Source organism: Helianthus annuus, chromosome 3 (assembly GCF_002127325.2).
Source record: "Helianthus annuus cultivar XRQ/B chromosome 3, HanXRQr2.0-SUNRISE, whole genome shotgun sequence".
NCBI lineage: Eukaryota > Viridiplantae > Streptophyta > Magnoliopsida > Asterales > Asteraceae > Helianthus > Helianthus annuus.
In genome coordinates, this window is record NC_035435.2 from 121,056,461 (window position 1) to 121,125,993 (window position 69,533).

At 37.2% G+C, this 69,533-nt stretch overlaps 3 protein-coding genes across 4 annotated transcripts; 2 read left to right on the top strand and 1 right to left on the bottom strand.

Moving 5' to 3' along the window:
* Positions 1–26,100: 26,100 nt before the first annotated feature.
* LOC110929590 (vacuolar protein-sorting-associated protein 11 homolog) lies at positions 26,101–35,895 on the bottom strand. 2 transcript variants are annotated; one of them, XM_022172746.2, is made up of 6 exons: positions 35,737–35,895; positions 33,607–33,895; positions 30,275–30,448; positions 29,877–30,200; positions 27,383–29,095; positions 26,101–26,693 (listed from the first exon to the last, which is right to left on the bottom strand). In XM_022172746.2, exons 2-6 carry the CDS (start codon positions 33,826–33,828, stop codon positions 26,316–26,318), a joined length of 2,811 nt encoding a protein of 936 aa, XP_022028438.1. In that variant the 5' UTR covers positions 33,829–33,895; positions 35,737–35,895; the 3' UTR covers positions 26,101–26,315. The 2 variants fall into 2 exon arrangements, with proteins under 2 accessions (XP_022028438.1, XP_022028439.1); XM_022172747.2 differs by lacking the exon at positions 35,737–35,895 and adding an exon at positions 33,990–34,122.
* Positions 35,896–44,027: 8,132 nt separating this feature from the next.
* Positions 44,028–52,589, top strand: LOC110929589 (nuclear pore complex protein NUP133). The gene is made up of 8 exons (XM_022172745.2): positions 44,028–44,346; positions 45,721–45,845; positions 45,927–47,669; positions 48,716–49,404; positions 49,924–50,076; positions 50,146–50,479; positions 50,555–50,622; positions 51,790–52,589. The coding sequence occupies exons 1-8, from the start codon at positions 44,156–44,158 to the stop codon at positions 52,315–52,317; spliced, it is 3,831 nt and encodes a 1,276-aa protein (XP_022028437.1). The 5' UTR covers positions 44,028–44,155; the 3' UTR covers positions 52,318–52,589.
* A 626-nt stretch (positions 52,590–53,215) lies between these two features.
* Positions 53,216–55,511, top strand: LOC110929588 (chlorophyll a-b binding protein 36, chloroplastic). Its single transcript, XM_022172744.2, has 2 exons — positions 53,216–53,489; positions 54,654–55,511. The coding sequence occupies exons 1-2, from the start codon at positions 53,344–53,346 to the stop codon at positions 55,303–55,305; spliced, it is 798 nt and encodes a 265-aa protein (XP_022028436.1). The 5' UTR covers positions 53,216–53,343; the 3' UTR covers positions 55,306–55,511.
* The last annotated feature ends 14,022 nt before the right edge of the window (positions 55,512–69,533 follow it).

A 69,533-nucleotide genomic window follows, 5' to 3' on the forward strand; every position in this document is an offset into this window, starting at 1 on the left:
GAACGGGCGATGCTCCCCATGTGTTTTTATTAATCACTTGATTTCAATCAAGAAGTGAATGTGTACTAAATATATAATATATGACCATGCTAGTAAAGGATGATGTTATGAATTACGTTAGGTTGTCTAACTGAACAATGTGGTTGACAATTTATGTTGTATGCGTGTTAGTGAAAGTCAATGTAGATAAGAGCTGGAAAATGTGTATTAATATGAATAAGCATGAGTACTAACATTATTATGGCATGACGACATGAAAGGATAGGAACCACACTAGCATGGACCAAGCATGAAAGGCTAACGGGTCGAAATGAGGCAAGGAAGCGGTTACGAACATGGATGCACGAGGTAAGTGATTTCCGTAATCACTTCGCAGTACAAGTAAGTAATAAAGTGTTGTAATGAATTAAATATGATGTTTGAGGTCAAATATGTGTTAAAGTCTTTCGTCGTAAATGATGGGTTTAAGGTTGACCAAAATGCCCATGATGGGTATTTTGGGGTAAACGAACTTAAAAGTGGTTTAGAAGCAAGTTATTCGATTAGAGTAATGTTTAGGACAAGTATGGAAGTGGGGATGATGGTTTGGTCAGTCATAGACCAATTAATGCGCGAATACCCTTAACGGGTCAAATAGTTAGAAAATAGTTAAGTCGAATGTATGTAAGTTAAGGATTTCCGTAATCCGGAAGTAAGATTTTAAGTTCATATGATAGAATGTGAATTTACAAGCATGTAGGAAGAAACGGGAGGTTAAACGGGTAAACGGTTTAAAAGTTACGTGCGTTTTAGTGCGTACGGACGACGAAACGAACCTGCAGAAAACTGCAAAAACTAGAGGGCGTCGCCGACGGGTAGGGGGCCCAAAGGTGGGATCCTAAAGAATATGTAGTAATATGGTACCCAAGGGTGGGATCCTAAAGAATATGTAGTAATTTGGTACCCAAAGGTGGGATCCTAAAGAATATGTAGTAATATGGTACCCAAAGGTGGGATCCTAAAGAATATGTAGTAATATGGTACCCAAGGGTGGGATCCTAAAGAATATGTAGTAATTTGGTACCCAAAGGTGGGATCCTAAAGAATATGTAGTAATATGGTACCCAAGGGTGGGATCCTAAAGAATATGTAGTAATATGGTACCCAAAGGTGGGATCCTAAAGAATATGTAGTAATATGGTACCCAAAGGTGGGATCCTAAAGAATATGTAGTAATATGGTACCCAAAGGTGGGATCCTAAAGAATATGTAGTAATATGGTACCCAAAGGTGGGATCCTAAAGAATATGTAGTAATATGGTACCCAAAGGTGGGATCCTATAGAATATGTAGTAATATGGTACCCAAAGGTGGGATCCTAAAGAATATGTAGTAATATGGTACCCAAAGGTGGGATCCTAAAGAATATGTAGTAATATGGTACCTAAATGTGGGATTCTAAGTTAAGAATTTCCTTAAGTAGATACGTATGAAGGTATGTATGTATGTATGTGTGAATATAAGTGGTATGTATGAATGAATGTATGTATGTATGTAGGTGTGTATGTAGGTAGTATGTGTATGTGTATATATATATCCAAGTGAGTATGTACGAAAGTGTGTGCACGTATGTAGGGTTGTGAGAAGGCATGTAATAGGTATGTATGTAGACATGTATGCATGTATGTATGTAGGTATGCACGTATGTAGGAACGTACGTATGAATGTAGGTACGTAGGTTTGTAAGTAGTTATGTGTGAACGGATGCACATATGTAAGTATGTATGAAAGTATATACGCATGTATTCAATGAAATTGAGTATTGACGATAATAATAGTGTGCCTTGTGAACGAAGTGTAACGCAGGTACAATGAGAAAGTCTCACCACGGAATGTACGATCAGATGGAAAGCTGGGATGTAAAGAATTAACGGAACAAAAAGTAAACGTGAATAAATCTTGTATGTTTATAATGCGTACTAATGTTATGAATTTAATGTGGTGAGCGCAGGTAGTACGAGTCATGAGGATCATCAAGGAACAGAGATCGAGGATCGAGTCACTAGTGAGATTGTACGGGAACGTTGATGTATATAATGTAGTAAACATAAGCTATGTTTCTACTTAGTAAATAAGTCGATTGATGGATTTATGTGAAAGAGTTATGTTAAAGTTAATTTTAAAATAAGTTAAGGTGTTTATAATGAAAGAAAGTTTATGGCTTGAACTTCCGCTACTACTTTTGGTCAAATACGTATTAGGGTCTTACACTTCCTCCCTGCATAGGAACCCTGACTTTGGCTACCCCCTTGGCCTTGATTGACAGAAGACGACTGGCTGGTGCCGCGATTGCTATAGTTGTATGGCCTTTTCTGAGTCTGACCCGCACCAGATGCTTTGTCGTAATCGTTCCACTTCCGCTTGTTATCATTAGCGGACGCAGTGGCAGTGGGTGCAGCAGTAGTAGTGGTTGAAACACGCGGTGGTAACGAGTTACTCTCTACTTCTTGATCCACAATCTTGTGGGTCAAACGGACAATCTGTGTCAAATCATTGAGATGTGCTGCAGTAACCAGACTTTTCACACGCGGAGGCAGCCCCTTGATAAACAACTCAATCCTCCGAGACATGGGCCGTGACAAGTTCGGACACATGTCAGCCAATTCATACGATCGCTTCACATATGCCTCGACTTCAGATCCTACCATCTTCAAGTCATAATGCTCGTTTTCCAACTTCTGGACCTCGTCCCGAGGGCAATACTCCTCCCTGATCAGTTCCTTAATGTGACAACCCGAACTTTCAAGATTTACATTACTTGACTTTTGATCACTAGCTCGTATAATTACGTCTCATGTCTCGTTACATGTTATAACTAAAAGCATGTTATGCTAATCATGGATTAATAATATAAGCTTTTATGTATTTGTGTAACGTAAGTAAGTTATGATGAGTCGTGTCGCGCACCTCATCGGGTCGCACATCATTTAAGGGACCGCACACCCTTCCCTTTCTAGTTGGGTGGCTTTCGACCCAGTTCTCTTGAGCCCGAAAGGAAGCCCAAACAGGCCCGGCTTACACCATGTAAACATAAAACACGTACATCTAGTGGGGGGAACGATTTTTATTATTCCAAGGCATGTTATGGCAAAACCCTAGCCCTCATACAACCGACACCAGTTCCTCTTCTTCATCACCTCGGTTCATCGTCCAGGCAGCCTCCCTCTCCTTCGAAGTATTCGCTGGATCGGCGCAGCCCTCTCTTGTTACAGTCACTTTGCACCCTTGTCCCTATTAGGTCAGTCACTATTCTCATAATCTAGATCCCCCGTTGTGTTGTGTTTATCACGTTATTACTCGTACGAATGATATCCGCTGACTAGTGATTAGATGTTAAGTCATTGGCACGAACTCGAAACCATGCATGATCTTATACCGATACATTAGGGGTTGAAGGATGTGATGTTTTGATTGTTCGTACAGATTTATGTTCTTGATCTAATCGGGATTATTATATGACATGTTGTGGCTGTATGAAAGATAGAGACCCATAAATAGTCTGATGTGTCGTGGGATTATGTTGTTAGAAAGATTGTTATACATGTGTTGGTAGGGTATGGGAATTGAATAGTATGATCGGATAATGATACTGTGTATAATGAATTGGCATATGAAAATTGTTATAAGAAAGATGATATACATGATGATCAGTGATGCATAAACCTGATGACTAAATATTATGCAGCGATGGAATTGGTTTGAATGTTGATAGCCATGATGAGTGTTATTTTTATATGATTGAATTCTTTATATGACCGATTTCGTTTGTGAAAAGTATGATTTAACTTGGTTGATCTACAGGGACCGATATATAATTCTAAAATTGGTCTGAATATAAAGTAATAAATATATGTATCGCACATGTGAATGAATGATGAAATCCACACTGTTTTCAGATCTTGTAAATCAAATGGATATATTATGTTGTTATAGTGGCTGCACATGTATAAGGGTCTCAATATAATTGGCAGTTGCATGTCAGAACCTATTTAATGCATTGGACTCAGCACATGTGTTCGAAATATCTGTACATGTATTCTAAGCACATGTTTCGAAGATGTATGTGATGTTTTAAATAAATATGTTGGCATATAAGACAAGTCTACACATTTCTTTTTAATTGGCTGTACAAATTTGATCTTCAAAGTTGGGAGTTAAATGGTATTTGAAATGGGGGCAGCATAAGTACTCTGTATTTAACTAGTTGCATGATTACAAGATGGGCCGATAAGATATGAATGGGAATAATGTAGTTGGCTCACACATATCACACTTGCCCGCACATGTGCCTAAATCAGGTTGCCCACTTAGATTTAATATATGGTATACATTAATAAGGGGAATCTAGATAATTATTCAAACTAACCGAATATGCATAGAATAATCATATGGAGGTTTGTTTTATCCAAAGATATTTGAGATGTAAATGTCAGAACTTATTTTAGTGATCTAACATTGTTAAATGATGGGTAAATGGGCCGATTTACTTGATTAATAAAAAGTATCAACTTCATCATTTATAAGCGTGTGTAGATTAGTGGGCCGAAGATTTTAGACATGTGGGCCAATACATACTAACAAATGGATGAATTTTAGTCTTGGATGCATGGTATTTGGAATAGACAATATACAGTATTTATATTATAATCATATTTCGATTATTATTTTTATTATGTGCATTGGGTGCCCAAATGTATGACATGATTTCCACATCTACTTATAAATTCTATATCTGACTTAAGGAATCACATGAGTTAAAACTGCATGACATCAAAATCCACTGTTGCTTAAGTTAAACTTGATAGCATGATTACAAAAGTACTGGTTGTTTGGACATTAGCGTATTGCATGACCCATCATACGTATACTTATATCTATTGTACCATAGGTCGCGTGTAACGGACCTAGCAGTTAACGAACACTAGAAGTATACTATCAAACCGAGCAAACTAAGGTGAGTTCACTACATTCGAGCATGCGTCCCAGTGGTTGGGGACAGTCAGTGGGTATCCCATGGGGGGAATGAGTCTTTGGGTAAAAACGAGTATATTGGTTAATATTCTCACCTATCATCTTTTGTAAGTCCCTCATCGGGTATTAGTTAGTAGCGCTACTTAGGTTTGGCACCCTCACCCCGTGCCTGTAGAGGACGGAGGTGAACTAATGACCCAGTCTGGCCCAGTACTAGATAGGAGTACGTGGGAAGGGCAGTCGTGTATTTCAGGAGCCGTCATTGTTCGGAATTGAGATATTAACAATATTACTTGCATTGATTATTGAACTGTTTTACATACAACCGATAACAAACGTTTTCTAAAACTGTGAACTCGCCAGCTTTGTCTGATACACTTGTTACATGCTCGCAGGTCGTTAGGTATCTTGGACTAGGGGAACTTGCTGTCTGGAGTAGCTGGAGTGGTCATGGGTCGACTGGAAGGATTATGTGATTGATTTCATGAGACCATACTTTGGTTATGAAACAATTTAACTTGGTTTACTATTTGCTTCCGCTGAACTTATTGATTTTCATTTTAACTTGTTGAGTATATTTTATTTAATAAAGGGGATTTTATTTATAACTTGTATGGGTTCAATGTAATTGGTGGCTCGTTATTGGTACGTCACACGCCTATCAGGGACACTCCCTAGGTGGTATTTTGAGGGTGTGACAGTTTGGTATCAGAGCCATTGGTTATAGTGAACTTGGTTTTAAAAACGTTTTTATAAAACCATACTATAACCGAACAAGTTCTTAATACGACCATGACACTCAGCTCCAGACTACAAGGTTCGCCTCTCGTATACTCATTGTACTGCATAACTAGTGAACACTTACATATGATATTGAATGAGATTGCACGTTTAGCACAACAGTATGAATACATGTATTACTTGCCTGTGTTATGTGACTGATAGGGTGGTATTTCCCTAAACATTGATGACTCACGTTTCGTGATGCTCTTTGTTCACTACTCGAGTTGGAGGAACCATATGACATTAGTTAAGAGGAACTGAGATGAGCATGCAAATCACAATATTATTGTGGGTGCACACATAATAATAATGTGGGGTGCATGCGAGTCCCAGTGAGGCTTAACAAGTGAAAAAGGGGTTCCGCTCTGTTATTTGATCAATGTGAAACACAACAGCCTACAAGAGTCATAGAAGTGATTGTCTCTTACTTGAACGTGATCTTTTCACTCCACTCTGAACCCTTGCGAATCTCGATGCTATCGAGTGTAACCTGAACACCCATCTGAACGCCTTGCGAACTGTGTAAAATGTTAGGTGCTTGTACGAACATCCCTGAGTTGGATGTTGCAGCGTTGAATGATGGGTCGATACCTTTTCACTCCTTTTCACTGGTTGGAACTCTGTGTATTGACGCCTTATATTCCGCAAGTGCAATCATTTCTGCAACACCCTAGCAACGTACTGTGTATTACTCGACCGACTTGCAAGACCGAGGGGCAAGAGGATGATCGTAGTATCTCATCGACTTCAGCATTAGAACGGCCTTGGTTTCTAGCAGCGAACACCAGCCAATTGGCTTCAATCAAATCCTTAACTCTTGTAAGCGACTTATGGGAGTCAACACTTACGAACCAATTGGGACGTAATCGATGACAATTGACCATAGGGTGGAATGTGTAACTGCTCGCACCATGAGTATTGCCTTAGGACATGACACGAAATGTGAAAGGATGGACCCTAACGGCGAAAGGCCGCAGGACTCCGTTTCGAGCAACGACATTAGAAGCAATAGTCGCGATGACATCAAGGTACTCGTAAATCATGACTTTCGGTATGGAAATGATGATGGCTTCAACAAGGATTGGCCAATGTTAAGTCAGGACGCCAACAACCCATGGAACAATGGCAGTTTTGGGAATTCTAGTAGCAGTAGCAACAACACTGGAAGTGATACTCGTGGAAGGGCATTTAAGGCTGACTTAGGCGGCGCTAGGCATAATAGCAACATGGAAGCTTGTATGAGTAGCTAATCGCTTCGCCCTTGTCCCGCTTATCCCGGATGCTTCTTGGAACCGAATCGGTTGTGGAATTGGCTGATGGCAAGTCAATTGAAACGTCATATGTTCGTTGGGATGCAAACTCGACCTTGTGGGACAAGTGTTCGGCATCGACCTTCTTTCTACTGCCCTTGTTAGCTTTTGATGCAGTAGTCAGTATGGATTGCTTATCCATATATCGCGCAATTATACCCTGTGAGAAGAAAGTTGTCGTCTGTCATAAAGTATCGGAGTGGTGCAGAGGTTAGCATCAATTCAGCAATAAAGGCCTGAAGTGTCCACAGAAGAATTACTCTGCTATGCTAGCAATCGTTACTAGTGTTGGGCTGAGGAAAGAGGATCGAGGATCCACCAATTGTTCATGGTATTTGAGGAACTTTCAGGATTACCTCCACGACTATAAGTAAGAATCTCAGTTTGATCTCACGCCAGGGGCAGTTCTAGCCACTCGTACCCCTTACCGTCTTGCACCAGGAGGGTTGCAAGAGCTGTTTAATCAACTACAAGAACTGTCGGACAGGAATTTTGCTCTCGCTTTAAGGAGTCCCAGTTATACCCATGAAGAGAAGCCTTTTCGTATGTGTACTGATTATCGGGAACTTAGCAAGGTAACAGCTAAGAACCGTTTGCCTCGACCTTGTATTGACAAACTGTTAACCAGTTGTGAGGGTCAAGCTCTCATTCGAGGATTGGCTAACGAACGAACTATTACCAGATGGAAGTCCATGGGGGAAAGTTCTTAAAACGGAAAAATCGAACACTGTGCGGCCATTACAACTTTGTATCCCCTGACCTTTGGATTGATCGACACACCAGCAGCTTCCTGGGGATCACATGAATCGACCGTGTTTATGGATGATGTTTGGAAATCGTTTCCAGAAGAAAGGAACAACCTGGGCGGCATATGTATCTTGTTTTAGAGCTCTCGAGAGAGGAGCCACTCTGCGCGACGTCTTGTCAAAGGTAACTTCTTGATTCGAAAGGTACATTTTTGGTCATATGAACAACGAAGTGGGAATACACGTGGATCTCGCTTGGATCCATTTTTTTCAGAAATTGATCGACACTAAAGATCCCTTCGAAGATACAATAATTTCTTAGTCTCACTAGACACTATCACAGATTCGTCACAGGATTTTCCAAGATCGCGCATCCTAAATCTCATTAGCACAGTAGGGTGCTGTGTTCGTGGAAGGCAAAACAGGAGAACGTCTTTTCAGCTTTCGAATCCCAACTCTGCAACACGCTACGCATCGTCTTTACCTAAGGGTACGGGTGATCTACAAGAAGAATTGCACGAGTCGCAACTGGCGGTGGAAGCCATAGTCTTTGGATTTAAATTAGAGGCATTACTTGGACGATACCAAATGCACTACTTAGATCGATCACAAGGGCCTCCCGTGTACCTTTGTTTTGAAAGAGCTAAACATGTAAGGGCATAGCTAGATGGAACTTCTGAATGAACTCGACTGTGAAACCTGAACGTGTTTGAGCTTGCAGCTTACCATCGACTCTAGCCTACCCGATCAAATTCGCCCTGAACAAACTGAAGCATTGAAGGAAGAGAATTTTCAAGTTGGGTCCATGCAGAGCATGGAGGAGCAACTTTTGGCAAGTTGGACAATATTCGCTACCTCATGGAGCGAATGTGGGTCTCATTGTACGGTAATTATAGGGAACCGTGATGAACAAAGCACACCAGCCTCGATATTCTAGTCGTCTGGGTTTTGATGAGAGATATTAGGGTCTATAAATCTTACACTAGTGACCGGGCATGAAGGCTTACCCAATTATGTAGGTGAAGGGTGTTGACGTATGGAATTGAGAACAGACTGCCATGGATTTTGTCACTAGTCTACTTACAACTCGAAACGGAAATAATAGCACCTGGGTGGTCGTTGATTGTCTCACGTTACCAGCACACTTTCTTGCAAACAAGGACACTGGCGAGTCTTCACAGCTGTGAATGTTCCTCTGAGAGAGGCGGCCTTTATGCATGAGGTGCCAACTCCTGTTACCTCTGATCTTGATCTATTCTTGATTTATGACAGGCAACACACAACACCCTTGGCTCATGTCTCGACATGAGCATTGGACAAGGTAAATGAACTATCCTGACACTCAAAGGCATGCTGTGAGCATGTGTGTGATTGGCTTTAGCGAGAATTGGGAGGACACCTATCCTTGGTTGAGTTATACTGTAACAGTTACCATCCTAGCATTTAGACAGCTCCGTTTGAGTCATTGCTTGGGCGACAATGCCGATTCCCTTGTTGGACTAAGGTGGGTGACAACCCAATCACATGTCCAGGACTTGTACTCGGAACTTGTATTGCGGTAGTGCTTGACTGTTAGAAAAAAAAATCGTTAAATGTAGGAAACCCTTAGAATTCGCTGTAGGCGATCGATTTGTGTTGGAAGTCTCACCCTAGGAGGGTGTGGTACGCCTTGAGTGCTCCATTCAAAACTTGGCAGGTAAGGTGGCCTACAAACTTGACTGACCTAACGAGTTGAGTAACGTCATGATGTTATTTATGTCACAAGTCTACAGAGGCATTTGTTCGATGAAACACTTGTGATATCTATTGAAAACATAGACCAGGAAGTCATGGTTCGTAAGCATAGTCGAATTCCAACTGTGAGAGTTCTTTAGAACGCAAGACATGGACCGGAGTTCACGTGGGAACGCGAGGATCGGATGAAGCTCAAGTACCCACACTTATTTCCTGTCGATTAATATAAATCTGATGCAAACGGTGAATTTCGGGACGAAATTTCCCTTCAAGTTGGGGATGATGTGGTACCTGAGGAAATCCACCGTCATTTTGAATTATCGTATCACTCTATCCTGTCGCTCCTCCGAGACCGCTTAGCAAATTTCGGGACGAAATTTCTTTCAAGATGGGGATGATGTGACAACCCGAACTTTCAAGATTTACATTACTTGACTTTTGATCACTAGCTCGTATAATTACGTCTCATGTCTCGTTACATGTTATAACTAAAAGCATGTTATGCTAATCATGGATTAATAATATAAGCTTTTATGTATTTGTGTAACGTAAGTAAGTTATGATGAGTCGTGTCGCGCACCTCATCGGGTCGCACATCATTTAAGGGACCGCACACCCTTCCCTTTCTAGTTGGGTGGCTTTCGACCCAGTTCTCTTGAGCCCGAAAGGAAGCCCAAACAGGCCCGGCTTACACCATGTAAACATAAAACACGTACATCTAGTGGGGGGAACGATTTTTATTATTCCAAGGCATGTTATGGCAAAACCCTAGCCCTCATACAACCGACACCAGTTCCTCTTCTTCATCACCTCGGTTCATCGTCCAGGCAGCCTCCCTCTCCTTCGAAGTATTCGCTGGATCGGCGCAGCCCTCTCTTGTTACAGTCACTTTGCACCCTTGTCCCTATTAGGTCAGTCACTATTCTCATAATCTAGATCCCCCGTTGTGTTGTGTTTATCACGTTATTACTCGTACAAATGATATCCGCTGACTAGTGATTAGATGTTAAGTCATTGGCACGAACTCGAAACCATGCATGATCTTATACCGATACATTAGGGGTTGAAGGATGTGATGTTTTGATTGTTCGTACAGATTTATGTTCTTGATCTAATCGGGATTATTATATGACATGTTGTGGCTGTATGAAAGATAGAGACCCATAAATAGTCTGATGTGTCGTGGGATTATGTTGTTAGAAAGATTGTTATACATGTGTTGGTAGGGTATGGGAATTGAATAGTATGATCGGATAATGATACTGTGTATAATGAATTGGCATATGAAAATTGTTATAAGAAAGATGATATACATGATGATCAGTGATGCATAAACCTGATGACTAAATATTATGCAGCGATGGAATTGGTTTGAATGTTGATAGCCATGATGAGTGTTATTTTTATATGATTGAATTCTTTATATGACCGATTTCGTTTGTGAAAAGTATGATTTAACTTGGTTGATCTACAGGGACCGATATATAATTCTAAAATTGGTCTGAATATAAAGTAATAAATATATGTATCGCACATGTGAATGAATGATGAAATCCACACTGTTTTCAGATCTTGTAAATCAAATGGATATATTATGTTGTTATAGTGGCTGCACATGTATAAGGGTCTCAATATAATTGGCAGTTGCATGTCAGAACCTATTTAATGCATTGGACTCAGCACATGTGTTCGAAATATCTGTACATGTATTCTAAGCACATGTTTCGAAGATGTATGTGATGTTTTAAATAAATATGTTGGCATATAAGACAAGTCTGCACATTTCTTTTTAATTGGCTGTACAAATTTGATCTTCAAAGTTGGGAGTTAAATGGTATTTGAAATGGGGGCAGCATAAGTACTCTGTATTTAACTGGTTGCATGATTACAAGATGGGCCGATAAGATATGAATGGGAATAATGTAGTTGGCTCACACATATCACACTTGCCCGCACATGTGCCTAAATCAGGTTGCCCACTTAGATTTAATATATGGTGTACATTAATAAGGGGAATCTAGATAATTATTCAAACTAACCGAATATGCATAGAATAATCATATGGAGGTTTGTTTTATCCAAAGATATTTGAGATGTAAATGTCAGAACTTATTTTAGTGATCTAACATTGTTAAATGATGGGTAAATGGGCCGATTTACTTGATTAATAAAAAGTATCAACTTCATCATTTATAAGCGTGTGTAGATTAGTGGGCCGAAGATTTTAGACATGTGGGCCAATACATACTAACAAATGGAATCTGAATTTTAGTCTTGGATGCATGGTATTTGGAATAGACAATATACAGTATTTATATTATAATCATATTTCGATTATTATTTTTATTATGTGCATTGGGTGCCCAAATGTATGACATGATTTCCACATCTACTTATAAATTCTATATCTGACTTAAGGAATCACATGAGTTAAAACTGCATGACATCAAAATCCACTGTTGCTTAAGTTAAACTTGATAGCATGATTACAAAAGTACTGGTTGTTTGGACATTAGCGTATTGCATGACCCATCATACGTATACTTATATCTATTGTACCATAGGTCGCGTGTAACAGACCTAGCAGTTAACGAACACTAGAAGTATACTATCAAACCGAGCAAACTAAGGTGAGTTCACTACATTCGAGCATGCGTCCCAGTGGTTGGGGACAGTCAGTGGGTATCCCATGGGGGGAATGAGTCTTTGGGTAAAAACGAGTATATTGGTTAATATTCTCACCTATCATCTTTTGTAAGTCCCTCATCGGGTATTAGTTAGTAGCGCTACTTAGGTTTGGCACCCTCACCCCGTGCCTGTAGAGGACGGAGGTGAACTAATGACCCAGTCTGGCCCAGTACTAGATAGGAGTACGTGGGAAGGGCAGTCGTGTATTTCAGGAGCCGTCATTGTTCGGAATTGAGATATTAACAATATTACTTGCATTGATTATTGAACTGTTTTACATACAACCGATAACAAACGTTTTCTAAAACTGTGAACTCGCCAGCTTTGTCTGATACACTTGTTACATGCTCGCAGGTCGTTAGGTATCTTGGACTAGGGGAACTTGCTGTCTGGAGTAGCTGGAGTGGTCATGGGTCGACTGGAAGGATTATGTGATTGATTTCATGAGACCATACTTTGGTTATGAAACAATTTAACTTGGTTTACTATTTGCTTCCGCTGAACTTATTGATTTTCATTTTAACTTGTTGAGTATATTTTATTTAATAAAGGGGATTTTATTTATAACTTGTATGGGTTCAATGTAATTGGTGGCTCGTTATTGGTACGTCACACGCCTATCAGGGACACTCCCTAGGTGGTATTTTGAGGGTGTGACACTTAAAGTCATCCCAAGTTGTAGCGTTCGCTGCCTCGATGCCCAACAGTTGAACTTGGGCATTCCACCACGTTAGGGCACCATCCGCCAAGGTACCCGCAGCATATTTCACCCTGTCCCCAGCGGGACAGTTACAAATAGCGAACACGGACTCTGCTTTCTCAAACCATCTCAGAAGTCCCACAGCCCCTTCAGTCCCGGTGAAGGTCTGTGGTTTACAATCCATAAACATTTTGAAGGTACACGCAGGCTGGTTAGGTTGAGGTTGCACTTGCTGACCTAAATGACGAAAGGAAACACATTATAGGGGGGAAAAGACGTGTACGCGGTATAAGAGGAAAAGTACTTGGTACATTCCGTACCAGCTTGATAGGCTGCTAAAGCCTCAGCCACACGGGTGTTGATTAGGTCAGTCAACTCAGCCTGAGTCATGTTGATGTTGCCACGTCCGTGTCCTCGTCCACTCATGATTCTAAAGTTGGAAATGAACCGATTCAGGAAATCGAAACGAGATGGAAATCATGTATCACGTTGAGATCTACATACTACCAAGTTCACACACAATAAGGCAGAACCCTTCTCACGCTCGATAAGCCTCACTGGGACTTGCATGCACCCCACGTTATTATTAAGTGTGCACCCATAATAATAAGGCAATTTGCATGCTTATCTCAGTTCCTCTTAGCTTGCGCTCGAAGTTTCCCCCGTACAAACAACACCACGGATGGTTTCACAGTCTATGATTCACATGAGTCGAAGAGTATTGTCATACTATCAAGTCACTATGGTGTTTAATGTTTCATTTCGTATATGTTGTGAGTATGTGACTGCTAAGCAAGTAATGTATAAGGTGAGAGAGACGAACCTTGCAATCTGGAGCTGAGTGTCATGATCGATTTTTGAAGGTGTTCGGTTATAGTCTGGTTTTACAAAACGTTTTAAAACCTAGTTCACTATAACCAGTGGCTCTGATACCAAACTGTAACACCCCCAAAATTCCACCTGCGGAAACCCCGCGAGGCGTGTTACGCATCAGAGTTCGAGCCACCAATCACATTGAACCAATGGTAAATACTTAAATAAAACATACCCTTTATTACCAATAGAAAATATCAAACATGATATCAATTCTCAAAATGTTGTATAGCGGAAGCATGTAATAAATCGTTTATCAACTGTTTCATAATAATACTTAAAACCAATGTATCAAATGTAAGTTAATCCAAAAGCCTCGATCCATGACCACTCCAGCACTCCCAGATAGCAAGTCCATGTTCCAAATGTTAACGACCTACAAGCATGCAGACAAGTGTGTCAGACGACGCTGGTGAGTCCAAAGTTTTGTTAACGTGTTTTGTTACCATATGTATGTTAATGCGATTCAACGTTGCGATACGATGTTGCTCATGCTAGATACCCTAGGGAGTGTGCCCATATGTATCCGGGGAGTGTTCCCCTTAACAACCCCAATGCTCCTAACCGAGCATTGGTAATGATCGATCCCATGTACAATAACCAAGACCCAATTTAATTGTTTACCCAAAATTTCCCTTCCAAATGTTTACTAGTTGTCCCAAACCACCGGGACGCATGCTAGAAAAATGCAATGAACTCACCTTGGTTTGCTCGGCAGATTATACCAAAGTTACTTGAATTAAGAGTGGTCAATCACGTCCTAACAGGGTTACCATACAAGTCAGGTTTTGACTTCAAGTAATGCACGTTGGTTTCACATAAATTAACACAATATAAACATGTGAAGATCATGGTAAACACGTATTGCACATAAACAGTCAAAAGCATATAACATTTATACTTGTGCAATTTAGATTCAACCCAATAGTAATTAGCCCAACATGTTGTGCGATCCACAACATGTTGTGCGATCCACAACATGTTGTGCGATCCACATAAATCCCGGCCCAGATAGTATAAGTGATCCAATAACATATGCGGCCCAAATATATAACACATAAGCGAACTTGTGCGGTCTGGTTAGCTGTGCGATTGATAGGCTTTGTGCGAGTGACTTGGGCTTGCTCGGCCCAATAACAAAACGATAATCATCCAACATCACTACGGCCCAACTAAATCTCAATTACGGGGCTTGTGCGATCCGTTACGGGTTGTGCGATTGGTCTTTGGGCTTTGAGGCCCAAATAACAAATAACAGCCAGCTTGTGCGATTGAGGCCCCTTGTACGATCAGATCAGATCAGATCGTGTAGGATCTGATCTTGTGCGATCCTGAGCCTTGTGCGACTGGTTAATTATTTCCGGATTTCATGTCATTCGGTTACAATCAATTTAATCCGTTTCAAGGTTTCCATGATTACCTCAATCAGTTAACAACTTCTATTCTAACCATCAATGATCAAAACGGTTTTTATTTCAACTTTCGCATGAACCCTAATCCGATTCACATTCAACAAGAACATTATCATAACACTCAAAACATATAGCATGCATCATGAATCATTAGCATCCATCCGATTAACACTTATGCTAGACCGATTAGATTCATTCAACCTTATTCATCACAGCAATCACTTCGAAAACAAAGCATGGCAACATAGTAATATCACATCGGTACTAACTTATTAACATGCAATTCTAATCGGTTTAGCTTAGGCATGAATTCATAATCATCATTTAGTCGAGTAAGCATAAACAAAACACTAACCGGTTAGAATCAAACAAGGAGAGAGAGAGTGATCCGAATGATGAACAAGATCTTCGATTGTCAAGAGTTGTTGCCGCCGGGTTGGGAAGGAGAGAGGAGAGCACTAGGGTTTGTGAACTTGTGTGTTATGATTTGCAACAAGTGAGAAAACAACCCCCAAAGGTGGTTGTTTGTTTGCGTAGAAGAGAAGTGGGCCGGCCCATCACGGCTGCCCCCTTCTGGTCCGATTTCATAAGGCACGGCCCCAAGTAGGTGGGCTTGTGCGAGTGGGAGTGTTGTGCGTTTGGGCTCAAGTAGCATAATCACACAAAATCACATAATCCTAACGTATTACACATAACACATGCAACATAACATTCAATAATTATAATAGTTCACATAAGCATGTATCGTTACACAAAATAGGTTCGAATTGCGTGTTGTCACAGCACGAGATCGTCAAAAGAGTTATGCTGATAACAGGCGAAAACCGTTGGAATTTCAAGTAGGAGATAAGGTGTTATTAAAAGTTTCTCCATGGAAAGGAGTAGCCAGATTCATCAAGAGGGGAAAGCTAAGCCCCAGGTATGTTGGACCTTTTGAAAATATTAGAAGAATAGGACCAGTAGCTTACCAGCTACAACTGCCAGAGGAAATGGCAGGGATACATGATGTATTTCATGTATGTAATCTCAAGAAATGCTTAGCAAATGAATCATTATTGGTACCTTTTAAGGACATAGAGGTAAATGAGAAACTTAAGTTTGTAGAGAAACCCCTACAGATTGAAGACAGAAAGATCAAGAATCTCAAACACAAGAGACTAGTTCTAGTCAAAGTAAAATGGGATTCCAAGAGAGGACCAGAATACACTTGGGAGCTCGAATCAGAGATGCAAAGGAAATATCCACACCTGTTCCAGTAGACCTCGAGGACGAGTTCTAAAACAAGGTGGGGAGGATATAACAACCCTGTTTCCAGCCTATAATTTGGACGATCGAGCTTCAGTTTCAAATCGTTCACAATCAAACTTTCTCTCTCAATTTCTGAACTAATAAAAATTCTGCTCAAGTATAATACCCACTAAAAAGCAAAGCTCTGCCTCGTTGTAAGTATTATAACCCCCGGTTACGTATTAGTTACTCTGCCCGATTGATCTAGAGCTCCGTAACGCATGTCTAGGCTCTGCCCGACTCAGTCGTTGGAGTTCTGTCTCGGGGGAGGGTATAGCTAATGTAAATTGGGTTATTATACTAACACGTGTGCATTGTTTATTTTAAATAGATTATAACCAGTAAGTCACCAGGAATTATCTAAAATAGCAATGTGAGTAATTCCTCTTTTTGTAGACTATTTTTACAAAACCTCAAATTGTTTTTAACAGTGATTGAGTATTTGTGATTCTACAATTACTGTTGGTATGTTGGGGTTTTGTATACATAACTTGTTACTACACTGTGAGTAGTAACATTACCACAAGTCAGGATTGACAGTACCGTGGGTGGTAATTAAAGTAGATGTAAACAAATGTAATGGCGGATGCCCTCAATGCTGTAAAATGATAAAACTTGTTTTGATTAAATGGGGATTCACTAGCCAGTATTTCTTGCTTATAAAACTTTTTAAAAAGCGTTTCAGGTAACAAAATGTGAAAGCCAAATAGAAGCCAGCTGGAGAGCACTGAAGGCTTGGAAAAGTGGCTATAAAAGTTACCTAAATAAAGAAGAAGTTTTATTTCAATAATTTAGGGTTTATCCCTATAAACAGATTGTAATGGAAACTTGGGTTTTTCCCATGTATTTATTATTATAAAAATGTGGTGTTTTACTCTGATAAACTATTTCCTAACTACGGTCCTGATGTAATTTCCGCTGCCAAATTAACAAAACATCGATACCACCGAATCTGCGTGTCGCGGCCGCCTGCCTCCCAGGGCAGGGGTCGGGGGTTACGACAATAGAACAGCTTCACCGGCTATTGCGAACAAAACAACTTAATTCAAAATCTGAGAATTTTGTAAATCAAAATCCCATAACATATTATGTAGGGATTATATATCTAATTTTCCTTTGTAACTCTAAATGCTTAATTCCTTGTTAAAAACATAAAACAAAACTGTAATTCCTTGTAAAAAACTTAAAACAATATTCCAAAAGACTATTTAATTACTAATTGTAAAATATCATAAATCCGTTAACCCAAAATTCTTTAAATTACAATATGACTTACGTTTAAGAGAATAAATAACAACGATAAATTAATTAGGTAGTACCGGTATATATTGAAATTGATCCACCACTACGGACAAAGATGAGACCTTAAAAGGTGGTTGGGAATATATGATAACGAATAGAGCCTTTCACGAGATTTTTATTTATGGCTCAATTAATTGATATCCATCTCAATGGATTAACGTTCCCAACATCAGGGGGAGATAAAAAGCAGTTGGAAAACAATTGAGTTGGTATGAATTATCATTGATCCTCAAAACTAAAAGTATGAACCAGAAGTTCCAAGAATAACTCATTTACAAAGATTAGCGAATCTATTACCAGACGTATTCACTGACCTTCAAAAGGTGACTATGTCACATATACCAACTGTTAATGCTCCAATTCAGATGGGTGTCCCAAAAGGACAATCGCATGTTTGTAATTGCACGCCTAAAGCGTGGTAGACTAGTTGATTACAATGATAAAATTTCTCGAAAATTGGAGCAAGTAATTAAGATGGTCAAGTCGAGGTTATAGTAATAAGATCTCCTGAAGAGACAGTAGACATGATGGTTCAAGAAGAAACTCAGGTACTTGAAAATAAAGAGATCTCGATAAGTTGTATCATGTCTAAGATATGTATGGAATCGAAATAAAAATCGACGTCGTTATACTTTTGCATATAATGCAAGGCTTGTAATGATTAAATGATGAGGATCAAGATTTGAGATCTGCCTATGAACGTAAACATAGAAATGATTGGCCAAAATGGAAAGACGCAAAATATGGCAGATTTGAATTCTCTAATGGAATTGAAAGTTTTCGGACTAACAATCTATGCAACTGAAGTTGTAAAATATATTGGATACATACAGGTCTTTTATGCGAATTATGAATTAAGAATCAAATTAAGTGATATCAGACAAAATTGGTGGCATAAGAATTTCGCAAAGACCTATTATTGATGATTAGGAGACGTATCCTCTAATGGTGGATGTATTAACTTTCCAATATTTTATTCGTCTGGTAATATAAAGAGAGAATTGACATGCGTCTTATAAATGTTATGCGTCTTATAAATGTTATGTATCATGTTGATACTAAAGTTTACATGAAAGTTCTTGAAGGATTTAAATTGTCAAATTCATGTAAAGTAAGTTCTCGAGAACAATGTGATCGTTTATACATATTCGGAATTGAATAGGTTATAATTATTTTACATGTTGGATATAATTGGAACTCCTGATGAGTTTCTAAAACAATTAAGTGCTTAAAAGGTTAACTGAAATATCTTAACGACGTAATACTTGTGCACCAAGAAACATATATAGAAAACTTGTACCCGGTGATTGTGATATCTCAATGAATAGTGTACATGCATGGTACAATATGGATTTTGGAGATAAAAGCAAGTGTTCATGACAATTTTGCATATGATATCGATATCTATGTGTTAAATGGGCAAATTTATGTAGCAAAACTTCTAAAGAGTGAAAGCACATGCATATTTGGATAAGATGGAAAGAATTCCTTCATGGATTGATAATGCTAGAAGCATTAATGATGTCAAAAACCACAAGAACGTATTATATGAAGTTGACAAAATACGTATGGACTCAATAGTCGAGACGAGTGTTACAACTCGAGATATTCGGATAAAGAGGGATATAAGTTTGATTAAATTAGCCATGTTCTATCAACATTCTACTTTTAAAAGTTCACTATAATCACCATTTACAGTAATGATGTCTAGGCATCATCGAGAGAGATTGTCGAGCTTTTAGATGGAGAATTTTTGAATGACCTTGGCATACTCTAATTATTACTCGAACTGCAGTTCGAGTATATATGTAATTATATTTTACCAATCCCTCAAGTACATCTAGAAGATGATGTTTGGATATTTTAGTATGGACATAGTTGAACCTTAAAGTATGTTAAAGGTTGTTAAGTCATTTGTTATAATAAATGCCTATTATCATCTCCTACCAAAGTAGAGATTCTCATTCTAGAAGTATCATCATTAAATGCATAAGTGTATTAATATGTTTTCTAGCAACGTATGGTTATAATATCTTTCACTTGAGCTTATTGTCATGATATAACCTTTGTCAAGCGAAGAGACATTGGAATGAGTTCAAAGAAATATTTCAGGTATAAACGATATTTGATTATATTTTACTAACACATTAAAACAAGTTTGGTTAGTCTTGTAGATGCAGGAATGTAACAAAACACAGTCACGGACATATGATATTTTTTGGAAGGAGACACATAAAGTCTCGTTAGAATATTATATAATATTGCTCAACATAAAGGATTGCACATTAAGGGATCAAGCGACACATCATTGGCTACAAAAGCTTTATTCGACTTTCAAGGAAGATGGACACACGTCACTTAAAGGATACATGTTAAAATGAAGGGAAGACTTATTCAAGTTGCACTTTTTTTTCCCTTGACTAAGTTTTGTCCCATTCGTTTTTTTTAGTATGGTTTTTAATGAGGCAGCATCTCAAAGCGTATTAAGTTGATAACCAAGGGGGAGTTTTATGAATATATTTAATATTTATGTGGTTATCAACACCTAAAATAGATTGGTCTTGTTCCACAAGTTTTCCTCTATTATATATAGTCTTTTGTACCTCTTGTAATATACACCTCAATCAATGAAATATTAGATCTATTCTCCCTATTTATTTTCTTCTTCTTTGCTATTAGGTTAGTTTCACAACACAATCAAATTTAAATATGTACCTTTATTTTTGTGTCAAAATAAATATATTGTTTCCTCAAGTATGATTATATTGAAAGACTTTCATTTATCAGATGCAACATATAACTTAACATTAATTTAGATGCAACGTATAACTTAAGTTTGTGTCAACAACTTAAAGATACGTTAAGATTGAGATTTTATCTATAACAAATAAGACAGTAGAATTAATAATTAATAAACTTTAGTACGTAAAAGAGTGAATATCTGCAAGAATCTTTATCATCAGATTTAATAATATATATTATGGTTATTTTAAATTTTAAAATTAATTTATTTGAAAGAATTTGCCACATGAAAACATGGCCAACCACTACAAGATGTCTGAAATTGGTACAAGTGTAGGTACCTTTCGGGCCTACACCTATTATTAGTGTTTTCTTTTTCTTATTACAACATCTCAAATGGGAAGATGACAACAGATTGATATAGATACGTTTTATGGTTGGTTTGGTTTGTTATGGTATCGATACTTTATTGGTACTCAGTATATTTTATGATATAAAAAAACATTATTATGAATACAACTCTATTTTCAATAACAAATCTATTATAATTGAACAAAAAGAAAACTTATTCGGTGCTTGTACCGAAAATACTAAAACCGAACATCATACCGATTATGGTGATATAGTACTAGTTTGGTAGTTCAATCGGTATTAGTTCAGTTAGGTTAGGTTTACTTCAGTATAACATTGGTACTCGGTATACCTTACGATACCAAAAAAAATATTTTATTTTGAATACAATTACGTTTTTAATGATATTTATATCAGAACGTTGTAAAAACTAAATATAATTGCATATTTAGATTTTTTTTAAGTTAACGAACGCAAATTAATACCAAAAAACATTTTATTTTCAATACAATTTGTTTGCAATAAAATTTATATCGGGATGATAAAAAAATAAACATAATTACATATTTTTTTAAGTTAACAAACGCAAATTAGTAGAGAAAAATTAAATTAAAAATTAATTGAAATCTATCTACTATAATAAAAGAAACCAACTTTCAGACACGTGCCATTCATTAAAGGTATACTCAAATTTATACTTATCTTATATTAACTTAATAAATAATAAATTAATATTAAATCTTATCATACTTTAATAAAATATTATCCTCAAATCTAAATTGTTAATTTAATATATTTTTAAAATAAATACCTCTTTTTCCTACTTATATTAAATATATAATAAATAGAGTAAATTACGTTTTTGGCCCCTATGGTTATATCACTTTTACTATATTAACCCAAAATAAGAATTTTTAACATATTTGCCCCTATGGTCTCTATAACTAAGCATTTTGGCCCCCATGATCTCTAGACTTAGGGGCCAAAATGGTTAGTTATAGAGACCATGGGGGCGGATATGTTAAAAATTCTTATTTTGGGCTAATATAGTAAAAGTGATATAACCACAGGGGCCAAAAACGTAATTTACTCTAATAAATAAATTAATATTAAATGTTATCCGAATTTATTAAAAAATAACTTTTTTTATTATTTGGTATACAAAATTATATTTATTCAACTCGTGTAAAACGTGGGGTGTTTAAAAATATAAATTTTTTTATTATTTACTATACAAAGTTACATTTATATAACCCGTGTAATACACGAAGTTTTTAAAGATATAACTTCTTTATCATTTGCTATGTAAAATTAGATTTATTCAACACGTGTAATACACGGGGTTTTTTAAGGATATAATTTTTTTTTATTATTTGGTAGATTTTTCAACCCGACTATGCACAGGTTTTTTAAAGATACGACGTTTTTAGTATTTAATATACAAAATTACATTTATTTAATCTATGTAATATACATGGTTTTTAAAGAAATAACTCTTTTTTAGATCTATTCAACATGTGTAATATACGAGGTTTTTAAGGATGTAATTTTTTATTATTTGGTAGATTTATTCAACCCGATTATACACGGATTTTTTAAAGATACAACGTTTTTAGTATTTAGTATACAAAATTACATTTATATAATCTGTGTAATACACATGATTTTTAAAGATATAACTTTTTTATTATTTGATATATAAAATTACATTTATTTAACTCGTACAATATACGGGATTCATAAAGATCTAACTTTTTATTGTTTAATATATAAAATTATATTTATTCAACCCTCGTAATACACGGGGTTCTAACCTAGTTTTATAATAAAAATAACCTAGTTTTATAATAAAAAAATCTTCACCGTGCTTTTCATAAAATAAATGAAATATTATAATAAAAAAATCTACACCTTACTTTTCATCTAAGTTGAACTTTTTAAAGTCCTATAATTTACTAATCTTTTAATAAACCTATTTTACATATGCATATATTCCGAAAAAAAAAACCTTCAAACTTATTAAATTAGGTTTGAACGACTATCAAAATATCAGTTCATACGAAAAGTGATATTGCAGAATTGTCATGGTTCATCTTTAGAGAATTCATTGGACATTGCCATGTCTGTCAACAAGTATGAGATAGTAGCTTCCCCTGGCATTATTCAACCATTGCCAATTCTTACTTGTGACATTTTAACTTCTTTATATAAAAACTGTTATGTCAAATATGATAACAAAGGTTATACGTTATTTCAACACCAACAACCAGAGCTAGACCATTAATGTAGGGATATCCTAAAAAAATTATCATGCAATCATACAATAATAAAAAACGATAATAAATAAAGTAAAACAAATACCTAATAGATTTGTCCTAATTCTTTTTTCATAGCTTTAAATCATTTCATCAATTTCCTCAAATTTCCTTACGAATGAGAGATCAGTTTTTAGATTGTGGTTTCATCTTCATTTTAAAGAATCAACCTTCAACTTCAATAAATTCAAGTACCGAATTTAACAAAAAAACTAGAAAGTTATAACTTTTTGTAAAATTTAACTTATCTAAACACTAAACCCTAACAAGTCTACAAATAACAATACTACATAAACAATAACAACAAACAAATAATCAAAGGACAAGAAACACTCACCAAACACGCAGGTCAACGGAGCAGCAGCAAGGATGAGCTCATGAGCAGCAGCAGCAAGGGCGCTGGGAGTCTGGGACGATCACAATTGTGTGACGTTCTTCTTACGTTGCTGCCCATACATAAAACAAAAGGATAATTTATTGTTTTGAGGCTTAGGCTATGTTTGTCAATTGAGCCTCTTTCAATTATATTATACTTAATTTGGGTTAACTCTATCATTTGGGCTTAATGAATATACAAGTTTGGTGTTGTAAAAGGTTTGGGCTTATAAAAATTTAGAATTCAAGTGAATTAAAGTATCCTATTTTTAGGGATATCTTTTATATTAAAACCGAAAAAAAACCTTACACTGCAAAGACGGAGTTGAGCCGTAGCCCGTAATACCCCTCCTTATACTATACCTCCACCACTAACAGCAGCAACAACAACAATAATAACAATAATAATGTAAGTTCTGAAAAAATAATTTAGGAGGTTTTATTCTTTGAAATACACTGTGTGCAATGTTGAAACTGTTACCTTTTAAGCAACTTTTAAATTACTAGTACCCATTAAAAAACTAAATCAACCAATTCTTCAAAAGTAAAGAGGGTCAAGTATGATGATACTTTCTAAAATATAACAGAAGAGTGTAGTTGTGCTTTGGGTTAGGGGTTGGGGCAAGGAATAAGGCATAGGAAAAAGGGTATAAATAATTCTCAAGTGTTGTAACCACATACACTAGGATGAGCTAAGTAAATCAACTCATCTCCGCAACCATAGTAGCCCAAGCTTTCATATACAATGTTTATAAGCTACATGGATGGCCAATCACTATTGGTTCTGATAGGGATTATACATTTCTGAGTACATTTTAGCATGAATTTACCACATAGATTGCAGGGCATTTCATTAGTTATGTCTGTCACACCCGCTCGTAGGCGGAAGTACGAGGTATGATCTTGTTGAATAATCATTGCATACAATGAAGTAAACATGCTATATGCATAAAATAAGTACGATGTCCATCCATACGATTAATTTAAATAAAGATACAAGTCATAAGTTTTGTACACGAAACACAATTCCCAAAAGTTATGTGTTTAACGAAAGACTTGTTCACAAAATATAGTTTTACAAATCAAGGCTTTGTATAACTAAGGTTGTTAACATATGTGTGGAAACAAACTTGAGGTGCGTGGTTATCTCTTGTTGAATGATATAACTATCAAGTCCACTCCTTTTCAAGCTCTCTATGGTTACCCACCCCATATCCATGTTCCTTATGTTCATAGGGACACTACAATTGCAACCTTAGATGAAATTGTGTTGTAAGGACGAGGCTATAGCTATTTTAAGGAACACCTTGAATTTGGTTTAAAAAAAAAAACAGATTGAAGCAGTTGGCCAACAAATGTAGAAGTAACTGATAGGGTCTTTACTGAATGAGAGGTCATGAGTTTATCTTAAACTGATAGAAATGCACCTCTCTGAGGACATGGTCTAAGATAAGAGTTCGTGGAGACGTAGGATTAAGGTTAAGGATTTTATGTGGTCGTGTGTTGTTATAAGGGGCTTAGATTTACCTACACTTTAGGTCGTCTTTGAGTGTAATTGTCTTACCACATGTATAAAAATATGTTGTTTTATGATGCTATACTTACCTCCGCTTGCTTTACTGTGTTATGCTTCCACAACTTGTTTTGTCTTTGGTAGCTTTCAAGTACCCTTTTAGTGTTGGTTGTTATAGAGTTCGGAAACAACATCTTTATCCTTAAGGATAAGAGGTAAGGTATGCCTACAATCTACATCTCACCCTCCCCAGATCCTACCATTAGCTTTGCTATTTGCGAAATTTACTGGGTACGACTGTTGTAGATTTTTATTAAAGTTAGCTATGAGACTCAAGATCAGGAATAAAAGGGAAAATATAAGCACCAATAATAAAAGAGAAAATACAAGCACCAATACCGAAAGATGTGGCTTGTAACATATCAAACATTTAAAGATAAGAATTTATTAGACATATAGAGGGCAGCTCATGCTAATATCATGGGTTTGAAAAGGAATAGGAATTGTGCACATCAAGTGCATGATTGACGCATGGTTTAATCTTGTTATGTATGGGGAATCAACCTTACTTTCTGAAGTCGACATCAAGCATGATCATCCTTGAACTTTCCAGATTCAATCAGGAAAATGTAAACATATTTTCAATAAGTAAAGTTGTTCTTAAGTTATACATACTAACACAATAGTATAACCTTAATCAACACTTAAAAACTTGGATTTATGCAGATAAGAGAAACAAATCTTCTCATCAGTTGAAAATTAAATGAAAGACCTTTCATGAGGGTATGACAAAAATAGCAGAAAAAAACCATAAACCGTATTGACCACATTCAAGCTTTCATCATACTACCCAAAACAAACATTGTTTCATCAAATTTATATGAATAATGTCATTCACCACTTCGGCTCGACTGGATTATTCTCGGGCTGAACACGAAACCAAGAATCTATCTTTCACAAAGACATGTAATATAGCTTCCTAAAATTCATATAAAAACAACTCAAAAACTTTTCAAATCTCACAAACACAACTCTTCAGAATTTGCAGTAGTAAAACAACAAATTTAAAAAAGTAATAATAAAGGCATAAAGCAGTGCATCACCTCCTCAAATTACACTCCTTTTTGGCAACTCTTCTGGTTTATAAAAAAATATCAAACAAACAAACAAAAACTCAGAAACCAGCGGTGGTTGAATCTGGTGATCCAGAGGGTCCTTTACTAGTTTTGCTAATAATCCCCTTTCCAAAAAATTCAGCAATTACCGAAAATCCATCTTTTGAACTCTTGACTTGATTAAAGAACTGATCTTGATTCTTGGAGTTTTGTTCCAAGTTTCTTTTCATTTCTAGAACGGATCTGTACTCAGGGGCACATTCGGGACATTCTTTTTCATTGTCACCAAGACAACGTTGATGGAACGAATGCATACACATAAAGTGGACAGCTGGCAGGTCGAGCGTGAAAGTGCAAGCAGTACACTTGCTTAGTTGAAAGATTCTGGCGTTTGTCCTCAAATCCTGGATTTCTTTTCTCATTGTCGATGTTTCTTCCTGTATGATTGAAGATATTGATTAGATATAAACTATGATTTTTTTGTTCGAGTAAAATGCCATTTTCGTCCCTGAGGTTTGGCCAGTTTTGTGACTTTCGTCCAAAGGTTTGTTTTTCCGCATCTGGAGCCAAAAGGTTTGAAATCTTGCCATTTTCATCCGGCTCGTTAACTCCATCCAATTTTTTCCGTTAAGTCCGGGGTATTTCCGTCTTTTTTGTTAACTTAAAGGGCAATTTGGTCCTTTTCAGAGGTATTCGGTTTTTACATAAAGTGAAAAAGTCCGAATTGCCATTTCAGTTAGCAAGAAAAGACGAAAATACCCCTGACTTAACGGAGAAAAATGGATGGAGTTAACGAGCCGGATGAAAATGGCAAGAATTTTAACCTTTTGGATCTAAATGCGAGGAAACAAACCTTTGGACGAAAGTCGCAAAACTGGCCAAACCTCAGGGACGAAAATGGCATTTTACTCTTTTATTTATATGCAACGTTTCATATCATAAGCAAACTCGTGTTTTTATCTATTAAAAGAAGATATGATATCTAAAAAGACCGCTAACATTCGAGTTAATTGCATAAAAAGGTACTAGACTTTGGTCAAAGTTCAATTTTGGTCAAATGCACTGATTCATCATCCTGCCGTATCAGCATTTTGAAATGAAATCTTTAGAGAACTTAAAAGCTAACCTGGTACTTATCAATCATCCGACGATCCTCTTCGATAAGTTTTGACTCATGTTCCAGTTTTCTAGATATATAATCTTTAATAACAGAGAGGCTTAAAAACGGATTTGACGAAAGCGTCTGTAACACCATAATCGGAGGCAAAATATCATCTCGCTCTATATAAGTCAAAACTTCCCGCACTTCCTTAGAGCAATCTTCCCCGAGTTCACCGAAATACTTCAACAAATCGGCCCAGAGTGTGGGGTCACCTCCGGTCCCCGAGTCCCCTAATCTCTTACAACAAGCAATCAACCCAACATGATCATGTGCACGCATGTAACAAGCGATCACTTCTTTATAAAGCTTCAACTTTTCGTACAGATATAAGAGCCCTTCTTTGAAGGCGTTCATCTCACATAAGATTATAGCCAGATCAACGTCATACAACGGTTGTTCTTGATCCGACGGCCATGCACGTTTCAGCAACTCAAGCCCTTTTTCGAGTCGTTGTTTATGATCGTTCTCGGTTTTTTCATCTTTATGTTCTTGAGGTAATTTCCCATTCGAAGTACCATTACCATTCTCGTTAATAGTAGCTTGTGATTGAGACATTAACGGGAAGCTCAAGTCGGTGGATAAATATAGCTCTAACAATGTGTTATGAATTTCCACTTGAGCCGGTGAGTCTTTGACTTTATTTATATACTTTTCGAGAAAAATCATAAGTGATCGTGGATGATGAATGAAAATATTGAGAAAATCAACAGGAGACGGTAACATATACGCATATGTACCTTCCTCGGTGCAAAGTTTCATTAAAATTTCGATTGTTTCGGTGGGCTTATGCTCGATTAACAATTTACCGTACTCTTTGACCGTCACACCGGCTTGACCTTGGTCAAGGCTAGATATATACTGCAACGCCTCGTCGTAATTTCCCAAATCTTCAAGCAAAATCTTTAAATACCACTCATGTCTCCCAGATTTTTTAGCGACATACATCGCATGCTCGTGATAATTCGCAGCTCGACAAACCCTAATTGCGGTTTCCACATCGAATTTATGCTCCCCGACGCCATCCTCGCTTTTGATGAAAACGTTCAACTTGTCTACATCTTTCAGCTTCGTATAACAGTTTAAGAGAAGGGTAGTGTGGTCTTTTGACCCAAGACCTTTCTCGTGTAAATTCTCCAAGTAGTTAGTAAGATTGTAGATCCTCTGTGCATCTAGAAACTTCTGGATCACATATGAAGGTTCTAGATGACCAATCGTGTGAATGTACTGAGCCATAGCCTCATCAAAATCCTGTTTGCTGTATAAATGATCACCGTACTTTCGTAAAACTTCAGCGGTTGCAGCTGCGTCAGCTTGTTGACTTTGAACGAGATTTATCGCTACCGTATAAAGATTCTTTTTAAAAAGCATATCTAACTTGCTTTCCATATCTTTCTCGCCAATACACAGAGCAGATTTATCCTTCATTATAAGCAGTATGCTTCCCCATTCGCATAACATGTGGGAAACTTCTTTGACCACGATTGAATGTGCGATTAAGCGGTTTTTCAAATCGTAGATATTGAAGGTGTTGCTGCCATTTCGTTGGTCTGCGATAACGCATAATAAATATCCACGAAACCAACCGAGAAACTTCTTATCTCCTTCGAAAGCCCAACATGGACCTCTACCGTCAACTGTGTAGAAATAAACAGCCTCAGGTCGACCAATGATAAGCTCCTGATAACGAAAAACAATAAATAACAAATATAAAAAAAGTTAAGTTCGGTTTCGTCCCTGAGGTTTGTCCATTTTGACTACTTGAGTACGAATCCCAAATTTTTATCCCTAAGGTTTGGCCAGTTTTGCGAGTTTCGTCCAAAGGTTTGTTTTTTCGCATCCGAATCCAAAAGGTTTGAAATCTTGCCATTTTCATCCGGCTCGTTAACTCCATCCATTTTCCCCGTTAAGTCAAGGGTATTTTCGTCTTTTTTGTTAACTTAAAGGGCAATTTGGTCTTTTTCACTTTATGTACAAGCATTTAGCATAATGTACAAGTACAAACAAAGTAGGTAAAAAGACGGAAATACCCCTGACTTAACAGAGAAAAATGGATGGAGCTAACGAGCCGGATGAAAATGACAAGATTCCAAACCTTTTGGATCCAGATGCGGAAAAACAAACCATTGGATGAAAGTTGCAAAACTGGCCAAACCTCAGGGACGAAAATGGCATTTACTCCAAATTCTTAACATATCGTGGCTTGTCGTTTCAAAAGATTAACCATTTTCGTACTCAAGCAACAAGGGTACTTTGGTCATTTACTAGAAGTAACAGAAAAAATCTAACATAGCTTGCAAAAAGGACGAAAATGATTTAAACTTTTGAAACGACAAGCAACAATATGTTAAAATTTTGGGTTTCGTACTCAAGTAGTTAAACCGGACAAACCGTAAGGGACGAAAACGAAAATTAATTATATAAAAAATTAGAAAAAAGAATCAGGGCAAGATGGTGATACCAGACGGTCATTCATTGCAACACTGTTAGCATTAGATCCTATTTGATCGAGGGTTTGCCGGCTAGCGGGTTGAGTTTGCAAGTTAAACAAGCTTACAGAAGTTGGAGTAACTGCAAATAACTGAAATGCTTTCCCATCAACACGAAAACCCATTCCAGTTATAGAACATTGAGTTTTATCTTGACGGTTTTCCACTTGAAGCATGAACCGTTTGATGCGTTCACGTGCAATATCCCCTTGAATGCAATAAATGCAGCCATTGTCTAGTCCAATAGCTATTAGTAATATTGGTGGAGCTTCTTCTAGAACTAGAAATGATGTAATCTGCAGAAATATAAGTATTCTAAAATATATAATAACCTTTACAAGAAAAAATAACGGAAGTTTAGAATGGAAACCTTTGCTTCTGGGAACTGGTTGGTGAATATTCGTAATATCTGGATACAATCGGGAATTGATGTGCTTGGACCCTCGGGTTGAGTTTTATCAAGGTCGAAAACCTTGAGGCACACAGATGATAACTGTGGAGATATTTGTTCATCTTCTCCGACAGTTAGTAGGAAGTTTCTTTGCTGGTTTATTTAGAACAAAAAGGGAATTAAATTAAATTAAATTAAATTAAATTAAGGTTTCAATCACAAAGGAATGAACAATCAAAATACTCTGAAAAAAAAGAAGCTTCATAAATTACACATAACAGAATATTACAAAACATACAAAAGAAGCTTCATTTATTTGGTGCACTGCCACTCCTATGGAGTTTCTATCAAATTAAAACTGAACTACCTATGGTTCTTACATTGTAAACCATGCCCTACAGAATCTAACTTTAGTATTTTATCACTCCCAAGATGTGTTTTTGTCATCTTTTTTCCTTATGAGATGAAAGGTCAAAAGTCCACGTAGGAATTAAAAAAAAAAGAATAACATGTCGGATGAATCTCAAAGTATTTTATATCCGTCTGGTTTGCATTCAACATTCAATACAAAAAAAAAGATGGATGCCACCATTGGGCGTCCTCAACCAACCGGTATCACGGGCCACAGCCAACATCAGCGAGGTAAATCACATTCAATATCAATACAGGAACTAAATTTGAAACCCACCATCTCTGGCAGTTTTGAACTAAATTTAAAACCTAGGGGCCTTGTCTCCAAACAAAACTCCCTTATCATTTCCAGTTTTCCTTTGTCTCTCACTCATCCCAAAATTCCCAATCCAAACACACTCTATTTATAAAGATGGTATCCACTAGTCCCTATATAAATCTATATGAAACATAATCTTCTTTTTGCCCAAGTTATGCTAAATCAGCATGATCTATCACAGATACTGATGTATATCAGAGTACGCAACGGCTAGAATTCTTAGAATTCGAATGAATGGTTAAGCAACGGTCGAATGGGATACAGAAACACCACCCGATTCAAACCGAAGAGAGTCCTAAATTTGAGTATAGGATACAGAAAAATCACCACCTAAACTCAAGTTTCAGTTCCAAAGAACACCACCCAAGTTGCTACCTTGGACTAGCAATGGAAAATTGAAAAACCTGTTTACTCGTAGAGAAGAAAGCACAGCAAAAAATTTGAGTCATAAACACCACCATTCATTGATCAAAACGACTAGTACATATAAGAACAAATCCTACCCACGTCCTAATTCTAGGGAACAGGAAAAACTAAAGTACGACTTAAAAAGTATAAAAAGCAACTAGCCAAAGCTTAATGAAAATGAATAAAATTAATACTAAAATGAGAGGATAACCCACACATGGTGGCGACGTGGGTGCTGGCATAGTTGTTAATGGCGAATAGTGACATGGTACCTATATGCTACATAGCGAATGACGATAAATAGCGGTCGCTATTTTATAAATAGAGGGCACTATTTTATTAATAGTGATACACTAGAAAAAAAAATTATATGTATATTATATTAAAATACCCTGGTATATAGGCTATTTTACATGTATATTTAATAAAAACCTAAAATCCAGCTATTTTATAGCTATATTTAATCGCTATTTATATTTAAAAAATAAACTGAAATCCTGCTATTTATGGACATACCCTGTAGCGATCTTCGACCTATACGCTACGTTATTCGCTATAGCGACCACAGCAACCGCTATTGAGTATTGACAGTACTAGATGTACCAAGAGTTCTGAATTCTTCAACCTCCCCCATGGGGCTCCATCCCAATTTGAGCCCAACGCCCAGTGGCCCATTCGTTGTCCCATATATGGATGCTGACCCAGGCCCAAGGAAATGAACAACTAACTTGTTTAAAATGTTTTGGTTGTCCTTACCACTATCATCCACTCCATCTTTGAGAAAGTTTGCCCTCAAACTTGATGGGGTAGCTTCAAATTTATATAATGGAGACCTGCCAAAATAAAATGCTACAAGAGCTTGCTGATAACGGTTATGGGCTGATAGAGGTAGTAAGGTAATCCTTTTGCCCTCTTTGAGAAATGAATAAGTATTCTGATGTTCATCATGCATGCCCCGTCTGTCAAATAACCAAGGCCGGCCCAATAATATGTGGCATGCATCCATGGGTAGGATGTCACACTAAGCCTCGTCTTTGTATTCCTGTCCGATGGCGGATGACAGTAGAACCCGTATGCTAATTCGAACAGCTTTACCTTGGTTAAGCCATTGGAGGTCATAAGGTGAGGGATAGGTTCTGTGGCCAGGTTCAGCTTTGTGATCATGGACTGCGAAGCCACGTTAGTGCAGCTGCCACCATCAATGACCATTGAACACACCTTGTTCCGTATAGTGCATCATCGGGTTAGAAACAGAGCCTCACGTTGTAAGTTGTCATTGTTAGCAATGGTCTCATTCATTCATAAACACACACTGAATGGTACATCCAGTACACCTCATGTTTCATCACTGCCATCCTCCGATCCGCCAATTTTGAAGACTGTTGAGTGTTGACGTACCCGACGCCTGATGGTTCTGGTACTACTTCAAAGCATACAAGGCGTTATTTTCATTGTCAGGGATTAGGCCATGTCGCATCAGAGTGCCCCAACAAAAGAGTTTTTACATTAACTGAGAACTGAGTTTAAAGCATTGATCACAGATACCTTAAGAAAATACGGTACCAGATCAAAATTAAGACCCCTATTTCATGCTATGTAAAGCGATAAAATTTGCGTCAAGATTAAAAATATGAAACAATGCATGGGGAATACTATGCAAAACCTTTGTCACCATCATACAAGTGTTAGCTCATTTTTCTTTGCAACACTACGTCACTACCCTAAATCCTAACCATAGTTGCCAAAAGGCCACCAAGTCAGCCTCAATACAGTAAAGTATACTTCTCAAGTCTCAACCATGTCACAATAAAGTTTTTTACTTTAACCTTATGATACAAAAATAGAGGTAGCAAAAAGAGAAGTCAATATGTTAGATAACACACTTTTGTTCCACTTATAAATAAAAATAAAAACTTCATTAATTACACATAATTCTTCTAAATCCAAGCTTATGTTTCTCCTAATTCTTCTAAATCTATTGTTGTCCTCTTGATGCTTTTCTATAACAGTTGACTCTCGGGATCAATAGAGCAAGGAAATGACTACAACTTCACACCTTATTTCTTAATCTTAAACTCAATTCCCCTAAAACTAATGTCACACCATATACCAAAACCTAAAACAATTAAACTATTGCTACAATAATATCAAAATCATGAACCAGAAAGTAAACCTTAAGCTGTTGAAGAAACAGAACAGAGGAAGTGTGAGCTTGGAATCCATAACTGAACTTAAACCCTCGATCCAGTAAACTAACGGTCCCGTCTTCGCATCCGACCGCGATTTTCCCCCGTCCGCTCGAACAACACTCGATTCGTCCGGTGACTTCTTCCGGTACCAGACCTTTTCCGGCGTATTTCTCCTCGAAGAACTCGAATTTCCTCCATTGATACATGATGTTGATGTTGTTCAATTTGTTTGTTCTATGCAGTTGTCGTCGTCATCATCGTTATTGTTTCAATCTGTAGATACAGATATACAATAATTGATGAATATATGATCGATTGATGGGGAAATTGAAATTGAAAAGTAGAGAGAGAGAGAGAGAGAGGGGACGTGTTTGTTTGTTTTGTTGTTGTTGGATGTTAATATCCGTTTAATCAATCCGGTAACTAAAAGAACCCTAATTAGATGTCAGATTTGGGGATTTTATTTCGATTAGGCAGTGTATCGAAAGTAGCGATCCCAAAAATGCTCAAAACTGGGTATTGATACCAGTACCACAACGAGCTCGGTGTGATATTTAAAGGTAAACATTGGCACCGTATCAACTCGAAAGTATCGATCCTAAAAACATCAAAAAGTGGATACTGAAAACGATTCAGTACTTCGATTTCGGTAATTGGTACATTTCATCCCTAGTGTTGACATAATAATAATCTAATCTAATGTAATCTAACCTATAATAAAAGACTCCAAATAATGTCGGCATTCTCTCCTTCAACCTCATAAATTCATAAATTAGTTGATTGTGCTTCTTCAAATTATATTACGTCACAATATATACATCTAATCTAATCTAATATAAATATTAATAAACGAGTCTATTTAATGCTACATGGCATTCTCTCCTTCAACCCCACACTTTTTATTTATATTTTTTTATACAAACAATTTATCTTTTTTTTTTAAGTTGTAACTCTTATAAAATCTCAACAAATCTAAAAAGATAAATATAAACCTAAAACAAAATAGATGTAAATAAAATTAGATAGAGATTATAGTAACTATATAATCGATTTACTCTCAATATCAATATCATTCAATTCCATAGATGGTTTGCTTTTTTTTTCTTTTTCAATAATAATACAAATACAAAATATTATTAAAACTAAAACAACTAAACGTGGAAAGTGAAAAGGTTTTCTTACTTTTAGTTACCTTATATATATTTTTTTCCAAATTGTTTGATACATTATCATGTTAATCATTTTTACAAATAATGATATTTTTATTGTTCATGCTAAAAAATAATATTTAACAATAATATTTTCTTTATACATATTATTAAAGGCTGGAGTTAGCTATAAAATTCATTTTTTCTACAAAGTGTAAAAGTTATAAAACACCATAATGCTAATCGTAAAACACACCCATAACACACAAATAACAAAGTGAAGATTACTAAAACACCATATTTGCGGGTTTTGTATTGTGTTTTGGATGATAAAGATTTGATATTGAATGAGTAACATTAGTGTGTTGTACGTTGATTATCATGTTATGTTTTATATTCATAGTTATTGATGTCTGTCGTTAAGGACATGCAAAAATCAACTAACTCTATAGCTAGGGTAAGTCGGATATCGAACCAGAGGAGGATTGTGGAAAGTGTTGTAATGAAAAGTTTCAATTAACTACTACAAAATTAGAAAATCGGTTTGTTTGATTTAGAGAAATAGCTAAATTAACGAATAAAAATTGTGTTTTAAATCAATGGAAGAAAAGATGGTTCCTCCAGATTTCAGGTTTTCCAGTTAACTTCAACTATGTGTTTAATCGTTACCTACATAGACATAGGTGGACTAACCTAATCAACTAATTGTGATAACCAAAGACTAAGTACTCCGGTCAATACATAACGGGAGGTTATCTAGTGGTTACCAATCACAATTACCAACCCTAATCCCATAACAAATATATCCCAATTACTAGAACTCTCGGGAACTGAATGATCAAAGACTAAGGTTAAGCAAATGCAATCGATTACAATTAATCAACTAAATCACAAGTGAAAAGCATCGAATGCTTAGATCACTGAGTCAAACGATTGTCACCAAACACATAAAATTAGTTAACTTACAAAAACCCTTCATCCGAAGGAAACCATAAAGGACTAGCCACTCATGATGATGGGCTGATCCCTGCTTGAATGCGTGAACTCCCTCACGGCCGTCTGCCGTCCACCCAGTCGAGATATGATGATAGATATATTTGTTGTTTACTTGTGGACCAGGCCTCTCACCAACCCTCACGTGCCCCCTATGTCAGCCGCAATGTGATGATGATTTGTTTAGTTAATCGGCCCACTAATAAAACAAAGACCAAAAGTCTGCCGTGATGATTTAATATTGTTGATTGATTCTTCACATGTGCCGCCAATCAAGTCCAAAGCCCACTATTGTTTTTCTTTCAATCTCGGCCCAAGTGTTATCCTTCCTCCAATTAATATGTATGCATTCAAAGTCTATGTCAAAGACTTCCCACAAGCCGCCAATCTCTATTTTTTCTATCAATGATGATGTCATGTATGATGATGACCTCCTCTCACGTGAATTCAATAAATACCGCCCACTAATGTTGTCAAATCCCCCCTCAATATTCACCTCCTTGCAGCCAAAACCTTCAATTCATGATGATATGATTGTTGACTTTTTCAAACCTTGTATGTCGGCTCCACTTGTATGCATGCATGTATATTTAGATGTTGGGATGATTGATGGAATCTGCCTATAATGTCGTGATGATGATTGATGATGTATGTTGCTTCCCTCTAAATGGCGGCCTACTCCTCTTTTCTTTTATTAAATTCCTTTTTTCAACCGTAGCTTACGTTTTTAATTTTCTGCTTCCTTTTTGTTTCAGCCATTGTATGAACCGGAGGTTACACCATTGGTTCCGTAACCTCTGAACTTTAATGTTTCTTGTTTCTTGTGTTTTTGAGCTATCTTTCGACCCGAACAAGTTTCGTTTAACATGATATCTCTTTTCAAATCGTCGGTGCTTGTTCCGTTTTATCATTAAACCCTCTAATCTGCGCCATATTACGCGTTTTACCTGTAAAACCACAAACCTTCGTAGTGAACATATTTCAAGCGTATAATCACGTAAACGACAATAAATGACACAAATTACGCACGTTAACACTCGGGTTTCACACCCTCCATCAGTTATACGATGGTGTGTTTCAAGTTTTAATGAAATGTTAGGGTTTAGATGTTGTGTTCTAGTGATTTTCACTCTGTTATTTGTGGTTTTGAGTGTGTTTTATGGCTGAAATTGTGGTGTTTTATGTAACACCCCGTGTTTTCGAATGTCAAAGTCAAAGTCAAAGTCCAAGTCAACTTTGACTTCTTTGACTGTTAATGTTTCTTTTTACTTTTTGTATTATGTGGAGTAAATGTTGTCTAAATGAAATGATTGAATGTTTAATCAATGCGACCGATTTACGACTGTGAATAGTAGGAAGTAACAATGCGATAAAGTTAATCAATCGATAATCAAGTTAATCAAATCAATCATCGAACTCGAACCTCGAATTATGCGAATTTTGGTATTGCTATATGTGTGTATGTGCCTTATGTGTTACTTGTGCATGTTTACTTTATGTTTTATGTGGTGTTCAATCGAATCAATCGAAACTCGAATCGAAACTCGAATCGAAACTCGAATCGAAACTCGAAAAGCAATCAAACTCAATCGAAACCGACATCGACACGTGACTTATAGATGATTGTATGTTAGATATAGTAGTTGGGACTGAAAGTAATTTGACTAGGAACTCTATCGTATTCGTATCATCGTCCATCGAAATCAAAATATCAAAATTCGTCGCGAAACACTCAAGAAGGTGTTCCTGATCGAACAGGAATCACCAATCAAACAGGCTAGCCGATCGAACATGCTGTTCGATCGAGCAGCCCAGCCGATCAGAGGTCCTGGCCGATCGGCTGACACTTTCCTCTTTTGGAGCCTATAAATAGCCCTGTCATTGTCACTCTTACTACTTTTGGAAAGCTCTGACCGAACCAGCCCTTATTCTTCACCTTTTCTCATATTTCTCTCAACTCCGGTAAGTTTTCACTCTAATTCTTGTACGTTTTTTATCATTACACGATTCTACACCTTTCTATCTTTCAAAACTTGATTTCTAACCGTGAAATCACCAAGATCTAAGTGTTCTTGGGTGATGTCATACATTGTTCTTGAAGAACATCATACTTTGGCCTCATTCAGCCGTGAATAGCTTAGATCTGACCGATTTCCACATAAACAAACTAGGATTTGTAAGAATCTTAACATTTCGTGGAAGGATTTCCAACTCTTTTACACTCAAAACCTTAAAACCGATAGAAACGGAGCTCGAACCAACTAGCTAATCATTCTAACAGTCTAGAGGTTCAAGGTTCGGATTCTATCTACGAGGTTCACCGATTTCGGGTTAAACATCAAACTACCGTTCCGAACAAGTTCACCGGCCGGACTTGGGTGATTCCTGTCCGAACCGGTGAAGCAAGTAAGAACCCACGTTCTACGGTTTAACTCGCTGTCAAGATACCTTAAAATCATGACAAACAACCAAAACAGCCAAGTGTTAGACGAAAGGCCGACTAGGTCAGAAAAGCTGGCCTAACGGCTAGGCTGTTCGAACGAACAGCCCAGCCGAACGAACATACCAGCCGATTGGCTAGCACATGGTCCCACACTTTTCAAAACTTCATGAAGTATGCTATTGACGAAGTGATGTTCGATCGAATATGCTACTCGATTGGTAAACATTACTCTTCGGATCATGAGATATTATGCTTCAACACTTAATCGATTTTGCAACTCGTTCGTGGTATGGAATGCCAGCCGATCGAACAGGCTGTTCGATCGAGTGACATCCTGTTGAGAATTACTTCTGAAGCTCCTAACCGATCGGTTAAGCCGGCCGATCGAACAGGCCGATCGATCGATCGACCTGAAAGGTAAGAACACTTCAGTGTTCTCAAATACTACAACGAAAACTTCAAAAGTTCAAACCATCATACACAAATACATTAGAGGAAGAAACAATCCACTCGAATGGCCCAGCCGATCGAGCCTACCGGCCGATCGAGCAGGACTGTTAGCCGAACGAACAACCCATTCGATCGAGCCTGTTGTTCGATCGACCAGGCTATTCGATCCATTTACACTTGTTAGCATTCCCGCGTTACTCATTATTGTGCTATCCAACTATTCAGGCTAACCCTACTCTTAGCGCTCCCTTCAATCCACAATCAATCACTGTGAGTATACTCGAACCCTTTTTGCTTTAGCACTTTTGGGTCTTACATACGTTACTTATCAAAATCACAATCGAACACACTATTCAAACTATTTGAACGCTAACCGATTGCATGTATTACGTGACTAAATGTATGCTTGTTGTTATGTTTACACGTGGAATGATGTCTACCTGCCTTAGCAACGTAGTACTATAGTTTGTACTCAGCACCCGTTCTCACGGGGGTTGTTAAGGGCAATTACTTGCATGGATTACGGTGGTAATCATGTATTGCGAACTGTCTCGGACAGTCAACCCGCAGTCGTTGGTGTCGATAGGTCCATGTCGATAATTAACATGCATCATTTCCCTCTGTGTACGTGCTGGTTATGCGTAAACTATTCGAACTCTATATGCTATTATTAAACTTGTATGCTCACCTTTACATTTTATGTATTGATATTATTTTAACGTATGTGACAGGTGTTTAGGATACTTGCTTGCTAGGGAAGTGAAGCTAGAATAAAGCTTTAGAGGCCCCCAACAAATAGTTGTCTGTCAGGAACGAGCAACTAGGGCATAGTTGTCTGTAGATCTTGTCAGGCTGGGTCTTTAGGAGCATTTGAACAATATTTATGTTTTGTATTAATTTAAATCTGAGTTGTCGGAACAGAACTACTTGTTTGGATGTTATATGTAATAATGTATTTGTTTATTCGGGATACGGTATGGGACGTATCTTTAACTGAATTATATAGATAGTTGTTATGGAAACTTCTGGACAATCTGTTTCGCTCAGTGCCATGCCCCGATGATTCCGCCATCGGTTGGGGTGTGACATTTTAAGACTTTGTACACTTTGTATGAAAAATGGACTTTGTAGCCCGACCCCACCCTATTATTAGAATAGTAAAAAAAAGAAGAAGAAGAACCTTATAACATGTACGGACACTTATAATTTTAACTTAAGATACTAAAATTAGTAGCAGATTATATAAATAAAGTATATTTTTTTTAATTATATTTGTAATATATTATTTAATACTCATGTTGGTGTAATAAACAAGTGTATTCAACTCGAACAATACACGGGTTTTCTAAATACGTAACATTTTTTTGTTATTAAGTATTGGAGATTACATTTCTCAATTTGTGTAGTGTAATATATGAGATTCTAACATTGTGTGTGTATATATAGCTCATCCAATTTAAAAAAAAAAACATACAAACAATAGTTGTTGTGACTACTGAAACTTGTGAGAAAGTTAATGATGCAGTTTCTTTAACCGATGAATTAAATGCTTTCATATTTATAAATTTGGTAAACATCATACATATTGATCATACACGATACAAAATTTAATTGGGCATTTGAAAAAACGTCTACAATTATCGTTTTATAGTTTAAATATTCATTACTAACTATTTGATTCTTGTATTCAACCATGTAAAATATGGGGTTACAACCTAGTTTATATAATATATTCCTATGATTTAGAGTCTAAATGTGATGTTAGACACATGTTATCATATCGGACAAGAGATTTTATTCACAGGAAGGAACAAAAAGAAAACAACAATGAAGAAGATACAAAAGCATAAAACGTTTAGAAGAAAGAAGAAAAAGTGACAAATTAAAACCTTGGTCTTCAAAATGATCAATGCAATTATATACTTATGCTACAAAACAAATGTGTTTATCCATTTTAAGTTTATGGTATCGGTTTTCAACTATTGTAAGTTTATAAACTGAATATTAAAAGAAATAGAATAAAAGTGTTCGAAACATGAAGTATGGTGATAATCATATTTAAAAATACTTAGAATATAAAAGTAATGAAGATATACGCTCAACTTCTTAAAGAATATTGTGAGAATAAACTACTACTACTAGTGAACTTCATAGAATTTATAATTTCATTTGAGTTACAGGTGAATTCTATAGATTTAGATACTCTCATCTAGAAAACTTATCTTAGCTTTAATAATGGTCTCAACTAAACTAAGGCACTACTTTAGAAAACGTAGGATTTATGTTAGAACTAATTATCCAATTAAATCTGTCTTTGGAAAGTCTGAGATGTTAGAAAGAATAGCCAAGTGGTCAGTAAAACTGAGTGCTTATAACATGAACTTAGGACAACTATAAAGTCTCAAGTTCTAACGGACTTTGTGGTTGATTTCAGTCAGAATCTTGAAAAGGAAGCTAACTTAGAAGTCCAACAATTAGAAAAAGACAAAAAAAAAAATTGGGTATTATATACTAATGGGGCTTCAAATGTTAGAGGAACAAGATTAGGGATCCTACTGAAATCGACACGGGGGATATATTACCCCAGTATATATATTGTAATTTTCAAGTCACTAACAATGAAGCAGAGTAAGAAGCTCTGATTGTAGGTCTACAACTAGCTTAGAAGATACCTTGTCGATTCCCTGTTAATTGCTAATTATTTTAATGGATCTTATGTAGTGAAAGGGGAAAAGTTAGTTCAATATCTTGGGATTGTGAAAACTTTATCTACACAATTAGAAAACATTTAGTATCATGCAGGTTCCTAGATAATAAAATGTTGAAGCTGATGCTTTAGAAAACATGACCTCAACCCTTAGGATCCTGGAAGGAACAAAAATACCCATTCTGCACATCCTGGATCCAGCAATAAAAGCAGTGACTCAGGAAAGAGATGAAGTATCCAACTTAGAACTTCATGATCCTAATGAATAGAAGCTAAAGCTTCTATGATGGACTATTTTTCCAAATGGATAGAAGCTGAAGCTTTTGATCAAGTCAGGGAAAGAGAAGTTATATCATTTATTAAACGCAACATCCTGACTAGGTTTGGAGTTCCTGCAGAGGTTATTTGTGATAATGGATATCAATTTATTGGAAGAAGGACTACAAGTTTTTGTGAAAGTTGGGGAATCAAAATGATTACTTGAACACCAGTGCATCCTCAAGCAAATGGTCAAGCAGAATCCAGTAACAAGATTATTATCAACAAAGTTAAAAAGAAATTGAGACAATGTAAACTGGAACTTTGTAATCAAAATTATTGAGCAAATGGGGTTCCCAAGTGTGTGGTGTTCTTGGATTAAGGGGTCTTGGCCTCGGCGAGATCTTCGGTGCTTGTAAATGGAGCGCCAACATTCGAATTTCAATGTGGCAAAGGTATGCGTCAAAGTGACTCTCTTTCTCCTTTTTTATTTCTAATTGTTATGGAAGCATTGTCTTGTATGTTTGATAAAGCTAGGGAAAATGGAGCGATTCAAGGCATTCAAACCCCAAATAATGGGCCTATCATCTCTCACATTTTGTATGCGGATGATGCCATCATTCTTGGCTAGTGGACGAACGAAAACATTATCAACGTGGTGAGGATTCTTAGGGTTTTCCACATGTGATCGAGGCTGAAAATCAATCTAAAAAAATCTAATTTATATGGCATTGAAGTTAGGATTTTGGATGTGAAAAACAAGGCTAGGATGCTGGGGTGTGTGGCAGGGGTTCCCCCGTTTAAATATCTCGGGCTTATGGTGGGAGCAAATATGAATTGGATCAACAATTGGAAGCCGGTGTACGATATCATTGAAGCGAGACTTTTTTCTTGGAATGCTAACTTGTTGTCCATGGGTGGTCGAATAAGTCCGTGTTAGAAGGCCTTCCAAACTATTATTTTTCACTTTACAAGGCGCCTTCAAAGTTATAAATGACATGGGGAGGATCGGTCGGATCGAGTAAAATGCATTGGGTGGCATGGGATCGGGTTGCTATGTCTAAAGAAGAAGGAGGGCTCGGGCTGAGTAAACTTAAAAATATAAATACCGCGCTGCTTGTTAAGTGGGGTTGATGCTACAAGACGGAGAAAAATCAACCTTGCAAGAAGGTGGTTGAAGCTCTTCACATTAGTAAAGGTAACTGGGATTTTCTTCCTGCTAAAAAGAATATAAAGGGAGTCTGGAATAATATTGTGAAGACGTGTGCGAGAACCACCATTGACGGGACTCCGCTTCGTTCTGTCTTCAAAGGAAAAGTGACGAATGGGAAATATATCTCGTTCTGGTTAGATCCTTGGCTGAAAAATGTGCCTTTGAAGGATGTATACTCAAATTTATTTAAATTAGAGGCGGAAAAAAAGGTGTAGCGTGGAGAACAAGGTTTCAGATAAGAGTAGAGGTATTTTCAGATCGTGGAAGTGGCGAAAAGGACTAGAAAATTTCATAGAAATCACGGAGTTAAACTGGATCACCAGAGCGCTAGATTCGGTCTCCTTAGTTAATCATGATGATCGGTGGAAATGGATTGGTGACTCCTCGGGAGAATTCGTGGTTGGAGCGGTTAAACGGTGTCTTTCTAAGGGGGCTGATCATCGTAATAACTATGTCATGGATTGGTGCAAGTTGGTTCCGCTAAAGTGCAATGCCTTCGTGTGGATAGCCGAAATGAGAAAATTCCTATGGCTCTTGCGTTGAAGAATAGGAATATCGATATCGATGATGTGACATAGGGATGAGCATTTGGTACTGGGTGCTGGTACCGAATTTTCGGTACCGGTACTGGTACGGGTACCCACTTTTTGTCATTTTCGGTATCGGTACCGGTTTGGTACTGTACTGGGAAAATACCGAATTTTACCTTCAAATACCGGTACTGTATCGTACCGAATATTTCGGTACCAGTACCCAGTTTTGGTGAATTTCGGTATCGGTATTTTCAGTACGGTACCAGTACCACGCTCATCCCTTTTGTTACTGGATCGGTTAGAGAGCTTTTAGAACTTCATAATACGGTCGGTCTATCTAATACGACGAAAAAGTTTTCCAAGGGATAGTGAGGGTGGGATGTTGGAGTATTTGGCGTTCGAGAAATAAGCATAGATTTGAAGATAAACAAGTTCGGGTTGAAGATATCTTAAGTGAGACTAAATCTATTGGGTTTATGGATCAAAAGTAGATGTAAATAGAGGTTTTTTTCATGAACCTGTTGGTATAACTTTGTGAATATGTAGTTTGGGACTGCCCCGTTTTATGGGTTGGTTGTTTTCTAAGAAAGTTTAGTTTCAAAAAAAAAAAAAAAAAAAAATCAAATCAAAATCAACATTTCCACAAACACTCTTTGATATACAAAACCTTCGAAAACCAAATTTTTCAAATCAAAATCAACATTTCCACACACACTCTAAAGCCCTAAACCTCTTCATTCAAACCCTGCAACTCAATCGCTCAACTTCATTTTCACCATTGTTACACAATGTTCTCTCCAGGCACCAAGAAATCCGTCGCTAGAAGGACAGCTCCTACACATCCGCCTCCCGCCGACGGTTCTCCGGCGACTCCTCTCACCGGAAACCGTAAGCCGGTGACGGATAATAATATTATTCCGGAACGTCCAGATACCGGCACCCCTGCCCCCTGGGCACCTCGCTTGTCTGTTCGCGCTAGGTATGATTAATCACTTAACTCCGTTGATTATGTATTTATATAGATCATTTTGAGGCATTATTTCTAAGTTTTGTAGACCGTTAGATGTGCTAGGGTTGAGAAGTAGACCAGATCGATGTGTAATTGCACGAAATGAATGTTGCGATGGTGCATTTACGTTAGTTTTGGTGATAGAGTTAGGTTGTTTGGTTTGTGATAGTTTTGAACTGTGTTAAACCCTATGGTATGTATATTGGATGCAGGTTTTGTGTGAATGAGGTACGGTAGATGATGTTAGTGTTGGAATTGGGGAGTTTTTAGGTGTAGCGGCTCGAGGTCAGGTTAAGATGCTTATTGTGGGATGGAAGAATAGCTTTATTTGAGTGATGCGAGTTTGTTCCGGTTGGAGGTTTAGTACGCCGTGTAAATGTGATTTTCTGCAATGAGTTTGTAAAAGGAATGCTTCTGAATTATTGACCGGAGTTGTTGAGTTTTGAGTGAGGTTTTTATCGTGTTGTATGGCCCTAGGGGATATAGGAGTTTGTAAGGTTGTCTGAATCTAGGGTTTAAAGTGCGAGTACATGTTAGAGTTTTTTTATTCTAGATGCTTTGACATAAATGCATAGTTATCAAATGCGCTAGGCGCATAGGGCTCGCTTGTCGCCTAGGCGAGAAGTGCAAAAAAAGCGAGGGCCTGAGAAAAAAAAAGCACAAACAAATAAAAACATTAAAAAAACAAAGTTATGAACTGAAAAAAGGCAAATCCTCAAATTCCAAAAGTTTTCAAATATCATAAACCTTAAAATAATCTGTAATAAACAGGCTGGTGCAATTTGATGAGTAATCATATCTAGAAAACATAAAAAAATAAATTAACCTGCTAGCTTAAAGTTGCTCCCATTGTCGGTAATAACCTGCACAACAGGTGATCGCTTTTAACAACAGAGCATAAATGTTCTGAGTATGTAGTTAATTTGTAGAATGTGTTTATGTTCTTTTTGTGTTCAATTTCTGTTAGGTTTGGAGAGTGTGCTCTATATGGAATTACTAGTCCTTGTTCTTCAGAGTATTTCATGATATCATAGGGTCATAGCATCTTTATGCTCTTTGTAGATTGCATAGTTTTATTTTATTTGTGTTGTTTAGACCAAGTTTTATATGAGTTGAATGTTTTAGACTTCTAGAAACATTCTGTTCACCATGCATAATGACGGTCTTATTCTAAACATTTCTGATGAAGTAATTGGAGTAATAGGTGTCTCATTGACTTAAATGTGGACTGGCTTTTACATCACAATATCACATAGCTTTTGAATTAAGTGAATATGACATGTTGTTTTGATGGATGTTCTTGAAGCTGGAATTCATTTATTAACCTTTTAATATATTTTCTAGAATCCCAACTGTGAAGAAAAGTGACAAAGCGGATGACGTAGACCCCATTCAACCTGTATACGTTGGAGAAGTTCCACAAGTAGTTCGTGATGAGCAAGCTAACATGTTGCAGAAACATCTTTCTGGTTAGTAGTATACATGATTTCAATTTCCCGAAAGGCTATCATGTCGTTTCTTGTAATGTCATGCTGATATCATTTCGACAGGTGATACAAGCATATCCGGTGGAATGGACAAAGGAACCTCACTAGCATGGATCATATGCGGAAGCAAACTTTTCGTCTGGAGCTACCTATCACCAGCAGCTTCTAGAAAATGTACGGTTCTTAAACTTCCGTCCATCATACTCGAAGATGCAGATATTAACAAGACTTCGGGTAATGCATGGTTGCTTTGTGTTCTTGATTGGGACCACAATACGTTGGGTACAAACAAGATTCTTCAACAAAGAACTTGTGTCGGTGTTCTCTTATGCAATAAGAAAACCCGAGCATTTGTATATTGGCCCGATATATATTCTTCCTTACCTTCATTCACTTACATTGATCAATCAGATTCTATAACCACCACCTTAAACAAGCAGCAACGGGTATCTTATAGCTCGTTGATTGCTTCCGCTATTCCTGATAAGAAGTATTTCTGCATTGCTCTTGCGTGTAGCTCTAACGGTCAACTTTGTAAATACGTTTGCTCACCTACTGGCATTCAGTGTCAAGAGACTGTAACTGTATCCTCTCAAGGAAGTCAACTCTCTAGTCCTAAGGGGTACTTGCGGTCAATGGTTTGGCATGCACCGTATAATTCTGTGAAAGAGTCGAAAAGGAGGTTTCTGTTGTTGACTGATCATGAAATACAGTGTTTCTCCGTCGATCTTTCTACCGATTCTAGCCTATCGAAGATTTGGTCGCATGAAATAGTCGGAAATGACGGTGATGTTGGTATACAAAAAGGTCTAGCCGGACAAAAGAAAATTTGGCCACTTGATATGCAAATGGATAGTAACCGGAAAGTAATGACGGTTCTTGTTGCCACTTTTTGCAAGGATCGGGCCACTAGTTCAAGCTACATAGAATACTCTCTTTTAACTATGCAATACAAAGCTGGGATCGATGTGTCATCCGAATCGAGTTTCCGTTCACACGATAAAATCTTGGAGAAAAGATCTCCAATTGAAGTAATAATTCCAAAAGCTAGAGTCGAAGATGAAGACTTTTTGTTTTCAATGAGGTTAAAAGTTGGTGGAAAACCTTCTGGATCGTCAATTGTACTGTCTGGTGATGGAACTGCGACAGTTGTACGTTACTGGAGAAACACTAGTCGGCTTTATAAGTTTGACTTACCATATGACGCTGGGAAAGTTCTAGATGCTTCCGTTTTCCCTTCTGACGATGGAGAAGACGGTGCTTGGGCTGTTCTCACTGAGAAAGCTGGAGTGTGGGCCATCCCTGAGAAGGCGGTTTTGCTTGGCGGAGTTGAGCCGCCAGAAAGAAGTTTGTCACGTAAAGGAAGCTCTAAAGAAGAATCGACAAACGTTTTGTTTGCAGGAAACATCGCTCCAAGACGGGCTAGCTCAGAGGCATGGGATTCCGGAGATCGACAACGTGCTGTTTTTACTGGAATCGCACACAGGACCGCGCAAGATGAAGAATCTGAAGCTTTACTGACTCAGTTTTTTCATGAGTTTCTTCAGTCTGGTGACGTTAATGGTACACTGAATAAACTTCAGAATTCAGGGGCGTTTGAAAGGGACGGAGAGATAAATGTGTTTGCTAGGGTTAGCAAGTCGATTGTTGACACGTTAGCTAAACATTGGACAACTACTAGGGGTGCAGAGATTTTGGCTCTATCTGTTGTATCTACACAGCTTTTGGATAAGCAGCAGAAGCATAAAAAGTTTTTACAGTTTCTTGCTCTGTCTAAATGCCATGAAGAATTGTCTGCTCGACAGAGTATGATTACTAATCAATTTATTAGCATTCTACTCATATTTTATCGTTGTTGAATACCCTGCTATGCATTACTTAACCATTATTAGCACTATATATCACTACACTTTGTTTTTATTTAAAACTGTGTGTTTTGCGGGTGAGTGGGTTAAGAACACTATATATATCACTACACTTATGTTTTGATTTGAAATTACGACAAAGTGTTCTTGAAGCTAAAATGACTATTTTCTGGTAGATAAATTAAAGCTCCGGGAGTTCATCTCTAGATATTTTATTTGATGATACTCTATTTTATAGCTTGTTTAGACCTGGTTACCTATTAAAAATAGCTCAAATAACCAATTTTGTGTATTTACTCGAGTCTATTTGGATAAAAAGAAAATGCTATACAGGTCAAAATGGACACTACATAAAACAGTGCATGAAATTCAGTGCGTTCAAATGGTGAATTGGGTCAATTGGGCTGTTAAGGATATAGCTATGCTGAAGTGATGGTGTCTCCTAAATGATACACATTAAAATTGATATAAACCATGTATTAGTTATTTATAAGTATGAAAATCTTAAGTATGTATTTTATCCAGAATAATATTATGTTTTATACTATAAGTAACAATTATAATGCACAAAGTTGTTCATAAATTGTATTATTATCTTCTTTTATTTTTGTTAACTAGCAATATTTATCTTTGTTATTTCTAATATATTGGTTATTTGTGAAATTTGAAAGAAGGAAAACTAAGAGAGTCCATCAAATCCAGCGTGACCCATTTTACCCATGACCCATTTGATCCGCGTTTGAAGTTGACTTCTCTTACCCATTATAAATCCGATCCAACCTGTTCTTCCAACACCTCTAGTTTTTTTTTTTTGTTTCACTATTAGCCTACGCTAGTTAGTTTTGAATAAATAGATTGTTGTTGATATACTATATATAGATTACACCTCTGGCATTTTTAACTACTTGCTAGGAGCATTCACCAATTTATATACTTTTGTGCATATTCTTAATATCCAATAACACTCATATTTTTCCTTTTTATCAGGAAAATCGTTGCAGATCATAATGGAGCATGGTGAAAAGCTTGCTGCTATGATTCAACTCCGAGAGCTTCAGAACCTGATTAGGCAGCAGACGTCAGCTAACTCACAAAACAATCTTTCCGGTTCTATTTGGGACCTGATTCAGCTAGTCGGCGAAAAAGCCCGTCAAAACACCGTTCTTTTAATGGACAGAGATAATGCAGAAGTGTTCTACAGTAAAGTATCCGAACTTGAAGAAGTATTTCATTGCTTGGAGAGAAAGTTAACTCTCATAATCAGTGAAGAGATGCCGTTAAAATTTCAACTTCAAAGAGCATGTGAACTGTCCAGCATGTGTGTAACGTTACTAAACACGTCAATGAACTACAAGGATGAGAATCACATGTGGTACCCCTCACCGGAAGGATTAACGCCGTGGTATTGTCAGACTGTGGTAAGGAGCGGGATGTGGACTCTTGCGTCTTTCATGCTTCATTTGTTGACCGAAATGGACCACCTTGATACGTCTTCAAAACTTGAGTTTCATTCTCGGTTCGAAGTTTTGGTTAAAGTATTACTTGAAGCGTACTCTGGTGCTGTTAGAGCTAAAGTTGAACGTGAAGAAGAACACGGTGGTTTATTAGAAGAATATTGGAATAGAAGAGACACACTTCTTGATTCACTTTATCAGCAAGTGAAGAGTTTCAATCAGGTAAACCTATCCATTATTTGTTTTCGAGTAAAATGCCATTTTGTCCCCGAGGTTTGGTCAGTTTTGCGACTTTCGTCCAAAAGTTTGTTTTTCTGCATCTGGATCCAAAAGGTTTGAAATATTGCTATTTTCATCTAGCTCGTTAACTCCATCCATTTTTCTCTATTAAGTCAGGGGTATTTCCGTCTTTTTTTCTAAATTAAAGGGCAATTCAGTTCTTTCACTTTATGTAAAAAGACCGAATACCCCTAAAAAAGACCGAGTTGTCCTTTAGGTTAATAAAAAAGACGAAATTACCCCTGACTTAACGTAGAAAAATGGATGGAGGTAACGGGATGCAAATGACAAGATTTTAAACCTTTTGAATCCAGATGAGGAAAAACAAACCTTTGGACGAAAGTCGCAAAATTGGCCAAACATCAGGGACGAAAATGGCATTTTACTCATTTTTTTGACAATGTGAAGCTTAAATACTTGAAGCTTGATTGACACATTTACTGAGTTTATCGGTATTTTCAGGGTTCAAGTGAAGTGGTGGAAGAGCAAAACAAAGAAATCGCTCTAAAACTTTCATCTAATTTGCTGGCTATCGCAAAACGACATGAAGGATACCGAACGCTTTGGAATTTGTGCTTTGACCACAATGATTTGGAACTACTCCGAAGTCTAATGGTATGGATGCAGACAAGTTATTCATTTGATATATTTAGCTCATCTTACTGACTGTATATATTCACGCAGCATGACAGCATGGGTCCAAAAGGAGGTTTTAGCAACTTCGTGTTCAAACAAATGTACAACAACAAACAATTCTCTAAACTTATGAGACTCGGTGAGGAGTTTCCAGAAGAGCTCGCAATATTTCTGAAGGAGCATCCAGATCTCCTCTGGCTTCATGAGATATTCCTGCATCAGTCTTCATTGGCTTCCGACACTCTTCACGTTTTGGCACTTTCTGATGGTGATAGTTCAATCTCTGAAGTTGTGGACCCCACATCTTATGAGGCCAAAACCGAACTGACATTGGCTGACAGAAGGCGGCTTTTAAACCTCTCGAAGATTGCTGCTGTGGCAGGTTTGTCTTCTGTACTTGGAACTCATTGTAGCTGATTATATATGATTTTTTTTTCATTTTTTTTTGCATTTGCAGGAAAAAATCCTGATTCTGATACCAAGTTGAAGCGCATCGAAGCTGACTTAAGAATTCTGAAGTTGCAGGTACGTTGCCTTCAGTCTGTAGTATGTTTCTCAGTACTCGCAGTGACGTTTTAGCCACACTTGATAGTTCTACCTAGAGCTGGCAATTTCGACTTGTTAAGTTACAAATTGGTCGATTTGGGTGGTTTAGGTCAAAGTCAAACAAAAAAAATAGCCAGCAGGGGAGCAATGGATTTTTTTTAACATAAAGCCTCCTAACTTGCAAAATTTGCTTTTGAATCATAATTAACACACTAATAAGCTGTAGAGTTTCATTAAAGAAACTAGTGGGTTACCACTCGCACTCCGCAGCGGGTTCGAATGTAAATAAAAATAAGCAAATCGCGAGATTAAAAGTTGTTTGATGTTTTAGTTAAGGGGCTAAACATGTCAGTTTTAAAGCTGAGGGGCTAAACATGTCAGTTTTAAAGCTGAGGGACTAAACATGTCATTATTAAAACTAAGGGGCTAAAGTTGTTTATTATTAGAGTTAAGGGACTAAAGTTGTTTATTATTAAAATCAAGGGGCTAAAAGTGTTTGATGTTGAAAAATAGTATATTTGTAGTCATAGTTATCGATAGGGGGCCAGAAACCTGCAATTTCTGCCGGAAACTTGCTGGAAACTATGAAGAAGAAGAGCGGCTGCATTTTTGTTGCGTTTGAGCCTTTCTAGGGTTAAATAAGTTTTTGGATTTTAACATTTAACCCCTCTATCTTTCATTAGGTTACATTTAGTCATTAAAACTTGTAAAATTTACATAAAAAGTGTAAAATTAGTTTGTGTTATTTAACATTTAACCCCCCTATTTTCGCTAGCTTACATTTGGTCCTTAAACTTATAAATTTATACATAAAAGGTATAAAACTTACGTTTTATATATAAAAAAAGTTATGTAGATAGCTATTTTTTATTTCTTAATTTTTTAACTACCTTATCGCTAAACACGAAATAGCGGGCACTATTTCATCGCTATCGCTACGTAGCATGTAGGTACGTTGTCGCTATTCGCTATCGATAACTATGTTTATAGTATATATAATGACAAGAAAAGGGTTTTTGAATCAACCCATTTTCGACATGTAGCAACAATGCAATGTGTAAACCCGAATCCAATTCGGCTCATTACGGCACCTGCCCGACTATATCATCAGTTGCTTTACACGTTTATAAATTTATGACTTTGCAGCAAGAAATTTTGAAACTGGTTCCCGAAAACGAAGAAACACAAGAGCTAGCACAGAAGCTTCTTCCACCAGCCGAGCTGATTCAACTATGCCTCAATATTCAAAACAAGCAACTGGCATTGTACGCATTCGACGTGTTTGCATGGACCAGTCTCTCCTTCCTGAGGTGCAACACAAGTCTTCTAGAAGAATGCTGGAAGAACGCCGCCAATCAAGACGACTGGGAAGCCATAAACCAGACAACCGTGGCTAAGGGCTTGACCGATGAGGAAATCTTGGAGGTTCTTAAAGAAACTGCTCTTTTTCAAGCTTCACGCAGGTGTTACGGACCCGAAGCTGAAACTTATGAAGGCGGGTTTGAACAGGTGCTTCCGTTAAGGCAGGAAAGTTCGGAGATTTCGTCAGTAGAAGGTATCTTGATGCAGCATAGAAGTTTTCCTGATGCTGATAAGTTGATGGTGACTGCGATCATGTTTGGAAGTGTCGCAACTGATGCCTCGTTGGAAGATGGTCCTTCGCCTATGGAGTGAAGGGATGAGTATTCTAGTTGCGTGTTAGTTTTTTGTGATGATGATGACTTGCACCATATGATTGATTGGTCAGCTTTTGGTCCCTAATATTTTGATGGGTTTTTGTCGATTTATAAGTTGTATTGCATTAAGAACAAGTTATCGTTGCACAAAAAGGCTTGATGTCAAAACCACTTATGTATGTAGGGTTTTATGATTAGTAGCCCCTTTTGAAAATCAAATACATATGGATCGAGTTGAACTAGTTTTACACTGGTTGTGGTGTTTTAAAAGTTGGATCATGAACCAGTTATGAACTTAGAACTATGTAGTTTTCCAAGTTAGAAAAAGCCATAGGATACCTGTTGGTATCCGGACCGGCTTAACTCTTTCGGGCCCTAAGGCGAAGTAAAAATTTGGTGTTTGGATGTTATCCGTTTATATTAACTTTTTATCCAGGAGACAAATGTTGCATGAAGAAGATTTTAGTTATTGGTCGAATAATTTTGAAAGTTATTTCACTATGTATTTTTAGTTTTGAATCAATTCGAGAGTTTTATATTATTTCACTATGCATCTTTAGTTTTGAATCAATTCAAGAATTTTATAATAAAACTAGATATAAGTTTGGCTGAATATACTAGAATCCAAACCAATATTACCGTAACCCCGATTTTTCTATAATTGTATTTGAGAACAAAAAATTAACTAGTCGTACTAATTTGGAAGCTTAAGTATGTACAAAAAATCTTAAAAGGGTACAACCTTTCACAATTTTCAAAACACAGAAATGATTTTGTTTATTGTTTATCTGGTGGCTCAGAATCAACAAAGCCAAAAAATCTAGTATTCCACGTGGCACAAGGAGAACCATCATCTCACCCCTCAAAATCAGAAACCATATCTAGTGAACCAATCAGATGATGCTGAATTATACACATCCTCATCCTTCAATCTTGTTATTAAGTTGCATAAATAACCCTCCAGTCTCCACTTCTCAACCATCAACAAACAACTTCAACAACCTACCATCCATTCACACCCCCAATGGCCACCTCCGCAATCCAACAGTCAGCATTCGCCGGCCAGGCCGCGTTGAAGCCACAAAACGAGCTCCTTAGGAAGACCGGCAGCTTCAATGGCGGCCGCTTCACCATGCGTCGAACCGTCAAAAGCGCACCACAAAGCATTTGGTAAAACAAAGCTCACACCTACTTGTTTTTAGTTTTCATATACCAACAAACTAGAGTTGTGTGCATTTTTACCGGTGGTACCCTTATAGTTGTCAAATCATTAATATTTCTCTTCTCCCGCTCTTTACTTGATTTGATGTTCTCGAGGGGATTAAGTCATCAAGGTCAAAACTGAAGGTGTACTACAGTTGTAAACGAGCTAAGCCGAACCTGAGTTTGGCCCGTTTAACTTACGAGAGCTCAAGTTCGGCTCATTTAATATCCGAGAACTCGAGCCCGGCTCGTATTGAGCTTTAACTCTACGGTTCTAGCTCGGGTTATTATTTATTAATTAATTTATAAATATATTTTTATATATGAATATAAAACTAATTTATTAAATAATCATAGTATTATATAAATGCATATTTAATTTATTAAATACAAATTATAGGTCCCTTTAGGCTAGTGGGTTAGTTTGAGCTTAATTAGCGAAGTTTGGGCTTGAACTCATTTATTAGAAATAAAAACTTATTTTTCCCTAATCTCGTTTAAGCTAAGCTCAATTCGGGCTTTTAACGAGCCGATTTCCAGCGGCATGGCTTGATGAACCTAACATAGATTTTATGGATTTGGGTTTAACATAAACGGATTTGGGTTAGGTACAGGTCAAACTTGCTAACTTGTTTAGCTAAACACATTGGGTTCATGTCAACCCGACAGGTTTGCGGGGTGACCCGTTTAACCATTTAATTTTTTATTTTATTAATATGTGCTTTTATCATAAACTATTTTGGTAGGAATATTATTCCCAACCCAAGTCCAATACTTAAATAAAGAAATTGAAAAGTAAATATAATTAAAAAATGTAATTATTTTATAGATATTTGATTTTTTTTCGTAGAAATGTTTATGTAGAGTAGCAAAATGTGAAAAAATATAAAAAAAATTGGGTTAAAGGGGTTGTGTTCGAGTTAACCCACAAACATTCGTGTCGTGTTCGGGTTGATATGCCCGGCACGATTTTCGGGTTTAAGACGTGTTCGGTTCGTGTCAATTTCTGGTTCATATCTGGCTAAACACGCCAACCTGTGAACACGACCAGTTTAGCATCTCTAATTATACCTCTAGATGGTACGCTTAACCAACCCCATAAACTAAGTGAAGTTTTATTTGTTTTGACAGGTACGGACCTGACCGTCCCAAATACTTGGGCCCATTCTCTGAGCAAACCCCATCATATCTCACTGGTGAATTCCCCGGTGACTACGGGTGGGACACCGCCGGATTATCCGCTGACCCCGAGACATTCGCCAAGAACCGTGAGCTCGAGGTGATCCACTCTAGGTGGGCCATGCTCGGTGCACTCGGGTGTGTGTTCCCCGAGATTCTTTCAAAGAACGGTGTCAAATTCGGTGAAGCGGTCTGGTTCAAGGCCGGTTCCCAGATTTTCTCCGAAGGTGGGCTCGACTACCTCGGGAACCCGAACTTGATCCATGCACAGAGCATCTTAGCCATCTGGGCTTCTCAGGTTGTTCTCATGGGCCTCATTGAAGGATACCGTGTTGGTGGCGGCCCACTCGGGGAAGGGCTGGACAAGATTTACCCAGGAGGGTCTTTTGACCCACTTGGGTTGGCTGATGACCCAGATGCATTTGCTGAGTTGAAGGTTAAGGAGCTTAAGAATGGTCGATTGGCTATGTTTTCCATGTTTGGGTTCTTTGTTCAGGCCATTGTGACAGGAAAGGGCCCAATTGAGAACTTGTTTGACCATCTTAGTGACCCAGTAGCTAACAACGCTTGGGCTTATGCTACCAACTTTGTGCCCGGAAAATAAGTTGAATGATTGTAAATTTGATCATGGTTATGGGACAATGTTGCAAGTTTTTGGCTATTTTAGTTTTTTTTTTAACGGCAAAGGTTACATGCTCTCTATTTTTAAATTATACCAAATTTATCCTTTGTCAAGAATTGAACCCTGTTATTTCCCTTCAATGACATAAAGCATATACCACCCACCAAAGTGGTGATGGCTTTTGGCTATTTTAGTTACTTTCTTTTATTTTCACAAGAATATTAGCTACAACTTTTTGGTTTTATGCTTGATTTAAATATACTTTATGGATTGTCAATTTGGATAAGAAAATTTAATAAATGGAATTTAACATTTTATTCATGACTGGTACTAACTTTATCATAGATAATTTCAGAATTTTATTAAAAAGATATAAAGATGATGTAGTTGGGGCTATTCATGAGTCGAATCGAGCCGAGCCAGGGCAAAACTTAGGCTCGGCTCGATTATCAACTGAGGTGGCTAGGCTCGGTTTGGATTGGATTTGAAACCGAGTTGGAAATCTGAGCTCGGGTTCGGTTTGGTTTTAAACCGAGCTGGTTCAGCTCGACTTAGTTTGGCTCGATTTTGAACAGAAAAACTAATACATGGCTTTCAAAATTCAATATTTTAAATTATTATTAAATGATTCATAAGTACATGTCTAAAATAAGCTCAACCTAATACATTACAAGCGAAAATCAAGTTTAACTGTAAGATTAAATATATTATGTATTAATATTTAATCTATAGCCATTATAATCATTTACATAATATAGATCAAAATATATAATAACCTATTAAGATAATTAGTTGGTAATTGTTGATGGACCATATTACCCTTATTAACTAATTAGGTTTCCTCCTGGGTGCTTATATAAGGAGACTTATGTGGAGGTTAAGGGGTTAGACAGTTACACAATTAGAGATACCCCATAAGCATAACATCATCACGTTCGACCTCCCTCTCCTACGGCCAATACCCTTTTCGGTTTAATCAGTCACCATCATCAGTTAGCACCCTAAGGAGGAACCAAATCACCTTGACAAAGAGGTCGAACTCCATGTCATTTTCTCTCACTGGATTCTCCACTGCACTGTCTGCGGTGACAGGTATGTTTTCATGTTTTCCATCATGTTTAAACATAACTGATCCAACATTTGGTATCCGAGCATATGTTGATTAGTCAGTTAACTGTTTCCGTATCCATTAATTCTGGGATTGAAATCATGAAAATGGAATTTTGATAACTTAATAAACCTAACAGCCGGTTTCGAGTCATAAAGGTCCACTCGAGATCACTGTTTTCGGAAAAAGGATTGATTATATGTTCACTCGATTTCAACTGGGTTATGTTTTGACTGAAATCTATTTAGAAACTATTAAAATTCAGGTTTTGGGTTCCAAAATTAAGTATTAATTTTTTTAGGGTTCATCACATGTTCTTAGAAAATTCGAAGATTCCTTTATGTTTTGGAATATGATTCGGATTATTAAGTGTTTTTTCCTGTTTTGATCTGATTTTGTCCTCTAAAGATTTTCGAAAACTGTTATTAGATAAACAGATTATGATTTTCGAAATATTTGGTAAAATTAGATCAGCACTGAAATAGGAAACATTATCACACAATCCTTTAAATTTCGAATTTTCAGTTATGTTTCACATTCACAGCTGTTAACAGGAAGTTTCGAGATCCCTTCTAACGAGCCGAAACCAAGATCTCGACTCGAGACCACGAGATCTAGACTCGAAATCATAAAGGTTCTCAAATATTCACAACTCGAGACAACGATTTCGACTCGAGATCATAAGGTCTCGACTCGAGACCATAAGGTCTCGACTCGAGACCACTGCGGTTTCGACTAAGGGCTTAAATTTTCATAACTCGAGACTGTGGTTGCGACTCGAGACCTTATTATGAGTCGAGATCTCATAAGGTATAGTAGTCGAGACCATGGTTCCGACTCGAGACACAAGGTTGCGACTCGAGACCTCATAACTGACTCGAGATCTCATAACTCAGTCGAGACCTAACTCGAAACCTCATTATTTTAGGCTGTTTAATGTGAACTAAGATTTAGTAATTACTTAGTTTAATTTGTCAGAATCAGATAATGTTTTACAAAACCAAAATGGCTTTACTTGAATGAGCTTCTGATATATCATTTCTGGCCAAAGCTGATTTGATACATCTACTTATCATTCAAGTGTTACGAAAGCTATGTTGAGTGTGCATCATAAACATGAATGTCTTAATATCTGGCCAAAGCTGATTTAATTCCTTCATAGATGGCATACTCAACAAGTGCATAACTAAAGTGATTGTCTCAATTTCTGGCCAAAGCTGATTTGTTACAACCACTTTGCACATATGCTTAAATGATTACACTTCTGGCCAAAGCTGTTTTGTCTTCGTTTAAGTAGAATTTTAACTAAGTCTATTATTTTGATGTTAGTAATAGACAATATCACAGCTTCATAACGTAAAATGGTCATTATTTATGCCTGCCTTAGTTTAACATGCCCTTAGATCACATTAGGACTTCCTCCTTAGTATCATAATTTGCTCATCTTATTTCCACTATCAGCGCCCAATTGCGGGATTCCACCTTTGACCGGTGATAACTATGCTGCATGGAAGGATGCTCTCATGCTTACACTTGGATTGCTGGATTTTGATTATGCTCTAAGAGAGAATAAGCCAGCGGACCTTACCACTCAAAGTACTGCTGCTGAGCAGTTAACTCATGAAAAGTGGACTAGGTGTAACCGCATGTCTCTCATGTTTATGAAGCAGTCCATAAGCAATGCAATCAGGGGAGCTATTCCTGATTCTAAAGATGCTAAAACCTACTTGGAACATGTGGAGGCGCAGTTCAAAGGGACGTCTAAGGCACACGCTAGTACCCTTATCCTCAAGCTGGTGACAACTAAGTATGATGGGAGGAGCGGCATTCGCGAGCACATCATGATGATGAATGACATGGCCAATAAGCTGAAGGGGCTGGAAATGGAAATCAGTGATGGTTTCCTCGTTCATTTTATCATCACTTCGCTTCCTTCGTCCTTTGAAGCATTTAAGATCAATTACAACACCCAGAAGGAAAAATGGATGATGAGTGAGCTGGTCGCCATGTGCGTACAGGAGGAAGAGCGCATGAGGATGGATCGCACTACTGATGTTGCCAACTTCACCACCTCCAACTCTAAGAAAAGGAAGAACAATCATCAGAGGAAGGATGCTTCAAAAGTCCAAAGGCCTAATCCTAATACAAGTGCACCTTCCAGCTCTAAGAACTCCTTAGGCAGTATCCGCTGCAAGTTCTGTAAAAAGACAGGACACATGCAGAAGGAATGCCCTGACTTTAAGGAGTGGCTGGCTAAGAAATGTAACGATTATTTTATGATACTTGAGTCCTATAATTTAAGTGTTCCTGCTAATTCTTGGTGGTTTGATTCTGGTTCTATGGTTCATGTTACCAATTCAACTCAGGGATTCCTTTCAATCCGGAAGCTGGAAAGAAACCAAAGAACGCTTAAGGTTGGGGATGATCGAGAATTAGAAGTGAAGGCCATTGGAACATTACAATTAGTTATGAAAACTGGTTTATGTATTAAACTTTATGATACCTTGTTCCTGAGGTAACTCGGAACCTTGTATCAGGACCAAAGTTAGACATGGACGGTTTTATTGTTTCCCATGGTCATCGCAAACTCTCTATCCTCTATGATTCTGTTCTTTATGGTACTGGTGTTCTGGATGGTGGTCTCTATAGATTAGAACTAGATGATGGCTTTTCCAAATCTTTGTTGTCATATAACATTAATGAATCACTCACAAAGATGGAAGAGAAACGAGACTTAGAGACTTCATCCATGTTGTGGCATCAGCGTTTAGGCCACATTTCAAAAGAACGATTAAATCGTCTAGTAAAGGATGAAGTCTTACCTCCTCTCGATTTCTCTGATTTTGGAACATGTGTCAAATGTCTTCAAGGTAAAATGACATTAGCGAATAAGAAATGTGCCACTAGGAGCTCTAATTTATTAGAACTCATTCACACTGACATTAGTGGTCCCTACCAAATCGCTGGCATAACAGGACATACTTCATTTATCACTTTCATTGATGATTATTCTCGTTACATGTACTTGTATCTTATTAAGGAGAAATCTGAATCTCTTACAACTTTTAAAGATTATAAGGCTGAAGTTGAAAAGCAATTAGATCGTCAGATTAAAGTTGTGAGATCAGATAGAGGCGGTGAATATTATGGAAGACATAATGATGTGGGTCAAGCTCCTGGTCAATTTTATGAGTTTTGTAAAGGCCAGGGAATTGTGAACCAATACACCATGCCTGGTACACCTCAGCAGAACGGAGTCGCTGAAAGAAGAAACCGTACCCTTATGAACATGGTGCGCAGTATGTTAGCCAACACTAATTTACCATTATTCCTCTGGACTGAAGCGTTAAAAGCAGCTGTTCATATACTCAATAGAGTTCCTTCTAAGTCTTTCCCTAAAACTCCTTATGAACTTTGGACAGGAAGGAAACCGAGTCTTAAATATATGAAAGTATGGGGCTGCATTGCTGAAGCAAAACTTTACAATCCTTTCCTAAGGAAACTTGACCCTACAACAGTTACCTGTTTCTTTATCGGGTATCCTGAGAACTCAAAGGGTTATCGTTTCTATTGTCCTTCCCATGTCACCCGTATTGTTGAAACCAAGCGTGCTGCGTTCCTGGAGGATTTCAAGGTCAGTGGGAGCAGTACCAACCCTTACGAAGAATTGCAAGAAGTACAAGACGCGGGGCGGGGGGGGGGGACTCGTTGCTTGCCATTACTCCGATTACTCCTCTTGTACCCAATGCAACTACTGTACCTGAAGCTACTGCACCTGAAGCTACTGCACCAACTCCAAATTCACCTCTATAATCAGAACCCATTATACCTCATGACGAAGGCACATCAAACGCTCAAAACCAAGACAACGCTGAACCCGATAATCCACTCAGGAGGTCATCTAGGCAAAGAAGGCCTACTAATTGGGATGATTATGTTACCTACCTGACTGAAATGGATCCCGGAAAGCTCAATGATCCTATCTCTTACAATGAAGCCATTAGCAGTGATCAGTCTTCTGAATGGAATAAAGCAATGATTGATGAGCTTGAATCCATGAAGAAAAATGACGTTTGGGATTTGGTAGAATTACCCAACGGAGTCAAACCCGTAGGATGCAAATGGTTGTTCAAAACAAAACTGGTTCCGAATGGGAACGTTGAACGCTACAAAGCGAGAATGGTTGCAAAGGGCTACACTCAGAAAGAGGGAATTGATTATCAAGAGACGTTTTCACCTGTCTCTCGTAAAGATTCATTAAGGATCGTCATGGCCCTAGTAGCTCATTTTAATTTAGAGCTGCATCAGATGGACGTTAAGACCGCTTTCCTTAACGGAGATTTGGACGAAGATGTTTACATGAAACAACCTGAAGGCTTTAAACCTGAAGGTCAGGAGCATCTAGTCTGTAAGTTGAAGAAATCCATTTACGGGTTAAAACAAGCATCACGTCAGTGGTACCTCAAGTTTGATGAAGTCATGAAGAAGCAAGGTTTTATGAAGAATCAAGTGGATCAATGCACCTACCTCAAGATGAGTGGGAGCAACTTTACTATACTTGTCCTTTTAGATGATATTCTATTGGCAAGTAATAGTTTAGACATGTTGCATGAGTCGAAGCGGTTACTTTCGCATAACTTCGACATGAAGGATCTCGGAGATGCTTCTTACGTCATTGGCATCGAAATTCACCGAGATAGACACAAAGGGATCTTAGGATTGTCCCAAAGGGCTTACATAGATCGTGTCCTTACACGTTACAACATGCAACAGTGCAAACCCTCCGTCGCTCCAGTAGTTAAAGGAGATGTTTTCGGTTCATTATAGTGTCCGACAACAGAGGTTGAGAAGGAGCAAATAAGCCAGATACCTTATGCGTCAGTAGTCGGGAGCTTGATGTATGCTCAAGTCTGTACTTGCCCAGATATCGCTTATATTGCTGGAATGCTAGGCCGTTATCAGACTAATCCTGGCCTAGATCACTGGAAAGCAGCTAAGAAGGTACTTCGATATCTGCAAGGGACGAAAGACTATAAACTGACTTATAGAAGAAGTGATCATTTAGAAGTGGTGGGCTATTCTGATTCTGACTTTGCCAAATGCAAAGATGACAAGAAATCCACTTCGGGCTATATCTTTATGTTAGCAGGCGGCCCTATCTCATGGAAGAGTCATAAACAACAGTTGACCACAACTTCCACAATGATGGCAGAGTACATTGTTGTTTATAACGCAACCTGTCATGGAATGTTGCTGAGAAATCTGGTCACTGGACTCAAAATTGTTAATTCCATTTCTAGACCATTGAAGCTTTATTGTGATAATTCAGTTGCCGTTAGTTTCTCGAACAGTAACAGTTCGACTGGAGCTGGTTTATATCTCGATACAAAATATCTGTTCGTACGTGAACGAGTTGAGGAAAATAATCTTTGTATCGAGTATATTAGTACTAAAGATATGCTTGCGGATCCGATGACTAAAGGTCTCCCTCCTAAGGTTTACGAAGAACATGTTCGGAATATGGGATTTAGTAAAGACCTTGTTTAGCATATTGTACTAGCTTATTTTTATGTTAATGAAATTTCCTCAGTTTGATTTTGTATGTCTCTTAGAATATGTTCAACCGGTATAATGGCATATAGACAAATAAAGTTACAAATCAAACAAAGGGCTTATGCGTATTTTGATCATAACGATTAGGTTTTAAATTAAGGCTATAGTATGATTAATGGGGGTCCTGAGTCGCATAATGATTCACCGGCTGTATTTCTCTGCTATAGTACTTGTTTAAGGCTAAAATGAGTGTTAACTCCTGATCAGGCTTATCTAATACTCATAGTAAATGATTACTCGGCTAAGTGGGAGAATGTAAGATTAAATATATTATGTATTAATATTTAATCTATAGCCATTATAATCATTTACATAATATAGATCAAAATATATAATAACCTATTAAGATAATTAGTTGGTAATTGTTGATGGACCATATTACCCTTATTAACTAATTAGGTTTCCTCCTGGGTGCTTATATAAGGAGACTTATGTGGAGGTTAAGGGGTTAGACAGTTACACAATTAGAGATACCCCATAAGCATAACATCATCACGTTCGACCTCCCTCTCCTACGGACGATACCCTTTTCGGTTTAATCGGTCACCATTATCAGTTAGACCCTAAGGAGGAACCAAATCACCTTGACAAAGATGTCGAACTCCATGTCGTCTTCTCTCACTGGATTCTCCACTGCACTGTCTGCGGTGACAGGTATGTTTTCATGTTTTCCATCATGTTTAAACAGAACTGATCCAACATTAACAACACAACATAAGTTCTTAGTTTCAACGAAATACGATATAAGTTCATTAGCATGGTAATCAACCTTCAAATATCTTATATATATCAAATTACACTCCTAATTACATGTAAATAATAATCAGTTTTTTATGATATATTATAATATATATAAATAAAATATATTAAAAGTACGTTAATCCGAGCTAATCCGAGCCGAGCTGGTATGCGAGCCAAACCGAGCCGAGCCAAGCTTGACTCGCTTTCTAACTGAGCTGAGCCGGCTCAGTTCACTTTCAAACCGATCCACATTGAGCAAGATTTTTCTGAGCTAAATCCGAGCGAACTCCGAGCCACGAGTTTTTTGAACAACCCTATATACAGCACAACAAATTTGAGAATTTGTATGTAAATTAATGGGTATATGTTTTAAGTTTACAGGAAAACAATAAGAAAAGTCTATAGAAATTTAAACTAAAACAATGAAGGCTATGTGTGCTTTCTCTCTCAACAAGCATATATATGAAAGTTAAACCTTATAAAACACATACAAAGTTTGAACAATTAAACTAGAGTAAACTGCCATTTTGGTCCCTGTAGTTTTGTTAATTTTGCCACTTTAGTCCAAAACTCAAACTTTTTGCATCTGGGTCCCTGTGGTTTCAGTTTTATTGCCATTTTGGTCCAAAAATGAAATCAGGTCATATTTATCTTATAAAATTATGTTATTTTGTCATTTTCCGCAGGGGCAAAATGATCATTTCTTTTTTATAAATAAATACCATATTTTATAAGACAAATATGACCTGATTTGCCCATGAGGAAAATGACAAAATTGCAGGATTTTATAAGACAAGTATGACCTGATTTCATTTTTGGACCAAAATGGCAATAAAACTGAAACCACAGGGACCCAGATGCAAAATGTTTGAGTTTTGGACTAAAGTGACAAAAGTAACCAAACCTCAGGGACCAAAATGACAGTTTACTCATTAAACTATATTGACATTTTAATTAATTAAAGATACACTTTCTCTATTTATATATACTATTATTTTGCGACACATGTGTGCATTTATAAGTTGTACATGTTGCTTTAGTGGTTTTTTTATGTTAATTTATTTATTTATACATATTTATATATATATATATATATATACTATTATTTAGCAACAAGTTTATTCATCTATAAGTTGTACATGTTGCCAAGTGTGTGCATTTATAAGTTGTGCATGTTGGTTAAACACGGCACAACGTGTGTGTAGTTAAACGTTTTTACGTCGTCTATTTTTTGTCGTTTGACAGGTTCATCGTAACGCTCGGATCCTACGACTTAGTTATTTTTTATATATTTTACGTTTTTGTTTAATTTATTCGTATTAACACGCTGCAACTTTAGTGTTAGTGGTCGCTAGTAGTAGTGTGGTATTGGTGTTCGCCCATGCCGCAACGCGTGGTGCTTAATACTATTTATATATAAAAATTAAACCTTTATTCCTATATTAGTGTGAAAAAATTACAGAGAAAATTATACAAACCCATTAACCCGCGTTATTAGATTTGAGATTTTTAATTATGTTTTTTTTTATAAAACCCATTAACCCGCGTTATTAGATTTGAGAATTTTAATTACGTTTTTTTAATGGTTTCCTACATTATATTGATTAAGAGTACAGATCAAACAATTTAGGGGCCAGTTCAAACCATAGTTCTAAGAAAAGAGAAAACATGTTACAAATTTTATAGAAGAAAAAAAATAACAAAATAAACACATTTAAAGGAATGACTTCATAGAATATTTTACAGAAGAAAATAAAATCACAAAATAACATATTTAAATGAATGACTTCATAAAATATTTGCTTACACATTTAACTCACCCTTTCCTCACCATTAATGCCAGAATACATATGTTGACATAAATTCGTTGCAATGATTTAAACGATTGAGTTGAGACACTCCCATGATTTTAAGATTGAAATCCGGCTACAAACATTAAAAAACAAAAACAGTTAGAAGGGTTTGGGGACCATATCCTTGAGGATCACCCTTCTACATTCAAATTAGTGTTTGATAGAAATAGATAAGACATGTATCATGTATATATCCGCCTCTAGATCGAAGAGTCCGACCTTTAGAGACAAGTAGGGAACCGCTAGAAACCTTGGCATGCTTATCCGCCTCTAGATCGAAGAGTCCGACCTTTAGAGACAAGTAGGGAACCGCTAGAAACCTTGGCATGCTTAGTGCAATAGAATCCGAAGTCCAAACTCTTACAACCAATAAACCATCCCCTATATAGAGACGCACAAACTGATTAATAACTGATTAATTCCACTTTTTACTTTAACCGGGTTTTTTTGCGCCCACCACTACCCCTATATAGGAAAGAGATTGGCCAAAACCTATGGGCTTGACAATTCCTAAAATAGGAGCCCAATAAAAAGCCCAAAAGGAGCCCATCTACTCATATGTCCATTCTAGTATGAACCCCTAAGAGCACACGGTGTGTTAGGGCATGAAGAATGGGCGTAATTCGACATGTGGACTGTCACACCCCAACCGATGGCGGAAACATCGGGATGTGGCACTAAGCGAATCAGATTGTTCAAGAGAATCCATAATGACTATTTTCGATGACAATATTTATAACGTTTAATTTCCCCTACAATCAAACAAATATTCATACAATAGTCAAAACGAATTACAAGTTTCTTAAACAAATCAAAATCCGACAACTAGATTTAAAATGAGTTTCTAGCCCTAGATCCATTTGCAGAATAAAATCCTCAACCTGTCACATACGTTAAAATAAAAGTCAATACAACAATGTAAAGGCGAGTTCACAGGTTTAGCATAATAATAGTAATAAAGCGTTTAGCGAAAACCAGCATGATTAAACGTAATAATGTGAGCACTTATGTTATCAACACCGAAATCAGCAAACCAATAAGACCGCGAGTGGGATGCGCGATACGTGTCCACCGAAGTGTCCACGCACGTAAGACAGATAAAGCGAACCTTAACAACCCCCGTACCTACGGATGGCGGGTCAACCTATAGCAGCTATCATGTCAAGGGTGGTAGGCAATCTCAAGGCATAAACATAACACATAGAAGTTCAGCGATTCACGTAAAGTCATGCGAGAGCGGTTTTGCGTTTAAAGTGTTTTTAGCGTTGTCTGATGTGGTTTTGTATAGAGAACGTATGTAATACCCAAAAAATGCGTTAAAGCGAAAAGGGGTCAAGTGAAACTCACAGTGGGTGCGTAACAGTAAACACCGATGAGCCTGGAGAGGGGAGAAGAGCGTCGTTTTAGCCTGCGCATAGAAACAGAAGTGCATCAGTCTTCGATAGCGTTGAACGGTTGAACAGGAAGTGGTGCGGGACGAACAGACGATTCGTACGAGCCAATACTCGCACAAGGGATTACCCTTTGTGCGAGTCACCATTCGTGCGAGCAGGTGCTCGTGCGGTTAATCTGTTTTTGAGTCCAAAATCGAGTGTCTTAGCGTCATTGGTCAGAAAATCGAGTGTTCATCCCTCCAGCCTTGAGCCATTGATCGAACCATGTGCCCATGTCACATAGAATACATCATGTTTTTTTAGATAAGTTTACCATGTCAAATAAGTAATAATTTATTCCCCTTTAATCAAATGAGTAACTTTTTTTTAAATTATTTTAAAAAATTCTAGATATATGTGTTTTAAAACAAGGTAAACTCTTAACATACATATTTTTTCCTACTGTAACTAAGATGTAGAGGTGTGTGAAAGGTGTCTTTACATTCGGAATGTCATAACTTTTTTTTTTAAATTTAGATTTACTTAGTTGTCGTATAGTGTCTGATGTCTTTATTTTTCCACTTATATATATGTTTCATTAGTTCAATTGTACATGTAAAGTATTGTACTATACATAGTATTTTCTCAACTATAGTTAATTGGTTTTATTGATTCAATTTTCGTCTATTCATTTACATTACTTTTATCTGTCTAGAAGTCCTTTTTCAGACCTTTCAAACGGTATGGGACATATTACATTATCAATAGTTTTTATTGGTTTCCTTACTAATTGTGATAAAAGTAATTATTTCGTACAATTCATATTGGTTTATAGCTTTGAATACGAGCATACCTTATATTAATGTTAGTGATAGCGAAAGTAAGGAAACTATATTTGGATGGTAGAAAATATAATATTATGCCAACATTAATCCTTCCGAATAATCTATTATCAGATAAAATCAGACACGATACCTTTGAACAAGAAAATGTCACAACAAATATTAGTAGTGGTACAAAATTTTAAGTTCCTATGACAAATCCTAAAACAAATAACATATCATATTATTTATTATGAATGGCTATACAAACTCCAATATTTATTTCGTATTTGGTCTGCATATTACTCTATATTATATATACATAGATCATATTATGAACACATTTTTTTATTTTATATTATAATTATGATTCACCCGTGTATTACATGGTGCAACAACCTAGTAAATATAGTATATGAATTAATCATATAATCTCAACACAAGGTTTTAACTTTTAAGATGCAACAAACAACCTAGTAAATATAGTATATGAATTAATCATATAATCTCAACACAAGGTTTTAACTTTTAAGCAAATATTCGAATGGATCTTTTAATGTCAACTAGGGAAGAGGACCAAAAGTGTGACGGTTGGGTGAAAAATAGTGATGATCGATACGTGTAATTTGTTAAATTTAAAGATGAAATACAAGATTTCATCATAACAAATGGGTATCCGTGTAACTTACTCCTATTTACACAAGTAATAGACTTGTTAGACTCGTATGGTTGATATGTATATGTATGTATGCGTGTGTGTGTATATATATGTATATATTGAGGTCATTTATCATTAACTTATACACACAGTAGTAATACTCAAGAAATGACTTGAATAATCCTGGTGATGAGTGGTCAAACAAGGTCAATTTTGGTCAAACATAGTTGATGATCAAAAAACTGTTTTAACCAACTAATCGAACCTCACCGTTTTCTAACATAAATATACTATAAATACCGATCATCACCATTCTGTTGATTCCCCCCCAAATTTAATTCAAATCTTCAAGCTTTAAGAAAACCCCATTTTTATTTGAAATCTCCATCTTTCAGAAAAAACCCAATTCTAGTTTGTAAGGTGTTCATGGCTGACCCTGACCCTAGAGTTGCAAATACAGCCATAACCCTCAGAATTGAAGGTATATCGATTTTGTTTATCAGTTTTTTCTACAAATTTGATATTAATTGTCTTGAATTTCATTTTGATCTCAGGTAATATTTATTATATTGGTCCCGGATCTTTAGGGCCGAGGGGCCAAAGACTGGTGTTTATCGGGAGGACGAAGGATTTGTGCTATCTTCTTGATGATCAAGATGTGTTGATTAACGTTAATCGAAGGTCTGGAGCAACTGTTGCGGTTAAATACGATAACCACACTAGGGCTCATAATCACCTCTATCTCGAACTTTGGGGGACATCTGCGCAAACAAATAGATCCCACATTATGATACATGATCTGATTAGAGAGGTTAGTAATTGCCACATTTTATCAAAGTTTTAGTAGTGATGACTTTCTTGTGAAATTATGAACCGGTTGAATTAAGTAGTGATGTTGATTCTTTTGTATATTGTTGTTGGAATTTTGATCCGGCAACAGGCCCAAAAGCCCATCTTATTAGCCCGAAATCAGAAATGTTTTCCACACGCCGGACTGGAGGTGTACAGGTAGCTAAATACATCGTGTCCCTCTCATCACTACCCACCATAATTGGTTCCAAACTTCTCATACCCTCAAACCCTCCGTAATTCTGGTCCACTGGTGGAATAGTAGGGGTAGACGCACTTAGATCAACCGTACCAGTATCATCGTCACCCAATGCGACTGCCTCCACGTTTTCCCAACTGTCAATCACTTTGACGCATGTTCACAACTTAAGGTTATGAATAAAATTACATGAAACATACTTTGGGGGCGGGCGGTAGGGCAATAACTAATATTTTTAAAACAAGGATATACCACTTAGTCGTCTGAGTGATCTCTTTTTTTTGTGTGCGCATGCCTTTTCTGCCGAATATGCATTCAACTCAACCAGTATCTGTGCTATTGTCTTCGAAGCGGCTTCCTCTGACATCAGGTCTGTGACATTTTTAGATACACGATTCGTTGAACCCCCCCCCCCCCTTGTGGGAAGGTGTTTTCACTATACCGGTTGGTGATCCTTGATTAAAAATTTGGCCCTCTGCAAAGCTGTCTAATCCTTCCAGGGGCCATATCGGCTCATCATCCAACACCTTAACGTACCTATGCTTTAACCCCACAAACACCGTGTTGTTTGGTTCCTCCATTAAACGAGCTCCTAAGTGCGTTTTAATCTTAACCAGAAGTGCAGCCATCATAGTTACCCACTTCTCAATGCAGTCTACAAAATCCTATTACAAGTACACATGGCTTTAAAAAAAGTAGGTGGAAATTTTTTTGGCGCTAAATACCTGTGTGTTCCCAAACGCCTCATTGTCTTCGTCAAGCCCTACATCAACAGCACCAACATTTATCGCCTTTAATTTACCATGCCCAAATCCACCATTCTTTATCTCGTAATCTTGCCGACGTGACAACATATCCTTAGTCCAGAATTGAATAGCCCTAACGCCAGCCTTGGTGTTCATCGCAGGGAGCTCTGTGCTATCAACATACAATAACTACACAACAAACCAGGTCGTTAACCACATGGTTGTTTTTCGAAAATCACTATTGTTGGC

Coding starts and splice junctions, on each gene's coding strand:
- LOC110929590 (XM_022172746.2), bottom strand. CDS start 33,828: ATGTATCAATGGAGGAAATTCGAGTTCTTCGAGGAGAAATACGCCGGA. Junction 30,449..33,606: donor TGTTTCTTCAACAGCTTAAG/GTTTACTTTCTG, acceptor TAAATAAACCAG/CAAAGAAACTTCCTACTAAC. Junction 30,201..30,274: donor ACCAGTTCCCAGAAGCAAAG/GTTTCCATTCTA, acceptor ATATTTCTGCAG/ATTACATCATTTCTAGTTCT.
- LOC110929589 (XM_022172745.2), top strand. CDS start 44,156: ATGTTCTCTCCAGGCACCAAGAAATCCGTCGCTAGAAGGACAGCTCCT. Junction 44,347..45,720: donor CGCTTGTCTGTTCGCGCTAG/GTATGATTAATC, acceptor TATATTTTCTAG/AATCCCAACTGTGAAGAAAA. Junction 49,405..49,923: donor AAGTGAAGAGTTTCAATCAG/GTAAACCTATCC, acceptor CGGTATTTTCAG/GGTTCAAGTGAAGTGGTGGA.
- LOC110929588 (XM_022172744.2), top strand. CDS start 53,344: ATGGCCACCTCCGCAATCCAACAGTCAGCATTCGCCGGCCAGGCCGCG. Junction 53,490..54,653: donor AGCGCACCACAAAGCATTTG/GTAAAACAAAGC, acceptor TTGTTTTGACAG/GTACGGACCTGACCGTCCCA.